Consider the following 72089-nt stretch of genomic DNA (forward strand, 5'->3'; position numbering starts at 1 on the left):
GCATTGGTAGAAGTTTTCAATGCCCATGCAAAGTAAAATTGAATTTGTAAATGCATGGAGGTTGTATTGTCAAAGATGTGTGCTTGGAGTTGCTCTATAAATAGAGCACTTCGTATGCTTTCAATAGAGGCAGAAAAAGAAAGAGAGGAAGAGGAGATGAGAGAATACATAGAGTTATCTTTGTACTCCTATTATTCCAAATTATAATGAAAGCACCACTGCTGCCCGAGGACATACTCCAGTCACACTGACTGTAGAGGAACCTCGTAAATTTTGTGTCTTGTTTTATTTATTCCACTGCACACACACCGTCAAATTTACAACACGTTATCAGCATGAGAAGCTCTCATGTCAGTGGAAAACACAATGCCATAAATCCGGTGAAGCACTATCCACATCTCACCTCCGTCATCTAAAATCTTACAGAATAAAAGGTATGTCCATTTTTCGTCTCTCCCACTACGTCAAAAGCGCCCCACAGAATTCCGGTGAGAATTGAAATTTACGACCTGAAGTCGTCACGAGATGAGAAAACTCGTACCTGACAATTGGTTTCCAGAGATCCAGAAGAATCTCATCAGACTTGGAAACCCAGATCACGTTGTTTTCGATGGATCTTGAGAACTCCCATGAATACTTGGTTGTTTGAGATGGTGATGGCAAGAATGAATCCACACATGCCTCCCTCTCTTGTGCCTTCGTCAACCCCACTGTCATCTATGTCTCGGTAGGGAGGTTCTTGCTTAATAATGTCATGTTCCTTGGGTCATGCAAGAACAACGCCAGTCTCTAGTAGCCTTTTGAATTGAATTGAATTTGGGCAACCTCCATAACTACCCAGCTGGCCCTGCGTTTCGAGACTGGAACAGACAGAGAAGGAAGAAAAATAATAGAAAAGGGGGACTGATGGAATGGCAAGGCACATGTGAAGAAGAAAAAAAAGGATGTTGACTGCAACCTAAGAAAAATATATATATAAAAAAGGATTTGAATGGTGCATGACACTATTTGGTCAACATAATATAAATGGTTTCTGTTGGTGCATGACACCATGCTTTAGAAATAAGAAAAGTAACAATAATAAGGTTTGAATAAGTGCTGACAAAAAAAAGAAAAATAATAAATAAAAGGAGGTATGATACTTCTTGTTATTTATGTGAATTGGTGTTGGTTTAAAACCCTTTCACAAATTCTATTTACTTAAAAACAATTTATTTATCATGGACGGTTTTACCGCCTACTGCTTTAAGTTTTGATTTATGTGAATGGTGCTAAATTAAAGCCCTTGTCACAAGCTTTATTTACTTAAATGCAATTTATTCATGGCTGGAATTACTGCCTATTGTTTTAATTTATTTATTGTACTTCTTTTTGTTACGATGAATATATACTGGATCCGAAGTTCCTTGATCAGATCAGAACATGCAGTTTCTTGATCCTCATCACATAAAAATGATTGGACCTGAAGTTCCATCATGCAAAAAGATCGGGCATGAAGTCCCTTGATCCTCAAGATCAGGACATGAAGTTCATTGATAAGTACCTTAAGTTTGAAGTGCCGCAGTGCCTCAACTTAATTGCAATAAAAGCCATAAGAGTATTAGTCTACAGACTATTAAATAAGGACCAGAAATTCCTTATGTCCATACTCAAAATGGTTTAGCAGAAGTACTTATTAAGAGGATGAAATTGATTACCCGCGCTCTGCTCACGAAAACAACATTGCCAGTTTTTACATGGGTACATGTCATTTTGCATGATGCATTATTGATTTGGTTGAGACCTGTTGACAACCATTAATACTTCTCAGTACAACTCGTGTTTGGGAACCAGCCAAACATTATACATTTACGAGTTTTTGGTTGTGTTATCTATGTGCCTATTGCACTGCCACAACATACTGAAATGAAGCATCATTGCGGATTAGGAATTGATGTTGAACATCATCTATCATTCAACATTTGGAACCCTTGATTGAGGATATATTTACCGTGTGGTTTGCATACTATCATTTTGATAAGACAATTTTCCCGCCGTTAGAGGGAGAAAATAACTTCGTTCCAGAAGAACGATGAGCAAATATCATTCCAAAAGAATGATGAGAAAAAACCATTCCAGAAGAACGAAGAAAATTTTTGATTCATGAAGCAATCAATATACAAACGAAGTGAGAATAATTGAATGATGCAACGATATGCAAATCAAATGCCAGATGCATTTAATGATGCAACAAAAGTGATAAAATCACATATACTTGCTGCAAATGTGCCTACAAGAATTAATGTCCCTGTTGGACAAAATAATATGGCAGCAAATGATTTATCTGTTGCACGCCTGAAGCGTGGCAGACGCTCAAACTCAAAAGGTTCAGTCCTTCGAAAGAAGAAGAATATGGCACTACTAAAACTATTGCATTCTCGAAGCATAATTGTCGCATGCCAAACGCATGACAGTTGCCGCAAGGATACTTGTCCCGAAAAGGTCAATCCGCGGACATGGGAATATTGATGTCTCATGCATGAAGCATGATAGACGTATAGGTTCCAATGACTCAACTCCCGAAGTGGAGATTAAAATCCAAGCTCTATAATGCTCAAGAGGAGGTTATGATCCACATTTTCTAAATTATGACTATCCTGGAAGAGATAGTGTAATGCCTTTGAAAAGGCAATGGATATCCCAAAAGAAATGAAAAGCTTTTATGCATGTGCATGCACTTGAGAATATGGGATCATAGATTGATGATAACCAATGGTAATTTTGGTTTTTACAAGTAGCTACTAAATTCATTAATGAGCTGTGGTGATATTGAGTCCCGTTTTTTTTTCCATCAACAAAATTATGGGCCAAAATGGATAAAGGCAAATCCATTACAATTTTGTAAGAATGTGGAAAAATAGACCTATATACTTGGATACAATACAAATAGCCAAAAGATGTTGAACCTAGAAGGTTACATATGGGCATTTGTAATACCGTGAAATACACTCACATGATATGACACAAGGTTGTAAAGGAGTTCATATAAATGGAGAATTATATACGAAGGGTTATGAGCCGCCCACATCATATCTCCATAAGTAAATCCCTCAAATATACATGGAAGCGAATTGCTCTGTATAAATTCTAAAGGAAAATGTGTCATGAAGTGTAGAAAATCCCTGAAGGATTCAAATTGCTTGAAGTAAGCCCCGGAAGGGTAAAGCATAAAATATTTACTCAATACCAATGGATGATATAAATTGCCCTAGTGAGTACTTTCAATTATGGTATTGTTGCAACATACTAAAATCTCTTGCAAGGGTCGATGATATTAAATTGGGACTCCTGAAGAGTAAAAAAAAGATTATAAAGTGTTGAGAGAAATATTGTCTTGAACTGCAGAATCGAACAATATGCCAACACGAATCTTATTCATGATGTTTATGACATTAAAGAATCATATGGATTGAAGATTATGAGTTGAATACTCAAATAATTTAGACACTAAGAATGATCATTTATCTTCGCGAGGGTAAAGATAAATTGATATTTGGTCCAGAAGTACCACATCTTAGTGAAATATATGTTGAATGAAATAAAGCTTATATATTAATATCTCCAAGAAATTTACATACACATGAGTTAAAACAAACAAATAGGAGGGAACCTTCACAAAGGTTGCTCATGTGAAGCCTCAATACTCGAAAGTACCCCAGAAGGGGGAGACACTAGAAGTTGATTATTTGGAGTCTCAATACTTGGTGGAACTCCAGACAGCTGAGACAATGGATGTCTTTGGAATAAAGACTCGAACCCCCGATTGTCATTTTGAGTCCGACCTTCGGATTCCAGTAACTGGTCGAGCTTTCTTTTCATGCTTGTAGAGTAATTATTTGTAAGCATGTGTAACACTCTATTCTCATGCTTGAGCCCTCTAATCTCTTATTTAAGACTTGCAACCTCAACCATTAATGATTCAACTTGGTGAGTTCAAGCAAGTAGGCGCTGGCCCATATTGGATACAGAGCCCGCAGATTGAACATTGAGAGCCAATGAGTCTTGAACGGCCGCCTCATCAGACCGGCTTGAAAGGATTCTATTATCCTTTGGAGTGAGAAGATTCCTGGCTACCACTGTAGCGCTTATGTTATTCTTCATCACAGAGTCCCCAACCGTAAGAGGACCATTAGAAGATGAGAAAGACGGGCGCTATATGTTATCTTGACGTTGTTCGTCTGTATCATTCCTGAGACTCAAATCTAAGTAAATGTTAGATAGGCAAACCATTTTCAGAAATGATGAAGGAAGTCAGATAAAATCGTAGAAGTGCAAGAAAGGGAAATTTCTACAGGCAACAATTTTCTGAGTGTTTCTGAACAAATTGATCTCTATAAAAGGAGGGGCAACATGACCACTTATTCAAAAATCGAAGAGACACCAATTTTCGAATTTCAAAAGCTGGATTTCTTTGCATGACGTTTGTCAACATTTCTCAGACGCAATCTCAACTCTTGGATATCACGTGCAACTTTGTCAAAGATCTTTGATAAAGTTGAAAACGCGTGAATCTTACTATTCTAATTACACCACAGTTGCTGACTAGAGTAAAGGCACAACACTACTACCTGCTATTAGGAAATCCATATATATGTCAACCTCTGTCCTCCATGGTAAGGCAGAACTAAAAAATATCTAACTCTTCCTCATCTCCGAGAATGCATCTTTCACAAAGTATCTCGAAATACTCAATTTTCTTCCTCTCCGAGAATACCTCTACAAACAAGTCACACCAGAGTAAGATTATCTCATATCATCAAGGACGAGAGCAAGAGTATCTCATATCATGCAATCTCCCTGTGCTTTCCTTTGTCCTTGTTCTTACATGCCAAGACAAGACAAGGACAAAGAAAGCAAATGTCGGAACCTCCACTCAAACTTTCGTTGCCACCAAGAAGTGATGGTCCATTCAAATGCAAGGTTTGCATTCCACTCCTGTATCAAAGGACAAATACTACAAGAAAAGATGTCAAACCTGCATAAGGAAAATACCACTTTTGCAAGGGGAGCAAGTAAGGCAAGTGAAAATGATACATTGAAACATGTGAAGACAAGCACAACAAACACATGTCAGTTCATTCCCGACAAAGTCTAAGATCAATTGTCACATGAAGCTCCTCATGATCCAATTTCATTCAAGATCAAGCCTAAACGGCCTTTGAAGAAATCACGTGTCCGATTCAAGATCAAGTGTCCACCACCCTTGAATCAAATTCAGCTGCAGATAAAATAGGTAAATTTAGACCTTTGGAGGAAGTCTAGTAGAAGGCCCTCCAACCCAGTTCAAGAACAAGTTTGTGGAAAGTTAACAACAAGTAAAACACCTCATTCGGCAACTATCACCGCTAAAAGACTAAAGCAGCAGGATCAATGATCAGCCTAAATAATTTGAAATCAGGGGGAGATACTCATCAAGGGGGAGCATCCAAAAATAGATCAAGATCTTAACGAGGCAACATAAGCATACTTGACACTATATCAACAATCCAAGTAAAGTTGTACTCTTTTTCCTTCGTTATGGTTTTTTCTCACTGGGTTTTTCCAAGCAAGGTTTTAATGAGGCAACTCATGTTGATATATGGGCATCCAAGGGGGAGTGTTGAAAAGTCTGGTGGGTAATGAATGCCCACAGTACATTGGCAGAAGTTTTCAGCATTGGTAGAAGTTTTCAATGCCCATGCAAAGTAAAATTGAATTTGTAAATGTATGGAGGTTGTATTGTCAAAGATGTGTGCTTGGAGTTGCTCTATAAATAGAGCACTCCGTATGCTTTCAATAGAGACAAAAAAAGAAAGAGAGGAAGAGGAGACAAGAGAATACATAGAGTTATCTTTGTACTCCTATTATTCCAAATTATAATGAAAGCACCACTGCTGCCCGAGGATGTACTCCAGTCACACTGACTGTAGAGGAACCTTGTAAATTTTGTGTCTTGTTTTATTTATTCCACTGCACACACACCGTCAATTTTACAACAACACTTATTTAATGGATAGTCAACAAAAAGAAACAAAATCTCAAGAAAAATCTACACTTATTTAATGGATGGATGGATGCTCTTGACAGAACTATGTACATGATACAAATATACTGACATAATAGCGCCTCCTGTCAATAAAATAAAAACATGTGGACAAAGACACTGACACTTTATTTTATTGACACGGAACAATACTGTGATAATATAAGTGTGCCATATATGTAGGTCTGTCTCATTCTTGTGACTCGATTTTATGCTTGAGATAATTTTCTATCTACATAGAAAGCATAAATTAAGATCATATAAGTTATTTCAAAAGCACTATTCTCATTTGTTACTGAATTTATCAAAAATCTATATTGTCATCGTCATTCATATCAGTCTAGCTTAAGAAATTCTTTATTTAATATAAGTGAACACAATTATTTTTAGACCAAACACTAATTGTGATCTTGACAACTTTTTTTTAAGTAATCTTCGGTGTGAATGTAAGCAAATGAAACTTTGTAATCTACAAATGTAAACAGCTAATCAAATTGTCTGCCATGCCTTGAAAGTTTGACCTAATATACTGTTTAAAGAGATGCAGATACAAGTTCGAATCCCGATCCCGTAACTTAAACTGGGTTATTGCTTTTCAGATGAGATAAAATTGATACACTTCAATCTTTAAAAAGTAAATAGTAGTAGTAGTAGTAATACTAATGATAACAAAAAAAGTCCAATGAATACACATTTAGCAACCCAATTTTGCCATCAATAGGCTTGTCTTCGTCAACTTTGGTATGACATGATTCCCTTCTAGTGGTGCTTCCTGATTTGTTATAGATTATGTTGGTTTTCTGATTTTCGCGGCATATAGGTTTGTTTGACTTTCTTATTTTCTTTTCTTAACCTGTGATGTTGCTTGATCTGTTTTGCAGGTTTAGACCTTTTAGGTTTGCTTTTAGAGGGGTTAGGTTTCACATCTCCCTCCCCTTTTTTTTCCATGTACCATTATTGTTTTCATTTCCAGAAGAGTAAGGTTTTATGTCCCCTTTCTTGTTCATGTATTTTTTTTTCTTTTTGTTTCCTTGTACTATGAGGGGTTAGGTTTATGTTCCCCTTTCTTCTTTTTTCTTTATCAATAAAATTTCCCTCATACCATCGAGGTTTCCAAAAATTAAAAAGGAAAAAGAAAAAAAAAAAAAAGAACCCAAGTGAATCAGGTCGGCATGGTTTCAAACCTTCACAAGGAAGAAGACACCGCAACAAAACCCCACAACTAAGGGAAATAGCCTCCCACAAAAGTTGACAAAATTGATCTAATGAAAAAAAGACAAAAGGCTTTACAAGTTGTAACATGCATGCTTGCCCTAGTACTTGAGAATCAGATGATCAACATGTCTTGTACTATACCAATTTTAATTACCATGCCTTGCTTGCTCCGAATGATAACACTTGGCAGATAATCGGCAGAGGGTCAAAGTTTGTACGAGATCTTCCACATCCTCCTTAAACACTAGACGAAGACCACATTGATGCAGTCCTAAGCCTGGGCTATTGGACCCAAAAGTTGCCCTGACTAGATTGCATTGATTCAGCGAACCAGAAAATTTAGCACGTGGTGCATACGTAAACCAAGTGAAGTTGCATGCATGCAACCACAAGGCTTTGTTTGTATGCTCTAAACCATGGAGTCTGACATTAGGAAGATTGGTGTCCAGATAACAATAAAGCGCACGACTAAATTCTGAATCCGGAGTGTCAAGAATGACGGTTGGATGTTCGTGGATCGAGGCATAAGCACACGCAGCAATACCCATCCAGTTAGCATCATCGAACAAATTTGGAGGTAGTTGTATCTGTGCAGAACCGCCTTTATTCAAATGCACGAACCACTTGGGAATTTCAATTCCGGGGAACCTACATGTACACTGAGCCACAGACCAGTCCTGTAAATCACAGTTACATATGTGAGATTTATATGATAGTGGGAGAGAGAGAGAGAGAGAGAGAGAGAGAGAGAGAGAGAGAGACCTGATTCCTGTAATGGCTCAAGATCAACTGAAACAGCTCTCTTTCATGCTGCGAGGAACTGAATTGTCTACTGAGTTCTCTATCAATTTTAAGACCTTGCCATCTTACCAAAGTTAGCCAATCTTCAACCATTTTTTTATTATACTTTTCAAAGAGGGTGTCAGAGCTGCGCAATATGCACTGGATGATTGTCTGTACAAATCCTTTTAAATCTTGCCGGTAAAAAACACGGTACCCGCACACTTGAACCTCAACGGCAGAGTTGTCAATTCTGAACAAAGTGCTACTTGAACTTGATCGAGTGAACCATTCCGGCAACTGTGCCTTTGGTATGTAAATAATCCAAAGTTGACTTTTATCACATATAAAATTGGTCGAGCATAGGGACAACTCTATATGAAAATTGCCCGAATTTACTTGACAAGAAACTTTATAACCCCCTTTTACTTTATGCCAGTCCAGTACTGAAATTGACACACATAGAGCAACTCCCATCCATTTCTTATTTTTGTAGAGAGTTTTAGGCAGCTGGGTTGAAACGGAGGACCCGACATTAGGATTGAACCAAGCTGGGCTTCCAGTTAAACCAAATTGATAAAATTGACCCATATGGTTTAGTCCCTGCTGGAAAATGCAGAAATGATTAACTAATGTGTATCTGTGTGTATGTGTGCGCGCGCAAGATGCGAGAGAGAGAGAGAGAGAGAGAGAGAGAGAGAGAGAGAGAGAGAGTGACCTCCAGGTATCTTGGAAGAAGTGACTCAATATTCCTCCTTAAAAGAATTGTCGAACCCTTTCCGGCAGATGTAAAATTCTCCCTGCAACCAGTTATAACAAATGGGAAGAAAAAAAAACAAAGGATTACTTTATACATACAGAATCACATAATGATCAAGAAGATTCTAGACGCAACATAGTTCTGGTCAGAATATCATACCATTCCAAAATGTTATCCACCAAATTAAACCACCCATATTCAAGTTCTCCATCCTTATTAACCTCAATTGGATTGCAGTTATCTTGAGACGGGATTTGATGTCGAAAACCTTCATGATCATCCTGCATAGGTTTTTGGATAAACCCTGCAACATCTTGCTCGTACACTAGACGAATACCACATTTTTGGACCTTCATGGATGGGTTGTCTGTCTCAAATGAAGCCCACATTGCACCTGATTTATTTAACATCTTCCGAAATCCCAGACAAGGTACATAAAACACAGCACAGACATTAGAACTAGATTTAACTAAGTTGCGGTAGTTTTCGGTGTCAAAGACTAATGGCTCCACTATGAATTCACTAGTTCCGAATTTGCATCGATAGAAATAATTAGAAGGTTCTGAACTCGGTCCAATGTGAGAAACAGCAGGATCTCCTTTGACTGAGAAAACAGCACACAATGCAACTCCAATCCATTTTTTATCTTCATCCAAATCTGGAGGTAGAGGGATTGCTATGGATTCTCTGGTAGCAGTATCAGTGTACCACTCTGGAATTTCAGTACAAGTAGAAACAGATTGAAAGGGCGAAGCCGTAAAATCCAACCTCTGAAACGTAAAACAGAAAACGATTAAAAGTTACAAAAGATAGATGACCAGTGTCTGTGCAAGTTGTCGCGTGTCATACTGAGAGATAGAAATAACCCTATAAAAGAAGAGAGAGAGAGAGAGAGAGAGAGAGTGAGAGAGAGAGAGAGACCTCAAGGTCTTTTTGACGCACTTGATCTGGTACTGAAAACTCATCAACTGCTTTCCATTCTGGATGCTCAACAGATGATTTGAGACAACTGACAGTTGTAGTTTTCATTCTTCCTATAGTTGTTGAAGTCCACGAAGTTAAATCCTTGATGTTTCTCGAGGAAGGAAAAAGTTGTTGATTCTGAGAGGGAATGAGGCGACTGATCGTAGTCATTCCCGTGTCCTTGGAAGTCCATATTTTGAATTGACTTTTGAAATCAATCAGTGCAATGCAATCATCCGCATTCACTTGTCGGACACTTAAAGGAAGCTTCTTAGGCAGCGATTGTAGCTTACTACAATGGCTCACGTTCAGAGATTTAAGATTGCAGAGTTGAGAGATACCTTCTGGTAAGGAAACAAAATTATTACCACTTAAATTTAAGATTTCTAAGGAGCATAAGCTGCCAAGATCATCTGGAACTTCTCCCCCTGTCAGATTGCAATCACTCAAGTTTAGCTTTGTTAAGGAAGTTAAACCTGAGAATGAAGTAGGCAACAACAAACTCAACGGAGCTTGGACCTTTTTACCCCACCACCAACAATTAAAGAGTGAATGCCATGATTTTGGAGGAAGATCCTTACATCCTTGCAAGGAAAGAAACTGTAGATTCTTCATATCTAGAATGAATGATGATTCTCGTATTGCAGTTCCACTTATATCAAGCCTCTCCAGACATTCCACAGAACTCAGATTTGCGGGCATCTCGTCAAGCTCTGAGCAACGTGATAGATTCAGAGATTTCAGAGACGTCAGATACTGAATGGTACTTGGAAGATGCAAAAGGTTTTTGCAGTCTTGTAAGTTCAACAAAGTAAGGCCAGGCAAACACTCAATAGACGTAGGTAATTCCTCAATAGCAGTTCCATCTAAACGAAGCTCCAACAGGTTTCCCATATATCCTTCAATTTCAGGAAACTTCTTGAGTCTCGAACAGGCAGAAAGAATAAAAACCTCAAGAGATTCCAAGCTAATGGAAGGTGGAAGGCTCTCAACGCGTTTGCAGTTTCTCATATTCAACAAAATAAGTTTTTTGAGAACTCCAACGGAGGGGTGAACCTCGACCAATCTTGTACAATCTTGAAGCACTAGCGTCTCAATATTTGGAGCCTCACTGAAGTTTGGGGTCTTGATCAAGTATTTGGAACCACTCAAATCAATAAACTGTAGCATTCTCCAACTCTGATATAATTTAAAGAATAATTAGTCAAATGATATGAAACAAATAAAATGGGTTGATATATTAACAATTATAATAGAAAGCTTACTTGATTTCCCCTCCATAGTTCTTTAATAAAGCTCGAATGCATGATGAGTTCAACAAGTTTATTTGATTGAAAGTTCGATGGAAAAGAACTTAAAGGACATCCATGCCATTCCAAAAGCTGTAACTCATTTGAAAGATATTTGACACACCCAGAAAATTTCACATTACTAATTCTGAGCAATCTTAGCTTGGGCATCTTTGGGAAGGGATCAACATTCCAGAAAACCTCCTCTTCTTTTGGGAAATTCAAGAATATACCTTCAACCGCAATCGTTCCCTAATGAAGAAGAAGAAGAAAGAATTAGTTGCAGGACATACTGTAAAATATTACGAAGATGATAGTAAGTTCTAACAATCTTGGAACCTATATTTATACTAACATTTTACCTCATCATTTACAAGCATATGGATGATATCTTTGGGAAGCCACAACCTGCTACGTTTGCCTGGCTCTTCACTGCATTCTCGACGAACAATCTCCCAGCCTAATTCTTGTATCAAATCATGCATCCACAACTTTCTTCCGAACAGAGTTAGTAGAGATTTTTCCATGAGAACTGCTATATCAATGTCTGGACGATAGCCGCAATTACTTTCCAGTATTCTTATTACGTGATCTTTATCCTCCCCTTTAAAGAAACATGCAATGTCCAAAAATACTGTCTTTTCTATGTCATGTAATGCATCAAAACTAACTTTAAGCACATCAGTAATTCTTCTGTCAGGATTTTCTCTTAGTCTGTCCAAAGCACTTGACCATACTTCTATGCTTCTACCAAAGAGAAATGAACCCAAAACTTCAATAGCTAATGGGAGGCCATTAGCATATTCTACAACATTCTTTGAAAGCTCGAGAAAGTCTTCTCCGATCTGGTCTTTCTTGAATGCTTTCCGACCAAAGAGCTGAAGAGCTTCATCATCAGTTAATGGCTTAACCTTATACATTTTATCCACTCCATATGTGCGTAGTAAATGCTCATCCCTTGATGTTATTATGATCCTACTCCCTGAACCAAACCAACTATGACCACACAATGCTTCCAGTTGTTCTAATTGATCCACATCATCAAGAATGATAAGAACCATTCTAGTACGTAGTCTCTGTCTCATCTTTCTCATCCCCATATGGATATTATGTACATCTACATTACTCTCAAACAGGATATCTGAAAGAAGTTGCTTTTGTAAATGGACTAGACCTTGTTTCTCAGTTACCTCTCTAACATTGGCAAGAAAGCTGTAAGCTTCAAACTGAGAACGTATCTTATCAAAAACTACTTCTGCAATGGTTGTCTTACCCATGCCCCCCATCCCCCAAATCCCTAACACACTTACATTGTTCAACCCCGTATCTAAGCAAGAAAGCACTTCTTTTACGCGAGAATCCATCCCAATTAAATCTGTATGTATACTTGAGATTGTTTGATTTACTTTCGTGAAAATATATCTCACAATATCTTCAATAATTTTGGATTCATATCTGCAAAAAGTAACACTGATAAGTAACCACCTCATCGTATGTCAATCAGCAGCAATCAAAGTGATAAAATGGAATGTTTTATATTGTACGTTTTTCCATGAGTAAATTTGGTAAAACTCCCAAGCCGAATTTTCTTTTTTTTTAAAACGCCCTATACCATAATTTCAAAAGCATACAATCTGTAGCCTAAAAAAATCATTTTAATGTGATCGAACTATGCCTTTGTTTTAGGCTTTTTGCCTGTAGGAAACATTAATATTTTTCGAACCACAGGCTTAGATTTGTTTTTCAGTCCTTTTAAATTTTGTTTCATTAATTATTTTGAAGTGGTCAGACAGCTGACTTAACTACGAAAAAGATATTAAAAGCAGCTTACCCATCTTGCAAATGCCATCCAGAGAGATTGGCTACTTGAAGAAGAGCTGTTCTCCACCTTTGCAACTTCTCTATATTTTCTTTAAAGGCTTCTTCATGCTTGGAGAAGGCTGTCCCGAAATACCCTGTTTGTTTTCGTACCTCGGATGGATCCACGTCATAGAAAACGGGGAGTATTGTCTGCCCCATCACTTTCATGCATTCAACTGCCTTTGCAAGCTGATCCAAGCACCATGCTGAATTGGCGTAATTTCTTGAAAGAATGACAAGTACAAACCTGGATTCTTCGATTCCCTTCAAGACTGTTGGGGAGATGGCTTTTCCCCTCTCAAGTTCTTCACCATCTCTAAACGTCAATATTCCCTTCCGGTTCAGAGCAGCATATAGATGATCCGTGAAGTTTCTGCGTGTGTCTTCGCCTCTGAAACTGAGGAAAACATCGTATGTCCATCGAGAGGTTAGAGAAGAGAAAGAACAAGAAGGAATATCATTTTGGGTGGTCATTGCAGGACTAGGGCAGGGTGTAAAGGTCTGTTTTATGAAAAATATCAATCCAAATGGTGTATGCAAAATCTGACAATCGGAAGAACACAAGCATCTGTTTAGCACTTTCAAGGCTAGTTCCGTGTTAGGCTTAAAACTGCATTATTTGGGGCAATAGCCGAAGCACAATCCACGTGAAATATGCTAGTACGAAAGTTGAGGTAAAAAAAAAAAAAGTTGTGGTCGAAGTTTTACGAAAGCGATGGTCTGACTACTGATTGAGGAGGAGGAATCAACACTAAAAAGCATCAGAATGAGGTTCTAGGAAATGTGGTGGGAACAACATTTAGCTTTAGCTGCTTTAATAAAAATCATCAACATTAACATTACTTTTCAAAATGCGGCAGCTACTTTTTTCATGAGCTTTCACATAACTGTTGCAATGTATCACTAATAAAAAACTTCGGAGCTAGTCCCTTTAATCTGTTCAGTGGGTCTAAAAACCTACCAACCATGTTTTTCTTTTCTTTACTACTAATCCCATGTTACGACCTGTCTTTAAATTTACGGTTTTAATAAATTTAAAATGAGAACTTACGAAAATGCCTCTCGAGGCGAAATCATTGACTTTTGTTGACCCTCGTATCATGAGACATATAACTCGCTTTGTCAGCGTATTATTATAGTACTCGTTGCTACAAACGCGTAGGCGTTAACGGAATTAAATTTAGAACTAAAATGAAGATTTTAAGAAATTCGAATCATCGGGGCATTTTGCTAATTTTAGCATCTCAGGAGATATTTTTCTATTTCGTCTTTTCTTGTCTTGTTTGGTGAGCCGATGGGGCCCACCTTTGCTTTTTGGCCTCCTAGTCCTCTCTCTTTTCCCTTTCCTTTCTTTCTTGCCCCATGAACCCCCTCTCTCCCTTAACTCTCAACTTTCTCTTCTCTCGTCTCTGTCTCATCTGTCCTTCTCTATGTGAATCACCCTCCACGTGGGCACAACACAAACAAACAACAACAATGATAGCGCCACCTGTATCACCATGAATCCAAAAACAATGGAAACCCCCCAAACCTTTTCCTCCATCATCAAGTAGAAAACATAATACTTGAGCATCTGGCAAGAATAATAAGTTTCTGAAAAAAAATTGCTAAACATTCTTACAAATTCAATTGTTAAATGTTACACTGCGACCCAAGATAAAGATAAAGTATATAGTTTGTGTGAAATCCCATCCCTAGATTTCACTGTTTAAAATTTCGTATTCGTAGTTTCGATGCATTATATTTTTTTTGATAAGTAAAAGGATGAAATTGCCCCTATTGTATTAAACAGAATTCCTCACGGACGTATTTAATCCTTTCAAGATTTTCCATATTTCTTTACATATTCGGATAGTGCGTCTTGATACGAATGCGTGAGTGCAAACATAATGTAATTTGAAGTTAAAACGAAGAAGTTATAAACGAGCGAAGAAAAAGGCGAAATGGTCATTTGACCATTATCTGAAAGGCTCCAAATTTGTTGAAGCAAAGATCAGTGAAGCCACTTGTGTGCCTATGATGGAAAGGAAATGAGAGAAAAGGATGGGTGCAGACCAATGAGAAGGGAGAGCAAGGAGGGAAATGAGGAAAATGAGGGAAGGGAGAACCAGTCGACCGGGTTATTTCCCTTTGACCCGTGACCCGACTTGGTTCCCTTCAAAATTTTCGATTGTTTTTCTTTGATTTTTCCAGCGAATTGCACTGAACCACCACCTGTAAATGGATCCCCAACCTCCCTGCTCCCATTTTCACCAAAATTTCGAGAGTTTGTTGCCTCGGTTTCACGAGAATTGCACCGACGGCATCATGGGGTTCACGGCGATGATCCACCATATTTGAAGGTGATTCCTTTCACCACCACCACCATTAGCCTTCTCTTGAGCCCAGGAACAAACCCCAAATAAGTTTGTAGGCGGTGGACTAGCGAGAAGACGAATCGAAGTTCACCCATTTTTGGGTTTTCGGCGGATCAAGGTGATTCGAGGTGTTTCTCGGTCGAATCAGACTTTGGACCAGGTATGAAAGTTGTTCCTCTCATTGAGATCTACATGCCAGAAAAATTTGGTAATTTTTAAAGTTAGTCGGAAAATTAGGTTTCCGCTCGTCGAAAACCGCCATCTGCGGCAGCATGTGGCCAATGGGCTGACGGTGCCTCTTTAAGTTAAATTCGATATCCTAATTTCAGATTTGATATCCATTTGATGTGATTTGATTGTTTGAACCTCGTTTCATTAGGGTCCACCACTTGACTACTGTAGCGAATGACGATCCGACCGTTGGATTGTCACCAAATCTTAATGCGTTATAGCATATAATATTTGAGGACATTAGAAATTGACAGATTAGGAATCTAATGTATGAATTTTCCCAAATTGAATTTCCAAGTTTGTAAAACCAAACACTGACCGCCACTTGAATTGGTGATTGGCAGAGATCCGATTGTTGGATCATGTCTAAATTTTAGTATGTTGTTCTATGAGCATAATGAGGACCTTAGGAAGTTACGGATCCAAAATCCGGTGTGTGGATCTTCCGGATCAAATTACATAGGGTTGTGGACCCCACCGTTGACTGAGAGTTGACTTTTGGTCAACATGTCGTTTAAAATACTAACTGTAGTACTACGGGAGACTAAGTGAAGTCTAATGGGCCTACATTGGTTAGTGAGTGACTTTAATATATGTGATATGGTTATTATCTTGGTTTTGTATTTAATGTCTTTTGTGGATATCACTTGATTTTATAAAATGTAATTTGATTGTGTATTATAAACATTTATGAAATGTGATTTGAAGTGCATAATTGAAATGTGGTTTGATTTGGATGATTGATATAGTGTGATTAAATATGAGGGCTAGTAGTGGACCGTTAACCCATTGTCATGGGTTTTGTTGCTTCGAAGCTTGTTTCATATCCCATTTCATTGTTTCATTTCTCACTTCGTTGATCCGTTCTAAATTTAGTACTTGTGCTTTGTTCAGTTCATTGAGCTTTTGTAAATTGAGTAACTTGATTCATGTCTTCTTTCTTTGAGCTGTTGTTATGTTCCTTGGACTTCTGCTCGGTCTCATTGAGTGATCCGGAACTAGGTTCTGCTAGGGTTCCATTAAGTGGTTCAGTTCCCTACTCCGTCTGGATTTCGTTGAGTGGTTCGGAATCCCTTGTGTTTCGCGATTCCATTGAGTGGTCCGGAATGATATCCTGGCTTTGATTTCATTGAGTGGTTTGATATCCATTGTACTCCGCGATTCCGTTAAGTGGTTCGGAATCGTATTCACTCGAATTTCGTTGAGAGGTCCAGAATCCCTTTCGAAATCGTATCTTGGTTTAGATTCAGTTAAGTGGGCTGGAATCCCAATTGGTATTTTGGTTCCGTTGAGTGGTCCGGAACCCAATGTTGTTAGATTTCGTTGAGTGGTCCGAAATCCATATTCAGAGATGTAGGCTTCGGCCGAATTGTGTCGCTCTAGGCCTGCATTTTGGTGCATTGTATATGTTATTGATTGATATGATTGTGGAATAGTGTTCAGAAGCATGTGTGTGAATGGTATACATGTGTGAATGGCAAGATAACAATTGTTGTTTGGCTTATGGTTGATGTGTAGTGTGGTACTTTAAGTTTATTGCTAGAAGTATTTTACGAAAGGTTTAGAGTTTAACAAATGGTGAACTATGAATGGCTTGATCCCTTTTTAGGATACATAGGCAGTCTAACGAAGAGGTTAGATGTAGCCATAAAGTATACGAAAATTTCTATGCAATTCGAATCTTGAGCTTTGCTTTGTACATATTCCGGAGGCGGGTTAGGTTAGAGATACGGATACTTGATGGCGTCATGTGCCGATCCTGGACGTATGTCGAGCTTGGGGTGTGACAGTTCATTTACAAATCAAAACGAAGTGCTATCAAAAGAAAATGTTTAAGATGTTGAAAATACAAAACGGGATTAGGCAACCATATCTTTTATTGGTAACTAAATGAATAATTTAGAATGATACAAACCCAATTCTAGCTCATCTGACTCCTCTCTCATCCTCGGCTCTGTATTTCAAAGGTTGAGTAGCCAACTTTGGAGAAGTCGTCAAATAATCACCATCCGTAGATTGAGAATAACCTACATTCACATTGCACAAAATTATATAAAAAAGGGGACAAATTAACATATTTAAAGTATTAAGATGCAAACATTTTAAAGATAAATTAAGCAAAAAAAACGAAACGAATCCAATGAAAATACAAAAGGAAATGAAATTAAAGAAAAGTTGCACTTTAAATATTTCAAATTAGTGATTAATCAACCAGTTAGTCGGTCTCAATGATCTAACATGCTAGGAACATCATACTAAAATTCAAATAAACCCCGTAAACTCTCAACTCCTCAACTCCATCACTCTACCACCACTGTTTCTGATTCACCTCTCCTTCAAGCTTTTCGATTACAAATTTATAATTGAATAGTCCATTTCAAATCATATATACATAGGCAGAAAAGCAAAAACTAAACTCCCACCACATAAATTAATCAGTAACCAAGCAAAGCAAAATTCTTGGAGACCAAAACAAACCCAATTCTTGAAAAAAAGAAAAAACATATATTTAAGTGTCCAGAATTTAAGCTTTACACCATATTCTGTTCTTCTAAATACACAGTTCTTTGGCCTTTAGATAGTTTATGTGGCTTACGATCAAAAGTTATAATTATATACAAAAGGTAAAATAGTCGATTGTAGACATTGTAGTGCATAATATGCCTACTTCATATAATTGCTAATAAAGGAACAATTCCTTTCTTTATTGACATTAAAAGGAACATCAATTCCACATAATGTCCATTGCTTTCATTCTCAAGCACACACCACAGATAAAACTAATGAAGGATTCAACACTTCAGTGAACTAATCAATGTCATTTTATATTTACTAATTGCTATAACTCAAAAGCGCGGAATTATCTTCAACTTTTTTCTCAATTCTCTATACAACCAATCATAACAAAAGAAAAAAGAGGATGATGCATACCTCTTTTATTGTTGATCACATGCATCTATTTGATTAGTCTATTATCTCACCATGCTTTCCAAATTACTGAACGAAGGTATCTTTGACCAGATAATACAACAGAAACACTGCACAAAGATATGAGCAAAATTTGATGAAAACCCACCAATATTCCAAAGCAAAACAAAGTTAGAAGCCGTTAACGAAGTCCATTGAGCATCAAAATTCACCAAAATTCATATAAATTTTCGTTAAAATCTTAAAACAACAATCCTATGATATTTTAAATTAAAAAAAAATTAAAAAAAAATCTAGGCAGCAAAACACTATCAAACGAACATGAACAAAGAAATTGCTAATAACAACAAACGGGGAAAATTACAGAACTTGGGTTTTGCCCAAAACCCCATCATGTTCTCAATTCCAACAAAGTCCATTGAGCATCAAAATTGCAAAAGAAAACTGTACAAAGATGAATAAGTCATACATATTTTGGTGGTGAAAATTACAAAAGAAAACCTGATTTTCCTCTACGCTGTGATGTTTTCTCCACCAGAAAACCTCTCCTTCTAATTCAGTACCTTAAACCAAAATGAGGAATACCTCCGTATGAAAAAATTTGAACTCTCCTACATATTCAACTCAAGTTACCCAAAATTTAAGCTCCAAAATTTAACATTTGAATTCTCAAATTACAAGAAATTAGTGAAGAAACAAACCCCAAAATTTCTTCAATTCATGAGCGAGCAAGGCCTTATGTCACATCCCGACTCCGCCGTAGTACAATATTGTCCGCTTTGGGCGACGCCCTCACGAATTTGTTCCTGGGCAAGAAAACCTTACTACCCAAAACGCGTCATGCTAGGAAGAGAGGGACATGTACATATAAGGCCAGGGACCAACCCTCACCTCGCCAATGTGGGATATTACAATCCACCCCCTTTAGGGAGACCAACGTCCTAGTCGACACATCTGAACAGACGGTGAGTATGGCTCTGATACCAAATTGTCACATCCCAACTCTGCCGTAGCACGGTATTGTCCGCTTTGGGCCATGCCTTCACAGATTTGTTCCTGGGCAAGAGATCCTCACTACCCAAAATGCATCATGCTAGGAAGAGAGGGGCATGTACATATAAGGTGACACATCCCGACCCGGATTGTCCACTAGGAGTCCGAATTAAGTTGTGTTGGCCGACACCTGGAAGGTGACGAAGCCATAAAGTGTAGGGATGTGGAAAATGGGAATGAATTTAAACTTAAAAGTGCCTAAATACAAGAGTGCGCTGTGAGCGGGAATGAACCCATTTCACACGTGACAGCAGAGCATAAGTAAAGTACAGTAGAGTGGATTGAGAATCATACCATTGAAGGTAATCTCCAATACCAAGATTTGCCACGAATTCTCGTTAATAAGAAAGCTCAGCTATTAAAATCTGGAGGGGCGAAAAACAAGGGTGAGTGGATCTGAAAATAAAGTTTAGATGAAAACCTTTTGAAAACGTTGTAACCCATCGCTGTAAAACCTGTATAGTTTTCAGAAAATTATACTCCATATAAGTATGAAATCAAGTGCAAATCAACAGTAAATCCAAAAAAATTCCAAATCACTACATATCATCAGCAGCATAATAAAATCAGGTGCTCGTCAATTTATGCTAACACATGAGCCGGAGTTTCATAAGGCAACTTGTACGACTCATAAATCAATCTATGATAACACACGAGTCGGAGTTACCTAATACAATCTGTATGACAGTGTCGAAGTTGCCTATCACAACCTGTACGACAATGTTGGAGTTGCCTATTATTGCAACCTGTACAACAATGTCCGAGTTTCCCATTATTGTAACATGTACAACAGTGTCGGAGTTGCCTACTATTGCCCATTATTGCAACCTGTACGATTGCAACCTGTACGACAATGTCGGAGTTTTCCATTATTGCAACCTGTACGACAATGTCGAAGTTGCCTATCGCAACCTGTACGACAATGTCAGAGTTACCTAAAACATAAATATAGTCATGTCATAACTCAATCATTTCAAATAACACCATAAACTCACCTGAACTTACCTGCAAGTCCCGCGTTCACCTTAGCATTTCCAAGCATTCACAACAATTATATGCAAGTAATATGCATATAGATATGTCATGATGCAATCTAAATTAGCCTAGGATGGGCAGGTGGGGTCTCGACTCACACGTGTCACCACACATAGTGGTCGGTCGCCCTGACTCGCCAGAAAAATCAACTATTTCTAAAAATTCTCAAATTTCATAAAAATGTAGACTCAATGAGTAGAGTAAGTTTTATACCTGTGGCCAATTCCAATTTGGCTAGGAAAAAGCCCCAATTTAGCTCGAACCCGCCAGAAACCCTAAGTTTTATACTTGTGACAACCCGTCCCTAATTTTGAGTTTTATAAATTTTAAAATAGTGAAATGATGAAAATGCCCCTAGAGGCACGGACTTTGACTTCTGTGGAGCATTGTCTAGAGCAATGTATGACTTATTCCTATAGCACATTTGTGTAGTACTCATTGGTACGAACACATAGGCAAAAGCTGTTTGCGAGTCCGGATGGTTACAGGCATTTGAAAGTGATTATTTATATTTTAGATTATCAAGTGTTAAACTCCCACCTTGTGGGAAGTCTGACCATTCATGATAAAGGGAAGGAACCAATCAGAATTAGAGGAGGAAGTGTGGACTAATCAGACAATTGGCAAGGGACCAATTAAAAGAAAAGGCAGCAGGCAATCAGGAAAGGGACCTTTTTCTTCCGTCGACTAAACCCACGACAAAACCGGTTTCGACCCGGTTCTAATTCCGGCCAATTTATGCCATTTTTCAAGTGAAATTCACCCCACCTTCACCTGCAATCACCACCATACTTCTTCTCCTTCATTTTTCACCTAAGATTCGATGGAAATTAGGGCAAATTCGTGGCATTTGGACACGGTGACACCAATTGGTTTTGGAGGCGATTCACCAATCTAGTGAGTTGCAATACCCATCACCACCCTCAATCAACTCCCCTTGGACCCATAAACAAGACCCAACCAGTGTTAGGGGCGTTGGAATATTGAAGAAATCGAATCAACGAATACTCATTCTAGGGTTTTTGACGGGTTCATGTGATTTGGAGCCTTTTCCAACCAAATTAGACTTGGCTGCATGTATAAAACTTGCTCTACTCATTGAGATCTTCATTTATGTGAAGTTTGAGAAATTTTAGAAATAGTTGATTTTTCCGACGAGTCGAGGCGGCCAACCGCCGTGTGCGGTGGCGCGTAAGCCAAGTCAACCCTGACCTTTCTAAGCTCAGTTTGACACCCCAATTCCATAGATGAAGTCTGATTGATGAAATCTCATCGTTTGAGCATAGTTTTGATAAAGACCGCTACTTGAACATTATGTGTATTGACGATCCAATCATTGGATCATCACAAAACTTTAATACATTATAGTATGTAATATTTGAGGATATTAGAAACTTACAAATTGGGAATCTGACTTTCGGATCTTCCCGAATTGGATTTGTAAGTGCGTAAATAAAACGTTGACCGCCACTTGAATTGGCAATTGGCGGAGATCCAACCGTTGGATCATAATGAAACTTTAGTATGATGTTTTAGAAGCACAATGTGGATCTTTGGAAATTACGGATCGGAAATCTGAGAAGCGGATCTTTCGGATTGAGCTACGTAGGGTTGTGGACCCTACCATTGATCTTTGACTGACGGTTGACTTTTGGTCAATGAGTCTCAAATCATTCTAGAACGTCATTGGGATGTGTTTTATGTAAGTTATGTGTTTTATTGATAAGAGTTCTGAGACGTGACTGAATAATTGTTCTAGGTGAGGATCGTTCGTGACGTTTTGATATGTGTGCTAGGGAGTCATAACGCGGACCTCAGGTGAGTGGGTCTTTTCCTTTCTACTATATATATATACATGATTGATAATTCCACAAACATTTTTAAGTTGATTTATGCATATTACCTACGTATAATTACTGTGAATGTTTAGAAGTACATGCGTGAACTACGAATGGCTTGATCCCTGTTTAGGGTACGTAGGCAATCTAACGAGACATTAGATGCAGCCATACGTAATGATATTAAATAATTGAGACAATAGCCTTGTTTGGGGAATTGAACAATGGGAGGGACATTGGTGTAAAATGTGAGATTTAACCTTATATGTTGGTGGTTAAATGTTGGTTATAAATCAATGTGTGAAGAATCAAGAAATTAAAGTAAGGAAACATAAGTAATGATAGTTAATTAAACTAGTGTCTAGTTGGGCTTATCACCTATGATTATTCCTGGAAATAAATAGTTTGGAAGTGGGGCGTTATAGATTATGCATTTCAAGCCATGTTGTATATATATTTGGAAACACTATGTTATGGCTGAGTATTAGATTGCATTATGGCATATCCATATGTATATTATTTGCACATAATTATTGTGAATGCTTTGAAGTGCAAAGGTGAACGCATGACACACAGGTAAGTTTAAGTGAGTTTATGGTATTAGTTGAAATGATGGAGTTATGGCATGACTACATTTATGGTTTAGGCAACTCCGACATTGTCGTACAAGTTGCAATAATAGGCAACTCTGACCTTGTCGTACAGGTTGCCCATGAGTTGTACATGTTATTTTAGTTGCAGTTAGAGCTCATAAACCTGCACCCCGGTGTTAGTGCTCTCGCCCGTGGCCAGGGCACAGTCATTCACGTGATGTTCACCTCCCGCACCTTACGCTTACCTTGGATCCAAGGTAGGTGCACAGTCCTGTCGTACAGACCACAATAGGTGGTTCCGACTCATAGGTGACCCGCGATTGTTCACACAGTCTTCACGTGATCGTAGCACTTGAGTGTATTTATTTATACTCAGTCATGTCGTACAGACCACTTTAGGTGGTTCTGACTCGTGTGCAGGTATACTTATTGAACTACTGGCTAGCATGTTATTAAGCTATTAGTTAGCATGTTGATGAGCCATTGACTATCATGTTATTGAGTTATTGGCTAGCATGTTGATGAACTATTGGCTAGCTTGTTATTGAGCTATTAGCTAGCATGTTGATGAGCTATTGGGTAGCATGTTATTAAGCTATTGGGCAACATGTTGATGAGTTATTGGCTAGCATGTTATTAAGTTATTGGCTAGCATGTTGATGAACTATTGGCCAACATGTTATTGAGTTATTGGCTAGCATGTTGATGAGCTATTGGCTAACATATTATTGAGCTATTGGCTAGCATGTTGATGAGTTATTAGTTCAACCGTATAGGCCACAATAGGTGGATCCGGCTGACATACCATTTCATATTGATTTATTTCACATGGATTACTTATTCTTGTTGAGATATTTGACACGACATAGCTATGAGACTGTTATTTTGGTTATGGTTTTGAGTTATAGTCACGCATATTATTTTTTGGGAAATTATACAGGTGTCACGGCGAGGGGTTACTGCATTTGGTAATCGAAATTGGTTCGAAAAGTTTTGTTTCACTCACTCACATTTTCTATTTTTGCACCCCTCCAGGTTCTAGCAGCAGAGTTCCGTATCGACGAGGATTCATGGCACTTTTTAGTACAGATATCTTATTATGATGGTACAATCAGTATTTTACCTTTTTGTACTCTACTTATACTCTGTATCACGTGTGTATGGGTCTATACCCGCTCACTGCGCACTCGTGTATTTAGGCATTTCTAAGTTTAAATTTATTCATAGTTTTTACATTATCACACTTTATGGCTTCGTCACCTTCCAGGTGTCGGCCAGCACGGCTCGATTTGGGGTCCTAGTGGACATTCTGGGTCGGAGTGTGTCATAATATCTTAACCTCCAAGTATAAAAACATTAGGCTCATTGATTGTAGTCCAATGCAAAACTTTATCCCCAAAATTTTTTAAGCGTGCATTTACAGATGCAGTGAAGTCTTTTCTGCATCCACAAAAATATTCCATCATGATCATCTCAAATCCCATTTTCTGCATGTCCCATTTAAAACTCACCCATAAATGTTAGTAACTAACATAGTTTTTCGACTAACCCATCCTCCACACTCATCATCAAGTGCCTCTGGGAGATTACTGTAGTATAAAGTAACACGTGGTTCGATTCTTTGGAAACAAACAACCTAATTAATTATGAGCATAAAGAAATGTAGATCACTACAACTACTAAATTATTAATAATAAGTGATATAGCTACTAAATTATTAATACTAAGTTGTATTTTCTTTCTTTAATAGTATAAGCAGGGAACTATAGAAACATAATTTGGATAAACTGTCACCATGGCTGATTAGTTCATCAATTGTAATATTTTACATCATTTGGATTGATAGGTCCTCTTCCATACCGATTATTGTTTTAAGTGTGAAAGCTACTTGCTTTGTTCAATCTGAGTTATAATTTGGTTATCATTCATGCTTAGGAAAAGTCTTGACCATGAGATGAAAAATCTATATGCCTTCAAACCAGTATTCACCATTCGTTGAACATCTTCCTACAATGGTATATATGATATATATGATGCGTGCGTATCAAATAGCATCAACATGTTTCTAATTAGTATGATATGGATTTCTGCAATACAAAAAAGCGCTTAGTCTCGAATCGTCTCAACAAAGAAATGAAAGGATCGATTTCCACTATTTGCTGATAAAGAATTAGAGCTAACAAAAAGGGAATTAGCATCAACATGTATATTCTAATTTAATTTAATAAATTCCCTTAAAATCCCCAAGAACCCTAATTTATAACCCCAAACAAAGGCAAAAAGGAGAGAGAAAACCCAAATAAAGGTAAATTCAATGAATTCAACATACCGTAATAAGAGGGAGGACACTTTCCGATGGCTGAATTTGTTGACGACGGCAGTGGTTGTCCGTCATCGCTGTACCTCTAATAAATTCCCCTAAACATGCTTCATTACCTATGCATAATTATTATAAATATTTTCAATTTAGTCTAATAAGAAAATAACTATTACACCCTTCTCTCTTCACTTTCTTCAAAAAAAAAAAAACAAAAGATTTTTAAGTTAGTTAGAAAATAACTATGGTATGAATAATACATTCAATAAGTACAAGATTTCTTACTTGTACTCAATGAGGGTAACCAACTGGAACAATCAGTTTGCATAAGGATGATAGCTTTAAAAATGAAACTACATCATGAAGCTTCCTACTGACTCTCTTCTTCTGGGTTCTACTGTCCATAGACCACACACATCATAGAGCAACACTGGAGTTTTTGTGTATTCATGTGCAATACTCTCCATAACTTCCACATTTAAAGGAGAGAAACCTCCCGAGTTATCAACAAAGAATTGAAAACCTATCAAAATACACACACTTAAGCTTATACATTAAATCAAAGTACATGTTGAACCCCAACATTAAGAGGCTTATACAAAATAGGAGCACGAAAAACTCATATGAAACTGAAAATATTGGATATTACTGTGAATACGAAAATCTTGCGACAAATGAGACAAGAACATGTGTACAAAATAAATTTGTTTGTATTAATGAATTTGTAGTGTTATAATCTCTTTACAACTTGATCCTCTTATTCGATCTCCAAAATGTGTGGATGTGTAGTGTTGTTGATCCAAGGGTTGCGATAACTTGATCTTGGATGAACGATTGCCACAAGGTTTTGGATCTTGACAATGGAGATTTGATGAAGAACACGAAGGATTTTCCGAGTCTCATTGAGTGCTTGAGTGATTGGGGCTTTGAGTGCTTGAGAGCTTCAACATCTGGGTGTGAAATGATTTATGGACCCTTTTCTTTGTCTTGGAGCCTCCTATTTATAAACTTTCCAAGCCTTAACTACAGATGGATTTGGCCTTGATTGTGGGCTTGATTAATTGATGAAACAATCAGGACTCTTTTGTGGGCCAGTTTGTGATTTGACTCCATCAATTAACATTTGATTCAATTAAATTAAAATCAAATCAAATAATTCCTTTTCGCCAAGTGTTGACACGTGTCCTTCTTGATGACTCAAACGATTTTGTTGAGTCACACGCCATGTGTACAATTTGTGCGACACGTGGCGCATGCCACGTATGCCTTGGCATGTCAAAACTTTAATGCGTTGTTGAACATTTATTTCACCGAAATTTTGATGTCTACAAATGCCCCCACTTCAAGGCGCGTCGTATGCATGTGTATGTCACATGTAGAACCTGTGTTTTGAAGTCCCTCACATAGTGAATGTATTTGACCACTATGCTTTTAAGTCCCTCAATGTAGATGTCGATTCAAGGGCTTTCGAAGCTTGATCTTGAATTGGGCTGGAGGTTTCTTCAAGGGTCGTCAAGGCTTGGTCTTGAATTGGGCTGGAGGTTTCTTCAAGGGTCGTCGAGACTTGGTCTTGATTGAAACGGACCACGAGCGGTTTCACGTGGTGGGTGATCTTCGACGGCCAAAGAGCTTTCTGGTTTCCTCCAAAGGTTTGACTTTGCTACATTTCTTTGGAGTCGAATTTGATCCAAGGGTGGTTTAACACTTAACCTTGAATCAGACTTGTCATTTCTTCAAAGGCCGTCAAGGCTTAATCTTGAATGAAATGGGACCACGAGGAGTTTCACGTGGTGGGTGATCTTCGACTTTGTTGAAGACGAATCGACACATGTATTTGTTGTGCTTGTTGATTCTCCACGAGCTTGATGAATAACACAATTGTTTGGATATTTGAGAGAGTTCTGGATGTCCGGAGTTTCGACTTGCTTCCTTTTGCTCTTCTCGCTCATGAATGAGTGCCTAGTATCTATAGGCAAAAAATTGGACTTGATTTGAAAGACCCAATTGGAACTAGACTTTCTATGCTGATTTGAGCCACATACATATTATATAGGGTAAAGTACAAAAAACTACCTCAACTATTGGTGCCACGACATTTTCATACCTCATTTTTTAAAATTGACAATGTCATACCTCATCTTATGAATTTGTGCCAATATTACACCTTCCGTTAGCTTGGCATGAATTTTTCAGTTAAATGCTAAAGTGGCTTGATCCGGGACCCATTTTCTATTAAAACATTAATAAAATATTATTAAAAACTAAAAAAAATCATTTAATAATTTTTAAATATTAAAATAATAAAGAAAAGTAAAACTAAATAAATAAATAAAATATAAAAGAAAAAAAAAACCTTCACGTCCCCTTTCCCCACGCCCTTCTCTCTCTTCTCCCCTATCTTCATCTTCTTCCCCCTTCCAGCACCCTTCCTGCAACCTAGAAAAAAAAAGGAAAAAAAAAAAAAACCAATTTATCTTCCCCCCCCCCAACTCACGATTTTCCTCGACCCCCCTTCCTTTCTTCCCCCCTCCCGTCTTCCCTAAGCCCGCACCCACCGTTGCACCCACTACCTGCAACCCAAAAAAAAAAAACCCAGGAAAAAACCCAAATCCCGTTGAGAAATTCACGCCAAGCTAACGGAAGATATAACATTGACACAAATTCATAAGATGAGGTATGACATTGTCAATTTTAAAAGATGAGGTATGAAAGTGTCGTAACACCAATAGTTGAGGTAATTTTTTGTACTTTACCTTATTATATATTTTATATATATAAACATATACACACACAGAGCACCATCACCCTTCTTTTTTTGGTTTTTTTGTATTTGTATTTTTTTTTGCTTCTTCTTTTGGCTTTTCACACGTCACCATCATCTATCAAATGATGGCTATATATATATATATATATAGATTTATTTATTTTTTTTGACATTTGCTTTCCGCAGCAACCATCATTCCATTAAATGAAGGATTACATTTTTCCTTGACATTGCTTTCCACACGTCACATCACCCAATCAAATGATGACAATCACCGACTTTTAATGACTTTGCTTTCCTCACGTATGTTTTTTTCTTTTTTTTTTTGGGACTTTTCCTGATTTGTTCCTGCTGTCTTCCCCATCCTTGGTTCCTGATTTCAAGTAAGAAAGTCATGGCATCCTTGAAAAGTTTTTTCTAATTTAGATTTTCATTTTCCAAGTTTGGAGGATGTGATTGGGGTTGACTTCTGTGAGGATTTCTTCCTTCACACTTAAAAAATGGGCTGATCTTCTTTAGAGTGACCTAGTGTAAGCATCCCAAGTTGTTTTTCCTTTCATCACGCCATATTCAATTTTGCCTTTTGATTTTTCTTTATGGTTTCCTTCAATTTTGCTTTCTTTCCCTTCTAAATTCCTCGATTCCTTTTAACATGCTTCCTTTAATTTGATTCTCTTGGGTCTATAAATTGCACACAGCCATCTCTCATCTCTTGTCGTGGCCTTCGGTACAAACACCCCTACACAGATTAACATTCACCCTCTCATTTTTATTTGATTCCTTTTGCAGGTAGCTCTACGCATCATCCTCAGATTTTGCCGTGTTTTGCCGATATGCTGTTACCCGCTTCTGTGCACTGCATCTTGCTGTCTGTCCCTGTGCTGTTACTTTCTCCATCTCTTCTGCAATGGGGGTTACGGCTTCTCTTGTTCCACATCTGCTGCGTTTGTGTCATATGTCTGCGTTTGTTCTCTCGGCCTTTGTGTTCGGGCAGGAAATCTCATTGGGAGGGTCATTAGCTCGAGCACGCAGCTCCTCGAGGAGTTGGTACTTTGGTTGATCGTCGGGCTTCGGCTTGCCGAGATGCTGCAAGAGGAGGACAAAGTTAGTTCTGAAATGTGCCTTTATGGGGCCTTAGGTATAGGCTTTAAGGTGAGTTAAGTCTACATTAAGTTCTTTTCTATGCCTTGAGATCAAGGACTTTTAATTAGTTATCTTGTATGGTTAAGAGGTGGAGGTCCAGATCTAATCAAGTCATCAATTTAAATCATATTTAGTCTTCTTACGATAGTAAAACCACTAATTAAACTAGATTTGAGAACTGATGGAACTTTGGTTCATCAAAAAACTGGAAATGACTTGAATATATACTGAGGAATACATCATAACACCAGATCTATTAACTTAAAGACAAAACAAAAAGAGTCGGGCAAGATTTCACCTTGTCAGGCAAGGTTCAAACGTCATGCGGTCTCTTCTCTTTGTAGTTACAAGGGGTTGAGTATTAAAGCAGGATGAGTGGTGAACAAGTTTACACAAGAGAATCGATACTACAACATTTAAAAACGGTAGCAGAGCTTTTACACTAGACAAAAGATGTATTTTTAAGGGGAGTCTATGGCTAAAGGGTGCATAATCTGGACAAAGCACAGCTTTCTGGGTATTTGCTTGACAGAGAGGCAAGTTGTATGTTTGTTTGTTTGATTGGTTAAGTATCTTTATCTCTGGGCCCTCTTCCTTTTTTTATAGGCGAATTAACCTGACTGTACTGCTTTTGCTCTTGCCTAAAAGCAACTGAAGGATAGTGAGTCATCAACATTTTACATGTTTTGCCATTCAGAAAGTGCTTTTAGGCCGGAAGTAGGTGGATTTCCATCGGTTGTCACTTCTCTTGTAAACATCTAGCTTTTGCATTAAATGGGGAGCCATCATATTGTCTTGAGATGGGTATCTGGGCTTGACTCTGGGCCTCGGGCAAAATCTTCTTTATTGAGCTCTTTTGGGCTTTTTTCCCTTGAAGTCCAAAGTTAAATATTAACTCAAACACTTTGCTCGCATGCTTGTTGCTTTCATAAATTCAGGCCCCAATAATTTGCTGGATTTATTCTCGCAATAATTTGGGTAACAAAGCCATCCCGACCGTTGCACCAACTATGGCTTCTTGCTAATGAGCACTGCATCCAGTTCCTTTGGTTTGGCATAGGTTTTAAGTGGGTGAAGACCCCACTTTAACATATGTATACTTTTTTATTGTCATTTTTTTGTTTTGTTTTTGGCACGTTTTTTATGTAGGTGACAATGCTTGTGGAAGTTTGCGCGCGTTCCCTTGTGTTTTGCCACTCGAGCCCGCATGTTGTCTTCAAGCACAATTTCTACCAGTCGGTAACGGTTTTCTGCGAGTTTGCAGTTAGTGGCAGCTTCTTGCAAGTTTCTGCAGTTAGTGGCGGCTTCTTGCAAGTTTCTGGAATTAGTGACGGCTTTCTGCAAGTTTCTGCATTTAGTGGTGGTTTCTTGCAAGTTTCTGCAGTTGGTGGTGACTTCCAGCATTGGTTCTACGACGCATGTTGCTGTTGTCGCAAGGGAGGTTGCTCGCTGCAGAGGACTTGCTGTAATGAAGGCTTCTCGCCGCAAGGGAGTATGATCACCACAAGGCAATGTGATCGTCATAAAGGAGTGCTGCTCATCGCAATAGAGGTGTGCTCGCCACAAGGGAGTGATCGCCGCTATGACGACAAGTTGTGATGTCATTATGAAGACAAGCTGTGATGCCGCTGTGACAACCACTGTTGTAGGTGTCACTTCTATGCTCGCATTGCCTCTAGGACAACATTGCCTCTGATGCACATTGCGCTTGTGGTCACACCATCTTCGGGAATCTCCGTTTCACATTGCTCTTGCCGCTTGCTCATTCGTGGAAAACATAGATGCATTGAAAACATTGGAAAACTTGTTTATGATTCAGTTGCACAACTTCAAAGACTTTGTCTCATAGTGATGGCTTGATCTTGCATCTTTGTCTCAAAGGTTGGAACATTTTTTTTTTTTTCATTTTTATGTGACTAAACTCGACTTTTATTTTCGAGCTGCCTACATACCCTTTCGAAAAAGAGATCAAGTCATAACATAGTTCAAATATGTTTGTTTGTTTGTTTGTTTGTTTTTTTTTTTTTTTTTTTTTTTTTTTTTTTTTTTTTTTGTTTTGTCATGACTTATGCATGAGCTGCACTTTCAGGTTTTCAACTCAACGGACATTTTTTTTTTTTTGGTGTTATAGACAGCTTAGGTTCTTGCCAGCTATGAGCATTTGTTGTCACCTTTTATACGTGCGGACGAGGAGTTTTGGTGTCGCCTTTTAGGCTGGTGCGGACAAGGAGCTTTGGTTGTTGTCTTTTAAGCTCGTGCGAACAAGGAGCTTTGGTTGTCACCTTTTAGGCTTGTGCGAATGAAGAACTTTGGTTGTCGCCTTTTAGGGCTTGTGCAAACGAGGAGCATTTGGCGTGAATTTGTCAAGTGATCTTGGAGAGGTGTTCCTTGCAAACTTCATAGCAAGGAGTCCTGACCAATTGATTATTGAAGAAGTCTTCGAAGAAGAAATCGCACATCGTGGTGGGGATGGATGATCTTCGTGTCGAAATTTCATCATCTTCAACACTTTCACGTCGCTTTGGAGGTTGACGAGAGCTTATTTGCCTCATTTTTTATTGGTGAACTTGTGGACAAGGCGTATGCTTCTTGCACTTTCACGTCACTTTGGAGGTTGACGAGAGCTTCCTTGCCTCCTTTTTTATTGGTGAACTTGTGGACAAGGCGTATGCTTCTTGCGCTGTTTCTTCGGAATGATAAGAGTACATCCTTCAATTTCGCTCTGCTTAATTGGCATAGTTTTAGAGTATGCCCCCAGCGATCGAGGTGAAAATGTTGAGTCGAAATAGCCAAAAGTGACGGTGGTATGGTTTGACTCCACATCATCAAGATCTAGGTCGATAATTCCTTCTTGGGCCAGCTTCATGATGAAATCTTTCAGCACGAAGCATTTTTCGACCAGATGACTGATGACGCGATGGTATTTGCAATATCTTGGGTTGTTTACTCGATTCATTTCTTACGACCACTTGCACTTGGGCAACTCGATCACTTTCTTGCCCAGCAAATCCTTCAACATGGTAGCCACATTGGTGTCGGGGAATGGATAAGTCTTTCCCCTTAAGCTCATTCAAAGTGTGTTTATGCCTCTTTTGGTCACGAAAAGCTTCGATTTGAATCACCTTGTCTCGTGTAGAGATTTTGACAGGAGCTGTGCTGACCATTGCTTCATTGAAAGGCTCCCTCACGGATTTGTCTATTTTTTGCCCAAAAACTTTGTCTTTTCTGTAGTTAGCAACCGCTTCTTTCTTCCCATGATGGGCGATGCTCAACTCAATGTCGTGGGCGCAGATGGCTAACTCCTTGAAAGTCCGTGGTTTGATGCCTTGAAAAATGTAGTGTAATCCCCAATGGATGCCTTGTATGCACATCTCAATCGAGGAGATCTCTAGGAGTCTGTCTTTGCAATTGAGACTTAGGGTGCGCCATCGATTGATGTAATCAACAATTGGCTTATCTTTCCACTGCTTTGTATTTGTGAGCTCCATCATGCTGACAGTGTGACGAGTACTGTAGAAACGATTCAAGAACTTCTACTCCAATTGCTCCTAACTGTTGATGAACTCAGGTTTTATGTTTATGTACCAATCGAACACATTCCCCTTCAGAGAATGGACAAATTGCTTCGTGAGGTAGTCTCCCTCAGTCGCCGCATTATTGTAAGTCTCAATGAAATGGGCGACATGCTGCTTTGGGTTCATTTTTCCGTCAAAGTGCATGAACTTTGGTGGTTGGTACCCCGTCGACATCCGCAATCTATCAATCATGTTGGTGTATGGCTTTGAGTACATCAGTGCATCCCTCGAAGTGCTTCCATATTGTGCCTTGATGGTATTTATGATCATTTCTTAAAGTTGTTGGATGAGCCCATTGATGTACCTTCAGACTCTAACTTTTGTTTCCCTCAAGCCTTGTTTGCCTGATGCTTCACTTCCTCGCCAGACTCCTGGTCATTCTGATTCTTCCTTAGGTCAAGACTGGCTCCTTCATCATGTTGTGCCTCCAATCGACTCATGAGCGTAGTGATCTGCACGTCTTTCTCTTTGACTGTCCTTGTCAGTTTCGCGATCGTCTCGTTCATTTGTGCAAGTCACTCCTCAATGGAGGTGCTAATGGTCATGAAAAAGATTTTCCGAGTCACATTTTTTTTGTGGTTCTTTACGGGAATAAGACTCCGAGTCTTATTGAGTGTTTGGGGGTTTTGAGTGCTTCAGAGCTTCATAATTTCAAAGCTTCAGCGTCTCAGTGTGAAATGATTTCTGGGCCTTTTTCTTTGTATTAGAGCCTTTTATTTATAGACTTTCCAAGCCTACAGATGGATTTTACCTTGATTGTGGGCTTGATTATTTGATGAAAGAACCAAGATTGTTTTGTGGGCCAGTTTGTGATTTGACTCCATCAATTAACATTTGATTAAATTAAATTAAAATCACATAATTCCTTTCTTCCAAGTGTTGACATGTGTCTTTCTTGATAACTCATGTAGCATTGGATAATGAATAAATCATTCTCTTAGTATTTAAATCTAAATGTAAAGGGGTCGTACGAGGTGTGAAGCGTAGGAGGTGAGTGAGTGATGAAAAAAACAAAACCAAGAAACGAACAATGCAACACAGTGTCTGAATTAAAATGTAAAAAAGCAGAACCAGAAAACGAACACTGTATTGCAGTGTCTGAGTCAAAATGTTAAAAAACAAAACCAATAAATGGACGCTACATTGCAGTGGTTGAATCCAAATGTAAAAATAATATAAAAAATAGAACCAGCAAGTGAACACTACATTGCAGTGCTTGAATTCTAATGCAAAAATCAGAAGTTGCGTGACCTGTGAAGCTAGGAGCTGTGTGAGAGGGGAAAAAAATACAGAATCAAGAAACGGACATTGCAACATAGTGTTTAAATTCGCATTGACCTATTCCAAAATATATAAAAAATGAGAAAGGGGGTGTCATTAAGTGGGTACCAGTAGTAATGACAGATTTTGCATTTTTTTGTTTGTCTTAAATGCATTTAAGTATTATAATACAGGATTAATCTATTTATAATTAACATAAATATTGTTATATTTTGTTCAATAAAATATTATTGATATATTGTTAATATTATAATTTTTTTATTGATTATATGCAAAATCACACTTTAAAATATATGGCTCATTACTTTACACAAAACAAATCCCAGTTTACACAAAGGTTTGTTTTTGTAATTTTAATGAGTTATATGCTCAAGCTGTGATTTGAAGATAAATAAGAATGAGTGCTTGAGAAGTTTATTGCGTGATTGTCGATTGTTACATGCTATATTCATACATGTTATGAAACGTAAACATTCGTATTCTAACATTTAGATTGAAACTGTGTAAATTAGTGTTGTTAACCAATTAACCTCCAACATTTATGGGTTGGTTTGAATATATTTTTAAAATGACATAAAGCGCTTTTAAATAAAATGTTAAAAGTTTCTACAAGAAGCATCAGTTATGTGCTTCTTCCAGAGAACACTTGAGGGCTGCTTTGGAGAGGGAGGGTAAAACTTAAAAAAGTGTTTTACGAAGAAGCAACAATTCGGCCAAAATCAAATCGAAAAGCAAAATCGTAACGAGAAAGAGACATACAGCACCCACAGTGATGAGGACGATGAAGTATATAAAAAGGGTGACGACGTTTAACGCTCCTCAAGGCAAAGGCAAGGGCAAAAGCGCGGTGGACAATCTCCTGAAACTAAGCCGTATTAACGCTCTGTTTGCGCTCTTCTACTTGTTGCACGATGACTTGGAATTTCAATTCCTGATTTGCTTTCGCTAATCTCCAAAATTCCCCCACTTTTCCCCATTTTGTGTTTTGTTTTCTTCTTTATTTTTTTCACCATCTCGATACGATTGCCGACTGCTTCCACCAACCCGGAAGGTCTGCATCTGCGTGCCATTCGCTCTTTCTTGCTTTTTATTTGTTTATTTATAATATTTTCTTGAAAATTTTGAATTGGATCGGATCTTTGTTTACCCTATCGAAGCTGGAAAGAATTATAGGACTAATATCTGCATACATGTATAAATCTGTATGTATTTTGGGTTTTTCTTCTATAAGGAATTACTTGGTAGCATAAATAATTGGATATTGTGTTATTATATGATGAGAGAATTTCTTTTGAAACTTATAGACAGAAGAGAACCAGGCTGGCATCCATGGAAAATGGTTTGCTTTGGCTTTTAATTTAATTTAGTCAAATGGGTTTTATTAGTTTACTTATTTCTCCATCATCTTTTGGTAAAACAGAGCTTTGCTGAAACACTGTGTTTCCTTTAGGAATCAGAAGGGACTTTTGCTTGGCTGCTAAGGTGAATTTGGCCCTTTTGGAAAGTACCCCTTTTCCTGTTACTGAACTGGATCTTTTTTTCCCTTTCGTTTTAGATTTTGGTTTGGTATTTTTCTAATTAAGTTTTTCTCTAAATTGTCTATTGTGTAGTGTAGGTACTTGCCTTCATTCACAATCTACAGTCAAAACATTTCATTTTGTTCCATTAAAGATGAATATTCGCGTCATCTTGAAAACGTAGGAGCATGTAGCTGAATCTGCAAGCTATACAACATGCTATATTTCTGATTGCTTCATTGACTTCGATTTACAACCATCATAACCCTTTCATCATTTCCTCTTGATGTTAAATGCATGCAATTCGATTTCCTCTTTAAATAGTGGAAGTCAAGTTTTTTATTTCTTCGTGTAGGTACTCTGGTATCTATTTCTTAGTGGTTACCAGTACATTAGATTGATGTGCGATGCAAAGATCACGTAGTGCTCTTTTGAACAGAAGAGCTTTAGCGATCAGCGGAAGAAGCCACTTGTATAAGGTGTCTCTGTCTTTCGTTTTTGTCCTCTGGGGGCTTGTCTTTCTATTCAGCTCATGGTTCAGTTGTGGACACGGATACAAAGGTAACCACTTTTCTAAATACTCTTTATGTTCTTCAGTTGACTCCTCTTAGAAACTGTTACTGAGCATTTGAAATGATTTCTGGAGCTCTAATATGTTGGATGAACATTTTTTGTTGGGTTGCAATACCACTTCCGATGCTTAGAATAATGCAGAATCTATGCTCACTTAATCTTGTTTACCTGAAAATTAGCTCGTAGTTACAGCACATATCAATCTTTCTTTTCTATTTTCCTTTGTTTGGGTATCAACGATTCAGCATAGTAATGTAATATGTTGTCGTGTTGTGTGCTACGTTTCTACTTCGGTTGTTCAGTTAGTCAGCTATGATCTTGGTTGTGATGCACTGGGAAGTCTGTTTCAGTTTCTGGTGCTTCTTTGCTTATAATTTTAAGGCACATCTTAAACAAAGCTGTTGAAAAAACTGATTTATTATGTTGAATATAGTTTGCACATGCAATGTTAAAAGGAACTGTTTAATAGTTTTTGACATTGAATTGAATACATGATTTCATAGACCCAGTCAAATTAGTAGAGGTTCTATGGGCTAAAAATTATGTGCAGAGAGGTGTTTTGTGAGGATTAATTTCCAAATAATAAATCCCCATATAAATAGTTTTGCATTTGAAGAAAGAGTGAGGAAGTTTGGGTTTAAAAATAAAATGTGCTATGTTGGACAAGTTGGAACTTGCAATTCAATATCTGCAAATTTCAGTTGCAAGTCTATTTTTATTTTTATCAAATAGGTAATACGCATGGCCATTTTAATCAAAGGAATTGAAGCTAAGGTCGTTTGCTCTTCCACAAAGACAAAGAAGGCTTGGGTTTGAAACCCCATTCCTGCTTAACATCAGTATTTTTGCGCTCAAGGAAATGTTGTGGAAGGTTTCTGCAGATAGCAATTGCATGAATATTCCTGAGATTAAGTGGGCTTGCAGTTTTAACAAGCTCTGAGATATTCTGATAAAATTTTAGCTGAAATTCTCTGTGATAAAATAACTAATGGACTGTACCCATTGTGTGGACAAATGAGTTCATTGAAGAATTATTGCCTGTAATTTTTATATTTAAGACATAGTCTGAATGCCATGTTGATTTTATAGAGACAAAACCAGAACATTATTTTTTATAATTGGCGATGCTAAGATTAAAATAAGAGAGTGACTCTTATGGCCTTGTATTGATCATACTGTTTTTCGCTCTTACTTTGATATTAAATATGGTCAACTATGTGCATGCTTATGAGCTATTTTAGTGGTCAACTATGTGCATGCGTATGAGCTATTTTTCCTATTTTTCTGTTTATTTAGATGGATCCACTGTATCTCCAGTTGGTATATCAACTTGGGACGAAGCTAAGCTGGACCGTGATGAACACTATGATTCTGTAAATATACAAAAAGAAACTGATTTTGTCTACTCTTCTGGAGGTGAATGCACAAATGGGATTGAAACTGGTGGTTTAAAGGGTGAGTTATCTGCTACGGAAAGAAGTAAACACCATGTCTCAGCTGAAGGAAGTCCACATCATGCCTCAGCTGAAGGAAGTATGTTTCATGACTCAGCTGTGGGTGGGCAACCTGAGGTGGTGAATGCTGGTTCAGGTGCAAAACTTGAAAATGATGCTCTAAAGAATGGTCGCTTGCCACGTGCTGTGCCTCGTGGTCTCGATGAATTCAAAAGCAAAACATTTAGTTCCAAAAGTAAATCTGGAAATGGTCAGGCTGAAGGCATAAAACATAGGGTGGAGCCTGGTGGTGCAGAGTACAATTATGCGTCAGCCGCAAAGGGAGCCAAGGTCTTGGCTTTTAACAAGGAAGCTAAGGGTGCCTCTAATATCTTAGGCAAAGACAAAGACAAGTACCTTCGCAATCCATGTTCTGCAGAAGAAAAGTTTGTCGATATAGAGCTTTCCGAAGAAACCTTAGTAGATTCAATTGAAATAGCTAATCTTGAGCACTATTCATCTAATTTAAAAGATTTTGAGGTGCTTGGCAGTTTGGCTTATCCAACTAATGAATGGGTCTTTCTTGGGAATGGTACTGCTGCAAATAATAAACTTGTACAAAGGTTTGTTCTTCAGCAACCCAAGTGGGTGAGATATATTAAGTTGAAACTTTTGAGCCATTATGGTTCAGAATTCTACTGCACGCTTAGTAGTATTGAACTCTATGGAGTGGATGCTGTTGAGCGAATGCTTGAGGATTTGATTTCTGTTGAAGGCGGCTCGTTTGTTACTTCGGGAGCAGCAGCTGACCAGAAACCTGTGCCCTCCCACCCGGACTCCCCTGAGGGTGAGGAATTGTGTCCTGATATGGTTAAGGAATTGGAACCCCAAGATGCAGCTGGAGGGTCTGAAGTGAATAATAATATGATGAATAGTGAAGTGCCTGATCCTGTCAAAGAAGTTCATCAACAAGTTAATAGGATGCCTGGGGACACTGTTCTAAAAATTTTAATGCAGAAAGTTCGTTCATTAGATTTTAGTTTATCAGTTCTGGAGCGATACCTGGAGGAATCAACTTCAAAATATGGCAGTATTTTCGGAGAATTTGACAAAGATTTGGGAGAGAAAGATATAGATTTAAAGAAGATCAGAGAAGACATAAGAAATCTTGTTCAAAGCCAGCAAGTCATTGTATGTGAAACTTCTACGTTGTAGAATTTTGACTAGTACTAGATTTATTATGCTTCGTGTTAATATTGGTATTATCTTTCTTTATTGGTAGCATTATGCATTTTACTTTTCTAATGGTTTATTGTCCTCGCAGGCTAATGATGTTGACAATCTTATATCTTGGCAGTCCCTAGTTACCATGCAATTGGATAATCTAGTCAGGGACAATGCTATCCTCAGGTCAGAATTTTTTTTTTCTTGAATATTTCTTTCCTGAATCCGTGCAGTGTTGAGCTGACAGAGTAACAGTTTTTATTTAAAAGCCAAAAGTACACAAAATGAACAAGAAGTCCACCAGTACAACCAAGAGAAAACAGAATCAGCCTTACGCTGAAAGAAATACGACAAGACCAAACCTGATCTCCAATCTGATAAAATATTAGAGAAGGAATACTCTTTAAACTCTAAAGCACTAATTGCCCACATGGAAGCCCAAAAATGAACCTTATCCCACAAACAGTCAATTCATCAACAGGCTCATCCTAAGAAATCCACTTGTTTTGCTCTGCCCATAAAACCCACAAGACTAGCACTTCTCTAAAGTTTTCAGAAAACTCTGTTTTGAATCTGTATACATCTTTAGACATTAAACAGTAATTCTTTTAGTTTGAAGTAAATATTCAATGGGAATCGCCCAAGTAATATTCAATTTAAATTAGTCAAGTAATATTCAGTGTGAATTAGTCTTGAGTGTGATAATTATTTTTGAAGCACGTTAATTTATATACAAGGGGGAGGCAACCTTGTGTTTGTTTTCAATTGTGTTTTTCACCAAATATATGCAAGTGGAAGCAACCAAAAGAAAAGATTTATATATTATTGCAGATGAGTACTTGTTATGACAGCTAATAAAATTTGTTGTTGATTTTGCAGATCTGAGGTTGAAGGGGTGAGGGAGAAGCAGGCATCTGTAGATAATAAGGGTGTCATAATATTTCTTATATGCATAATTTTTTCATTGTTAGCTCTTGTGAGGCTTTTCACAGAAATGGCAGTTAGTGTTTGTATGATGGCATCGAGTGTTGATACGACGACAGAAAAGTCGAGGAAGTTTTGTTGGACGAGTTCTTCGTCCTGGATTTTTTTGCTTGTGAGCTGTATCCTTGTCCTATTTATATTATCATTATAATCTTTGGAGCTTTTCGGCATTCTTTGCTTGTGTTAATTCCTTTTACTACTTCTTTGTAATGCATCCAACATTACATTTGATACGTGTTGGGTGAGTGTGATTTGTAGGCGAACGTCGATTAGCAACACCAACCAACGCCGCATAGGCGCATAACAGCTTTTCTTTTATGCTTCTTATGGATTACATTCTCTGTGTATTGTTGTGTTCCTTTCAAGTGCAAATATAAAGATAGTATAATGGCACACGTAAGGGTGTCGAACCACAGAGATTGATTAGACCTCTACAAATTACTAACTTTATGTGAACCCTAACTAAACAATGAAACTAACAAATTGAGTTTGGATTTTGATTTGAGAAGTAAAGTAACTTAAAATGCAAGAGAATGTAAATATGAATAATAGAATGTGCATAAACGATAGGAATGGAACTAGGGATACCGATTTCACCATTACAAGCCAATTCCATAAAAATTAAGTCAAAGCACATTCAACTCCCCAATCTGCAACTAGGGTTCGTTTTACTCATTTATGATCATCCATCTGATGTGTGGTTGTGATCGAGTACTCCTAATTTGCAACCTAGTTGTGATGTTCAACTTAGATTACCAAATAAGAATCCATTAAGACAAGAAAACTTCAAAGAACCAAAGAAATCACATCGCAGGATGTATGCATAGCAGTTTCTTCATTCATTCACATGTCTCCCAAGATTAAGCATGATGTGTACTAGAACCTTGATCAAATAATATGTAAGATACCCTAACGATGATCAAACATTAAGATAAACAAACAAGTTGAACTATAAAATCAGTGAATGAAACAAGAAAACAGAATGATGACTCGAATACTTTAACTTAATAACATAGAATAGTTTTGCAAGGCTACATCGAAATCCCCAGCTATAAACTTAATTACACAAAGACACCATACTCAAATGCCAAAGATAGAATTCACCTCAACTCTAGTCCTCACAAATATCACTCAAATTTTCACTTAGATCATAAGGTGTAGTCTCTCCACAAATACAGGTGAATGAAATTATGTAAAAGAGATTCAAAAATTCTCACATATGAAATATGAAATAAAAGCATGATTTTTTAACAGATCTCATGAAATGAATTAGATAGCACACGTACTTACCAGCACCTATGAATACATCCCCAAAGATTCACAAGGTTGTAATGTAAGGCTTAGGCTATGGGCTATGAAAGAAAGGATAGGAAATACTAGAGCTTGGGACATACCAAAGTGACTTTGTTATCTATATGTGTCTTCATCACTTTAGTATTCCCCAAACTATAAGGTATGACTGTAATGGGTTAAGATGGGCAGAGTTTGGTGTGGGTGATGAAAGAACTAGGCTAAAAGTGTTTGGCTACAACACAGGTGAATGGAGCACACAAAGGGATGGCAATTAGGCCCTTCAGTGGTTAAACCATGCATAGCCTAACATAATCTCAATGAGTTCATTCATAGGTGATAATAAACACATGGTATTTACAACATGGGATTATTCTTAGCATTCAATCAAAGAGAAATAATGAGATCATTTGAAGTGAGTCTAAAAGAAAAAGATAGGAATAGAAACACTTTGAACCCTCTCAAAGAAGCAAATAGGCTCAAAATAGCTCATTAGAGTAGTCTCCACTATTCTTCTTCTAGAATTTGCGCATGGTACTTTAACCATAATAATTCCAAGAGTAACAACTTTGTAAAAGAAAATAAGATACAAAACTTTTTCTTGACAACACTATAGTTTTGTTTGTAACATAGCCCTCATATACATTCACATTAGTAAGTAAAAGCAAACTTAACCAAAACTAAAAAACAAATGAAAATTTTCAATCCCACACCCCCAAACCTAAACTAAACATTGTCCTTGATGCTTAAAAATGAATGGAGTACATGCAGTGCAAATAGGCAGAGTGTGTGGAATGGAGATAAAATAAAACTAAAAGACATAAATAAAAGGAAACAACACAAACCCAGCTAGGTTGCCTCCTAGCGAGCACTTTATTTAACGTCTAGGCAAGATGCAATGGGTATGATGGATGCACCTAGGGTGGCAGGAAGTCAAGGTACCTTCGAACTTTGGTCAGAAAAAATGGTTTCTTTCTAGGGACTTTGAATATGGGAATTTCTACAAGGACTTGATTGTGATGGCGTTTTTGTCTCTCCTTGTGAATAAAATGCAAGACCATATCCTCTTCCTTTGTTTGAGATGACAGAAAGGTCTCGTTATCGAACTTCAATTCTTTTCCCTCTTGAAATGGTAGCAAATCATCTTCCAAAGACTCCAAATATGGCACATGAAAAGATGTAAAACAACATGGAGAATCTGATACAGATTTTGAAAAACAATCAATTGAATTAGAAGATAAAGGAAGAGCTTCAAACACTATGTCCGGCAGAGTTTCACCAAGCACATCTATGGGTGGCCCATCATGTTGTTGTTTGACAAATCTCCCTGGAAAAGGAATTGGTGGAACATGTGGCTTGGGAGAAATGTAAGGTTCTTCATTTTCATAAAGCTCAGGAACCTCACTATGAAAATATGCACATCAAGCTTCCTTTGGTTGTTCCTTCTCCTCTTGATCATCACCACCAGATTGATGTTCATTTAACGCTTGGACAATCTGCCCCAATTGAATTTCCAACTTGGAAAGTGCAGTGGAGTGTTCTTGAATCATGCTACTTGTTGATTGTTGAAATTGGAAAGTGCTTCGAGCAAGTAGCTTCAAAGTGTCCTCCAAAGTAGTGTCAAAAGATTCCTGCTGTAATGGAGGTGCAAATGCTTAATTTGGAGCATCTATGTTGTTCCAAGAGCCATGATCAGAGTTCCTCCAGGGCTATATGTGTTTGACAATGGTTGCAGTGGCTCTTGGTTAGAGAAACACATGATGTGTGAGTGTTCTCGAACAAATATAGGAAACTCATCTCTCTTTGGGCAGAATTGAAGAGGATGACTAGTTTTAGCACATAACGGACATTCACCATACATCTCTTTATACCACCTGAAATCAAACAACATAAATTGTAAATTAAAAATCTAAACTAAGAAAAGAAAAAAAAAAAAGGGTTTATAAAGCAAGCAATTATAGGGGAGTGAAATCAGTCCCCGGCAATAGCGCCAAAATTTTTTTGTGTTCCTTTGAAGTGCAAATATAAGGATAGTATAATGGCACAAGTAAGGGTGTCGAACCATATGAACTGATTAGACCTCTACAAATTACTAGCTTTATGTGAACCCTAACTAAACAATGAAACTAACAAATTGAGTTTGAATTTTGATTTGAGAAGTAAAGTAACTTAAAATGCAAGAGAATGTAAATATGAATAATAGAATGATGCATAAACGATGGGAATGGAACTAGGGATACCGATTTCACCGTTACAAGCCAATTCCATAAAAATTAAGTCAATACACATTCAACTCCCAAATCTGCAACTAGGGTTTGTTTTACTCATTTATGATCATCCATTTGATGTGTAATTGTGATCAAGTACTCCTAATCTGCAACGTAGTTGTGATGTTCAACTTAGATTACCAAATAAGAATCCATTAAGAACAAGAAAACTTCAAAGAACCAAAGAAATCACATCTCAGGATGTATGCATAGCAGTTTCTTCATTCGTTCACATGTCTACCAAGATTAAGCATGATGTGTACTAGAACCTTGATCAAATAATTTGTAAGATACCCTGATGGTGATCAAACATTAAAATAAACAAACAAATTGAACTATAAAATCAGTGAACGAAAAAAGAAAACAGATTAATGAATCGAATACTTTAACTTAATAACATAGAATAGATTTGCAAGGCTACATCAAAATCCCTAGCTATGAACTTAATTACACAACATGATTACAGAATATATAAATATCAAGAACAACATGAGTGAAATTAAATTCATAGAAGAAACCCCCTTGAAAAAATTCTGATGTTGAACTTCTCCAAGAACAACACGGCTGCGTGGTTTCTTCGGTGGTAGCAGATGGTGAAGGACAATAGGGTTTTGTTTCTGAAAGAAAGGCCAAAGAAGCAGAAGAGAGAGAGAGAGCTCTGGGTGACCCCAATGGGGGCTTGTATAAAAGTGATCTGAAGCCCTAGTATTTATATGCTAAATGGGGCTGCAAGATATTCCAAAGTTATCCCAGCAGCTAAGCCTTTATTTTGCACGTTTTTGCCTTATTTGACACCTCTAAATCAGGCTAGATATCCCAATTCCTTTCCCATTATGTTCCTGGTCTTCTAACAAGCCAGATTCATCTTGGATTCTTTATTTGGGCTTCAAAACAGGCCACTAAACTTATTTCCACGTTTGAATAAGGGTCAACCCCAAAAATGGCATGTTTTCACTTCTTTTGCATTTAAATTGATCCTAAAGTACATGTAACTGCACACTAACACAAAATAAGGTAAAATGCAACCAGTTTAACTCAAAAACATCACAAAGGGACTAGAGAATTAGACTGGTCTAGACGGTTTTTCTAATTTAATTAAATTTATAATAATATATAAATAAATGTTTACTTGTACTTAGAAAAAAAAAATACATAACTGTATTGGAAAACATAAAATGCTACCTTGCTTAGACCTTCTTAGAATCACCCAGCCCCCGTCTAGACCTTATTAGACCTACCTAACTTGTTTATGTCCACCTAGGTGGGCATATAGGCGGCATTGGCGCTTAGGCAAGTTGGTGACGTCATTTTATATTTTTAAATGCCTATAGATTAATCACGACGGTGGCCAACTACTTAGCTTCTAAGGAGGTCCTTTTAGAACACGGGCTTAGACACACAAAAGTTAACTCTCTAATTGTGGAGTCCTATTATTGTACAAGGGACTCAGTTTAGAAAGTATCAATTTTGTGTGTTCAAATAGTATTAAATTAAGCCCTATCCTATCATGCGGTCCTAAATCAACATCTCTCCTTTTGTGGTTGTGCATTCCTTTCTTTATTTTTGTCTCTTAATTTTGTTTTGATTCATTCTATTTTATGCTACGTGGAAATCACTTTCTCAAATAAAGGAAGGGAGGAGCGTTTCTTGATAGGTATTTTCACCACCTACAAAAGTAGGGATAAAAATACACAAAATACTTGCAAGAGCACAAGGTAGTTGTAGTATAAACGGCTCAAGTAAGGTCGTTTCCGCGGGGATTGAATGAATAATTTATGTAAAATAATTCTTAGCTAATTATTTGAAAACAAAGATTGGAAAAAGTTGATTTTATGACCTAGAATATTAAAAACGAATTTTAAATTAAAACAAATAAATAACTTGACAAAGTAAAGAAAACAAAAGGAAATAGTTTTGAAAACCAAGTTGAAAAAGCCTAGGGTTCTGCTGTCCCCTTAACAATCATATGTAGATTTACCAATTACTTATGAATTACGCATGCAACTTTGAAGGTTAGGTCTTCCTAATGTATATTCTACTCGTGGTATTCAAGCTAGAACGTATATCAAACATGTAATATGTTCGTGGTATTCAGATCAAATATAAACATGCATGACTCATTATGCTTTGTGAAAACTCTTTGAAAAACCATGCAACCCCTAAGACGTGTTATTCATCCTAGGTGAAATTACAACTATCAACCACAAGAAGCAATACTCAATCCCCTGGTGGTATTCCGACCGAATTACATTTGATTACTTATCTAAACATCATAATGGTAGCTAAGCATTAAGATATAGAGATAGTTTAAAGCACAGTGATTAATAATTCAAAGCATGCATACATAATATCATAAGCAATTAAATAAAAACTACATATTCATGCTAAGGCTCAAGGCATCGCCCTAGCAAATGAAAATTAGCTACTAGCAACCACCAAACAAAAGGAATTTATTGAAATAGAAAAAGGATAGAAAACACCTTCAAAATACAAAGTATCAAAGCCTAACTAAATTCTCCATGTACGTTTCCCCCAATGTTGCGTAGAGAACCCTAATGGCTAACAAGCCTTATTTATACTACTAGAAAATAAAACCCTACCTTGAAAAGCTCTTAGAATAAAACTAGGAAACATAATTAAATAACATAGAAAATAAAAGGTTTCCTATTTGAACTAGAATTCGGAGTTCTCAGAAAATCACACTTTTGACCGACCAAATCAACTCCGACAAAATGTCTCTTCTGAAAGCTGAAGACGTCCCCTACAAATCCTCAGCAGGATTCTTTCTCAAAATATGTCATCTTGACTTTTATACCCAAAACGTAAGAAACGTCAATCTGGGAAAGCAGCATGCTGGGCCTTCATTTCTTTGCTACGGTCAAACGACTTGGTAGAAAAATCTGGAATTTTGATACAAACATCTAGACATCCTCCAATTGGAATCATTCCAAAATTCATCTGTTTGAATACTTTTTGCTCCAGAGGAAGTCGAATGTCCTACATTGAAAATGTATAACAAAGTATCAAAATTCTACCAAAATAACCAATAAATTAATAGTAAGATTAGGGTAAAATATATGGTATAATATGGACTCATCAATGCACTTGTTGGTTTGCACTAACGAGTAACAACTAAGAAAAGAAGCGATTCTTGACTATGGGCAATATGTCGGGGGTCTCCGATCTGATTCTAATCTCCTATTATGGATGGCAATGGTACCGTCCTGCCGACGGCAAACCCTTTCCACAATCTGTTGTCCAGATTATTGAAAACGAACAATAAATAAAAGGTGAACTTATAGCTCTAGTGGTAAAAGTATTTATCCTCGCATCCAATGCTAGTGAAACGAAACCCCATAAAATAGCAAAATTTTTATGTCAATTTCGAAGTGTGGTTACTCATGATTGATGAACAAACATTGAAGGCATGGGTTAATATAGCACGAAGCATGTATGATATTTATATGATTGTTGTCATGGCATCACCAACTTAGTATTGACAATGAAATGATTATATATTCTTAGAAACTAATTACCAATCTTTTTCTGTTGTATTAATCTAATTGATTATACATATACGTAATTGATGGTAATTTGTCCCATTATAAACATAAATATCAAAACTCAGGGAACACTTTGCGTTGCAAAATGAATTGTGGCCCACCATATTTCAAGTTTCATCTAATAGTAAAAGGATGAGCATTGCAAAATCAAAATCTCTAAATATGAATCATCACATGCACGAAAGCATTTGAGTTTATCTACTACGTGCTTTTTTTTTTAGTTATTGCACATTTTCAAAGACTTTAGTGTTAGAGATTGAAGGAATCAAATTCAAAACTCCAAGTGCAAGAGTGAATGTTCTTTGAAGTTTTGAACCTCTTTTCACCACAAAGGAGTGAAAGTGGGAGGTGGAATTTTCCAAGTTACCCAAAAAATAAAATAAAAACAGAAAAAGAAAAAAGTGATTGTGCTTTAGCTCAAGAGATGATAATTAAAAATAAGAAAGCAAAAATAAAAGCCAAGTTTCATGGGAGGAGAGCCAGGTCATAGGAATTCGATATTGCATTGTTTTGGTTTTGTCTAAAAGATTTACATAATCAAAGAGTTTGTGTGTGTGTACGTGACGGCGACGGACAAAAGTCATCCCAAGATGACTTGGTAACGAAGAAACAAGTTCCATTTGGAACATTGGTGTATAAATATAAATATAATATTTGCCTCCTTAATGTAATGAAATATTAATTATTTCGTATGAAAGAAAGGGCTCTCGAATTTCTACTCTACTGGGAAACTGATTGGGTAAAACTGCAAATGCAATTGTCTGGTACCTGAGACAAGGACGATTAGGTTAACTAATTACTTGTTCACTGAATCAATGCATCTTTTACTTAGTTTATTGGTTTATTAAATTAATTGGACGGTGTAAACTTGATGCTTGGAGAGCCTTGTTATCTGCAACCATAATAAACACCTTCTATATACATTATACCTATTAATTTCTTATAAAGAGTATTGAAAAAAATTGAGATTTTACTACAAAACTAATATGACAATATGAAGAGTAACCCAACATCGTTAAAATTAACCAAAAAAAAAAAAAATTGGACGAGTGACTCGAAAAATAATTGGCCAGCAGCAACAAGTTGTCAATGACCACAGTTTGGATCCAAATATGGATGACAGGAAAAATGTTGCAAGTATGAAAGTACTTTAACTTTGGGAAAGAAAACCAAACTTGGATCAAAGTAGCAAGGAAACTCTGATGGTCAGACAGAGACTTTGACATCCAAAAGGTTGTGTTTGTGTGTGTCTCACATCTGTAAACAATAACGTACGTTATTTAGAGAAGCAAAATCAACACATTTCTCTAATAAAGATATGCCATATCATTATATGTGGAACCCTCATGTATTACAGAATTTGTCAGCAAATGTGTCTATATAGCATTACGTTATTGATAAATTATGGATAAGTGATTGCAGGGAGTCTCATTAATGACTAATTCTTTTGGAGGATAACGCGAAGGTGGCGAACACTTCACTTGGATTCTAACACCTCATGTTATGAGTGTTTTCCTGGTCCTATCCTTACAGACACACACACACACACACACACACACACACACACACACACACACACACACACATGTATATAAGCTTTTCCATATGTACAACCCTTTACCAAAGAATGACTTTTATGAGCAGCAAGGAATAACCATCAGTTTAAGTTATGCATCAAGCTGCAAAATATGCTCACTATTCATTACATTACTACTACCTAGTGAGTGATAAATTGTGACTGGTACTTGTGGAAAAACATATATATATATATATATATATATATATATAGAGAGAGAGAGAGAGAGAGAGAGAGAGAGAGAGAGAGAGAGAGATCTAGAATCTAGAGATGAAACCTCCTCTCAACAACACGAAGCCAAATTATTTGTTGTGGTCGTCTTCCTATTAAGTTTTGATTCTAGCTTTTGTGGTGCCATTTTTTGTAATATCCGTGCCGGTATCCAGTTTGGGCGTCACGAGTTTGCTCTCGTGGTCACGGAGATTTGGTAACGTATTGGAGACTGAAGACTATTCTTCTTCTTCTTCATCACTAGCTTTCTCTGCAACTGCAACACCACCAAGGCCGCCTCCTCAAGTTCTTGAAGCTGCTGCACAGGCTCATAACATCACTTCTTCCTCAAAACCAAATGAAAAAGTTGTCCCTCATCAAAATAATGTAAGATTTCTTTGTACTTTGTCTTTCATTTATTACAAGTGATATTACTACTCTAAGCTAGACTAGGAAGAGAGAGAGGTTCTGAACTCTAAACCAGGGATGCAGTGGGTTGAAGAGAAAGCTCTCCGCCACCATTGGCAATAAATGTATTTATTCAAGCTAACAAGAATCTCCTGTTTATCTAACGGCACTAGTTGTATGTACCGTAGGGAGAAAAACAAGGGATGGTGTGGATCAATGGTACAGAATCTGATGAAACCAATGGGACGTCCGCTATAATAACTAGTACACCAATAAAGAGATATAGCAGGTTGGAGAAACTTGAAGCAAATTTGGCCGGAGTTCGGGCTTCCATAAGAAAAGCTGCTCGAGTTCGAAATCTAACTTCTACCCATGAAGATCCAGACTATGTTCCTCATGGACCAATTTACAGGAATGCAAATGCTTTTCACAGGTACGTATAATCTTAACGATTATACCATATATAATCTCTCTCTCTCTCTCTCTCTCTGTAATAGTATTAGTACTAATATATAGGCAAAATTTCCACAAATACTCCATGGACTATAATGGGTACCCGCATATACCATCCGAACTAAAAGTCTTGACAATATATCAGTTAAACTTGTATTTTAGAGTGAATTAATGTACCACTTCCATTATTTTTAGGTAAAAAAATTTAGTTCAAACTTTCATGTGCAACACATGCGAGCCTTTTTTTCAGGCTATTTTTTTCACTTAAAAGACTCAGATGATTTAAGATAAAAATGTAGTTGATTAAAGTTCGTGGGTGGGACATATTATGCTTCCTTGAAGACAAGTTGTGATTAATGAAATTCTCACACAAGTTGTCTAGGGGTCTGGAAGTGGTGCATGAAAAAGTGCTCATACACACACATGATTGATGATATTTCTGACGGATATGGACAGAGGCGGTATATTCACATTAAATGTGGACTTTGTATGGTAAATAGACAAGACTTTTCATTTCGGTAACATTTAGAAGTTCATGTGGTGTTTGTGCAAATTTGTGATCCGCAAGATGATCACTGATTAAATATGGTACAATTTATTATCATCGAGCTATATCTATATTACTGCAGGAGTTACTTGGAGATGGAAAAACATTTCAAGATAATTTGTATACGGAGGAGAGCCACCAATATTTCACAACGGTCCATGCAAAAGCATATATTCGACAGAAGGGAGATTTATCCATGAAATGGAAATGGAGAATGTTTACAGAACAAGAGATCCAGATGAGGCCTTCGTTTATTTTCTTCCCTTTAGCGTGGTTATGTTGGTGCGGTACCTGTACGTGGCCGACTCCCATGACACTCAGCCCATCGGACGAGCTGTCATCGACTATGTCAACGTCATTTCTGATAAGCATCCCTTTTGGAATCGAAGCCTTGGTGCTGATCACTTTATGCTTTCTTGTCACGATTGGGTAACAACGAATCTTATATGTTCCTCCCAACCTTTTCCCTCTTTTTTCTTTCTTTTTCTTTCCCGTTTTATTTGTTTCTATATTTTTTTTATAAAATATAGTCCAATATATACGGTTAGTGATCACTTGATTAATTTACTGTTAATTATTTGCGCATTCCTTGACAGTTCAAATTTTTGTGTATTGTAGTTGTAAACATGATATTGGGTTTAGGTTACACGAGATCTTGGAACATCCAATCTTTCATCTTCTGTTTTTTTTATGTCTACGTGTCCGACTCTTCATCTACTGATGGGATTGCATATGAAGGCAGGTGTTCACTTGATATATATTGTTGGTCTTATTCTCTGGCTTACAAATAGAATAGTGGTACCAAACTAATTTGTTATGAATTGATTTTGTCTATGTACATATGCAGGGGCCGAGCACATCTGCTTATGTTCCTAATTTATACCACAACTCCATAAGAGTGTTATGCAACGCAAACACATCCGAAGGATTCAACCCTTCAAAAGATGTCTCATTTCCGGAAATCCATCTCTGAACGGGGGAAACCGAAGGACTTCTTGGTGGTCTCTCCCCATCCCGAAGGTCGATTCTTGCCTTCTTTGCAGGCCGGCTACACGGCCACATAAGGTACCTGCTTCTAAACGAATGGAAAGAAAAAGACCAAGACCTGCAAGTTTACGACCAACTCCCCAACGGAGTATCCTATGAATCAATGCTGAAGAAGATCAGGTTCCGCTTGTGCCCTAGTGGTTACGAAGTGGCAAGCCCGAGAGTGGTGGAAGCCATATACGCAGAGTGTGTTCCAGTGTTGATTTCGGACAGCTATGTTCCGCCGTTCAGCGATGTTCTGGAGTGGAAGTCGTTTTCTGCGCAAGTGCAAGTGAAGGACATACCAAACATCAAAAGGATACTGATGGGAATATCACAAAGTCAGTACCTGAGAATGCAGAGGAGGGTGAAACAGGTGCAGAGGCATTTTGTGGTGAACGGACCTTCCAAGAGATTCGATGTTTTCCATATGATTGTTCACTCCATTTGGCTCAGGAGGTTGAACATCCGCATTGAGGACGATCCAGTTGAGTAGAATCTTTTTCCTTCAGTATCATATATTACATGCATGGTAGTATGGTACATACCATGGGACTGTTAACAATTTTTCGTTTTTCCAATTGGGGAAAAGTTACAATAAAAAATAATAAATATATAAGGGCTTTTAGATCCATGTCAAAAAACATATGTTGTTTTTTGAGTGAGCCAATTATCTAATTACATATTTTTATACTAATTTGTCTTTAGATAAAAATATTTGAATTCATTAATTTTTGTGATAAAAGTAGATTATACAAAGAAAAAAACATGTAATACAATTAATTGTGTTATAGGGAGACTATGAACAGAAACTTATGATATACATAGATAAACAAGTAAACATGTGATAAAGGAGATAAAGTGTCATTGATCTGGGTAAAAAAAAAAAAAATATATATATATATATATATAGAAAACATAGAGGTAGATTAATAAAAAAAATCTATACGATAGGTAGATAAGAAATTAATATGAGATAGATTATAAAAATAAAAACTTGATATAGGTAGATAAGTATAATTACTCAGTAATACAGGTACAATAAAAACACATAAGAGTAGACTAATAAAAAACAAATTGTGATACATGTAGATAAACATCAACGAACCCCACACAATTAAGAAGGCTACCATAAGATTTATCAAAAATATTGTAAGTATGAGTATTGCGTTGTAGTGGTAGCGGTGGTTGCGATGGTGTTCATGACAATGCTAAACAAAGGCAACGCCGGTATGGTAATTGTGATTGTGATTGCTGTAGACATCGAAATTTCGGTGAAATGAATGTTAACCAATAATTAAAATTTCAACGCTTACGTGTCACATAAATTTTACATGTAGCGTGTGACTCAACGAAAAATCGAAATAAATTGGAAAGGTCATCAAATAGGACACGTGTCAATATCTGGCAGAAATGATTTATTTCATCTGATTATTTAAATCCAAAAATCAAGTTTTGGAATTCTATAAATAGGAGGCCAATGCATTCATTTCGAAGGGAAGAAAGAAGAGGAGGAAGGAAGAAAGAAAGGAAGAGGAGGGGAAGAAGAGAAAGAAAGAAGGAAATTTACATTACACCAAAACCTTGAGGCCCCTGGAAACTCTAAAGCTCTCAAGCAAATCCCGAAGGATCAAGAAAGCACTCTTCGTTCTTCGTCAAATCCTCCTTCAAGATCAAGCCCCAACGGCCCTTGAAGAACTTCCACCAACTCAAAATCAAGCCCCGACGGCCCCCTTGAAGAAAGTGTTCATCCGTTCATCCTTCAAGATCAAGCCCCAACGGCCCTTGAAGAACTTCCACCAACTCAAGATCAAGCCCCGACGGCCCCCTTGAAGAAAGTGTTCATCCGTTCATCCTAAGATCAAGCCCCAACGGCCCTTTGGATCAACAACCTCAACAAATCCACACATCCAATCGTTCTTCAAGATTAAGCCCAAAAGCCCTTGAAGATCCGCTCATCCATCAACCTTCAAGATCAAGCCCAAAAGCCCTTGAAGAAATCCATACATCCAGTCTTCAAGATCAAGCCCAAAAGCCCTCGAAGATCCGTTCATCAACTGTTCATCCCTAGATCAAGCCCCGACGGCCCTTTGGATCAACAGCTCATCCACAAACCTTCACCCTACGAAGATAGAATCAGAGGATCAAATTACAAAGAGATTGTAACCCCAAAATCAATACAAACAAAAAATATATTTTGTACACGTATTCTTGTTTCTTGTTGCAGGAAATTTTCGTGTTCACAAATTTGGCACGCCCAGTGGGACAATCTCTACCTCTCATCTCTGTCTCCGTTCAAGATATTCAAAGCACAGTCCATGGCTTCAAACAAAGAACAAGTCATGACTATCGGCACTACCTTCATTGAAAAACAGCTGGTTCAGATGAAGGAAACAATTGCAAGGCTGATAAAGACTGCAGTGGAGAAAAACTTGCAAACCGCCGGACTCATCAACCGTCTGGAGGCGCAACATGGTGTCATAGTGAAACCAAGCTCTCTTCCAACTAAGAGGACCGAAGAAGGCTTCAACCCAAATGCCTACGAACTCATGTCAAAGGCTGGGCATGACTTTGCTTCCTCTTCAAATCTTGGAAAGAAGGTTTCAAACACTGTCAACGAAAAAGATCGCGACCTCACCGAGACTCAAAAGAAGTTGAAGGAGCATGATTATGGAGTTGACAACAACAAGGCTGGACTTGGCTTCACACCAAATGCACCCGTGAAGATTTCAAGCAAAGTGAAGAAAGCTAGCGCTCAACACATCAGCGTGAGCATTGAACAAGACCAAGAAGAGCCTAAACCCTCCCCTCGGACGTCGGTCTTCGATAGGATGAGCCATTCAAGCTCCAGAACTTCAGTGCTTAATCGCATTGGTGGTCAAGACCGAACCTCTGTCTTCAAGAGGCTTAACGCGCCGACATCCCAAAGCTCTGTTATTGAAAGGTTGTTAAAGCCTAAGAAACAAAGCAACACAGCTATCTCTCCTCTGCGACGATCAGCTTCAGAAAGATTTGAAGATAATGGTAAGCTTTTTGGAAAGAGGAAGACAACACCAAAGGAAGAAAAGCTCGATGGGTTAGGAGAAAAAGACGACGCTCGAAGCTTGATTCCTTCAAGGATGAAGCGCCAAGCAATCCTAGAGGTCGACACAAAAGGACCACTGAAGGTAAGGAGGCGCATCATCGTCCACACTGGCAAATCTTCATGCCAACAAACCCAAGAGAACGGCATTGAAGAGGAGATCCAAGATGTTTTCTACATCACGGTTCAAGAAGGTAAAGAAGACGAAAGCCCGAAGAAATACTCAGAGTCCCTACTCTCCGACGCTGATCCGAGCGGCAGTACAACCATGCAAGTCATGACCACTGGAGCAACTTCAATCGAGGAGCAGCTAGCTCAGATGAATGAAGCAATCGCAAAGCTCACACGGACTGTGGAAGAGAAGGACTTGCAGATTGCCGCACTTGTCAACCAACTAGATGCGCTGCCCGACGTGAAAGTCGACCCAAATATTGGCCTATTAAAGAAAGAAGACGACGAAGAAGAGGAGCCACCAGCGGAGAAAGTTGAAGAGAAGCCGAAGCTAGACCAAGCAACGGCATTCATGGGATCTCTCTCTATCCAGCAGCTACAGGAGATGATCGCAAGCACTGTCAAGACACAGTACGAAGGAAGCTCGCATGACTCCGTACTGTACTCAAAGCCTTACTCCAAGAAGATTGATGCTTTGAAGATGCCAAGGGGTTATCAGCCTCCAAAATTCATGCAGTTCGATGGAAAAGGCAACCCGAAGCAACATGTCGCCCATTTCATTGAAACTTGCAACAATGCTGGGACAGAGGGAGACTACCTCGTCAAACAGTTCGTGCGTTCGCTAAAAAGTAACGCTTTTGACTGGTACACTGACCTCGAACCTGAGTCTATCAACAGTTGGGACCAGCTAGAAAGGGAATTCCTCAACCGCTTCTACAGCACTCGCCGTACTGTAAGCATGCTAGAGCTGACCAGTACGAAACAGTGGAAAGATGAACCTGTCGTCGATTACATAAATAGATGGCGTTCTTTAAGTCTGGATTGCAAAGATCGGCTTTCTGAAACCTCCGCCATTGAGATGTGCGTTCAAGGCATGCAGTGGGGACTACACTACATCCTTCAAGGCATCAAACCACGAACATTTGAGGAGTTAGCCACCCGCGCCCATGATATGGAGTTAAGCATCACCCGTCATGGGAAGAAAGAACAGATCGCCGACTACAAGAATGACAAAGTTTTGGGGCCAAAGGTGGATAAGGCTGCGTGGAAACCCACCAAGGAAGCAATGACGGTCAACACAACTCCAGTCAAAATCCATACACGAGGCAAGGCAATTCAAACCGAAGCTTTTCGTGATCAAGAGATACGTAGACGCACTTTGAAGGAGCTTGAGGAGAAGACTTATCCATTCCCCGACTCTGACGTGGTTGCTATGTTGAAAGACTTGCTTGACAAAAAGGTGATCGACCTACCTGAGTGTAAACGGCCAGAAGATATGAACCGTATTGACAGTCCAAGGTACTGTAAATTCCATCGCTTCATTAGTCATCCGACGGAAAAGTGCTTTGTGCTAAAAGATCTCATCATGAAGTTGGCTCAGAAGGGGATCATCGAGCTAGATCTTAATGATGTGGTGAAGTCAAACTATACCACTGTCACTTCTGGCTCTTTGAACTCAAAATCTTCACCTCAACCGCTGGGGGCATGCTCCAAAACCATGTCAGTCAAGTCAAGTGAAGTTGAAGGATGGACTTATGTCACTCCAAAGAAAATGCACAAGAAACATAGGTCTCCTCCACAAGTTCACCAATCGGAAAGGGGGCAAAGCAGCTACCGTCAACCTTCAAAGCTACATGAAAGTATTGAGGATGATGAAGTTATGACACAAAGATCGGCCGTTGCCATCACGATGCGCGATTTCTTCCCCAAAGACTTCTTCAATCACTCAGTCAAGACTTCTTGCTATAAAGATTGCAAGGAATGCCTCTCTAAGATCGTTTGACAAATTCCAAAAGCTCCTCGTTCGCACGAGCCTAAAAGGCGACAACCAAACGCTCCTGGCCCGCAAGAGCATAAACTGTGTACGGCAAAATCATCACCAAAATCATCATCAAAAATCATCACTCATTTGAACTACGTTACGACTTGATCTCTTCTTTGAAAGAGTACGTAGGCAGCTCGAACATTCAACTTTGAGTTCAGTCATATCAAAATAAAAAATAAGGGTTGTATTAAAGACTTACAAATAAAAGTCAGTTTTATTACAAGGAAAAAATATTATTTTTTTTTTTAAAAAAAAAAATTACATATTCTTTGTATAAATATATATATATATATATATAGACACCTACAAGTGGTCATTGTCCACTTCAAAAAAAAAAAAAAAAAAAAAAACAGAAGGAAATATATACAATATATATACAAATCCAGGCCCTCATCAAAGTCCAAAGGCAGATTCTCTCTCCCTTCCCTTCCTGAGGTACCCTCTGAGATTTCTCTCTCCAATCTCATTGTACCTTCACACCCTATAGAAAAAAAAAAAAAAAAAAAAAAAAAAAAAAAAAAAATCTTCAGAAAATCTCCCAAAAATGTCGTTCACAAGCAGCAGCGCCCTGATTCCCACCAAATCCGGCTTCGTTCAAGGTCAGTCTCTCTTACCCTCTTCCAGAACTCACCAACCCTCTCTGCCCATCAAGTCCGTCTGGCCAATCGTCGCCGTCCACGCCGCCGAGCCAGCCAAGAACCCAGTTGTCTCCGATAAGCCGCCGAAGCAGCAGGCTGCTCAGACGGCGTCTTCTTCTTCTTTGGCGACGAAGCACAATGCAGTTCCGGCGAAATGGAGCTTGGAGACATGGAAATCTAAGAAGGCGCTGCAATTGCCGGAGTACCCGAATCAGGAAGATCTCCAGTCGGTGCTTCGAACCCTCGTTGAAGCCCAAATCCGGGCCCAGGCACAGCTTCGACATCGCTTCCGTTTCTGCACCACATCTTCTTCTCTCCTTCTGCTTTACTCTCCTCTCTCTCCCATCAATCGATGGAATCCATGGCTATTCCCCCCAAATCTCAATTCCGACGCAGCCCAGTTCAGCGTCATCCACTCATTGGATCCCCGAACGCGCTCGTTCACTCACTCGCTCAAAAATGGTGAGTCGACTCGTTCTCGCGTTCGCACTCGAACTCCGAGTTCGAGGATTACTCGGCTGAAGACGACGGCGGTTTGACCACACCTAAGGCCTCCTCCGTCTATGCCGGTGACGTCGACGAGCTTCTCCAGCGCGGCGATTCGTCTACACCAACTGCAGCTCCTCGGCCCAAGTCACCATCTTCTGCAACTTCTGCAACTTCTGCTTCTGCTTCTCTCATAAGCGCTTTTGAGCTCAAAAGGGTCACTGAGAAAGTGTTGCTGTCTGGAATGGCTCCCAGGTTGAGCTCCTGAGGAACATTAGAAACCAGAAAATGATGCGGTCGTATTCACATTCAAGGGTGAAAACCCTTCAGCGGGAGTAAGCGATCAACTCTTCAGTGAGCACGACATGTTATCTGGAGCTTCAATCTTCAACATGAAACGATTAATTGGTAGGGTTGACACCGATCCAGTTGTTCAGTGAAGCAAAAGCCTTCCTTTTTTGGTTCAAACATTGGGCATAAGGGTGCGTCCACTGATCGCAGCCTTGGTGAACAATGTATGGAAATCCACCACTCCTGAAGAAGTTCTGGCAATATTTTTTGTGGAACTCAAGGCAATGGCAGAAATCCAGCTAAAGCGGCCCATAAAGAATGTTGTTCTCACCATTCCAGCTTCATTCAGCCGATTCCAGCTGACTCGTATTGAAAGAGCTTGTGCCATGGCTAGGCTTCATGTACTCAGACTGATGCCTGAACCAACTGCTGTCGCGCTGTTATACGCGCAACAGATTTCAAATCAGAACGTAAACACCGGATCTGAGAAGATTGCTCTAATCTTCAACATGGGTGCTGGATACTGTGATGTAGCTGTTACTGCTACAGCTGGAGGAATTTCCCAAATAAAAGCCTTAGCAGGATCTGCCATTGGAGGGGAAGACTTGCTTCAGAGTATGATGCGCCATCTGTTGCCAGATTCCGAGACTCTTTTAACTAGCCACGGACTTGATGACATAAAGTCAGTTGGCATACTTCGAGTTGCAACACAGGAGGCAATCCACAATCTCTCCTCCCAAACTAGTGTGCAGATTGATGTTGACTTGGGAAATGGGACAAAATATGTAAGGTTGTGGATCGGGAGGAATTTGAGGAAGTTAACCGAGCAGTGTTTGATAAGTGTGCGAGCCTCATAAGCCAGTGCTTGCATGATGCAAAGGTTGATACCGAGAAATCGAGACAGTTGTGGCTTAAATGATATCGACAAAGCATGGAAAATGATGGAAATTGCAAAGTCAATAATGGACGCTGGTAAAAAGTGCAGCGGCCCGTCAACACAACAAGTGATTCAAGAAAACGAACTAATGTAAATCCTTGTTTTGGTACATCAAGTCAAGCGCAATCCTCATCTTCCGCAGGGTATTATCGACCAATAAATCAAGTTGGTTGTGGAACACGTGACATTAAGTCGAAACAGCACGTTCATACAAACACTGGCAGCAGCAGTGGCGTCCAGCACCCAAAACTTCTTTTTAGAATGTCAAGTGCTTCAAAAGAAGCAACAAATGTAACATCGAGTCTTGATATTTTGAGAAGCCAACAACTTGGAGCCTGCGATCGGAGAAGAAACCATCATCCTCCATGTTTGAACAAGTGGAGGAGAAGAACCCATCGTGCCCAGCGATGGTCCCGAAACCCGCCGATGATGCAAGGACGGTTTCGAACAAAACAACAGCAGTGACGGACGAACAAGCAGCAGCCTTTCCTTCTTTGCATAACGCTGCAGCAACCGCCGACGTCAGGCAGAAGCCCAAACAGAGACAGCAGCTGCGCCATGTCTTTGCCGTCATCAACACCCTGCAACTTGTGATGTCCAACAGAGATTTCACCAAAACACAGCAGCAAACCGTCTTCCCACAGCTTCCTGCAGCCTCTTGGGTGTCTAAAGAAGTTTTTTTTCGACATCTCTCTCTCTTTTCAGAGATGCAATGGAGAAGAAGCCATCACTCTGCACGTTTGAACAAGTAGGGAAGAGGAACCCAACATGCCCAGCTATGGTCCCAAACTTCTGTCGGTCGACGGGCCATGGTCGTCTTCAAAAGCTTTTTGGTGTTCTTCATTGAGACAGAAACCCGAAGAAAGCCCAGCCAAAGAAGAATGGGCGCTAGTGGTTGCTGACCAAGTTTCATTCGAATTCCAGCTTCAATTAGGAATTGAAAAAAAAAAAAAAAAAAAAAAAAAAAAAAAAAAAAAAGCTCCAACAAACAAAGATGATTCGTGATGTTAGTCGAAGACCCTTCTGCCGCATCTCAACCTGCAGCATATGGACAAGGATTTCTGATCCACTAACTACCTCAAGCTCCTCACTCCGGCCACCGTGGTCGAAATCGGCGAAGAACTTCAGTGACCGCTGTCAAACGACTAGCCGATCGTGAAGCTCGACGCTTTGCACTACTTCAAGCTCTGGCTGCTTCTGCACCTCCGTCATGGCTGCTGCCTTTGAATGTGATCAACAAAATCAAAGTTTGTCAACTCACACCCAAAGATCTCATCCGTCTGCTTGCCTCTGCTGCTGCCTTTGAATGGGATTGACAAAATCAAAGTTTGTCAACTCACACTCAAAGACTTTCTCCGTCTCTTACCTCCTACTACTCCAAGCTCCCGGCTCCAAGCTCGACCCCGTGCCCTTCATTGCTGAAGCACCGGTATCCCGAAGCTCTGCTCCATCTTCTGCCCATCATCAAAATATATATAAAAAAAAATAATAATAATAAAAAAAAAAAAAAAAAAGAGAAGGGAAAAGAAGACTAATGATGAAAGACATAAAAAATTATAAAGAAAGGTAATGGTGGAAGACATAAAAAAAGATAATGGTGGAATCCATCAGCCCATTTTGAAAAGAAGAGTAAAAAAATTAGAAAAAAATAAATAAATAAATATATATATATATATATATATATATATATAATAAAAACAATGATGGTGCTTCTGGAACCATGTGCAAAAAGAAAAAAAATATATATATATAAAATAAAAAGAAAGAAAAAATGATGGTGCTTCTGGCACCATCTGAAATATATATATATATATATATATATATATATAAAAGCTTCACCACCACCGAAAGTAAAGAAAAGAAAATATAAAAAAATAAAAAGGCAGTAATGATGATGTTGGGAAGTAATAATGATGTTGGGAAATGATGATGATGTTGGGAAGCACTGTAAAATGCCAACTGTTTAAAATAGCAGATTGGAGGGCATGCCAACTGTTTAAATTAGCAGATTGGAGGGCATTCGGCTCTCACAATGCCAAAAGCTGAAACCACTCACAATGGCAAGCTACTGTTAGCAAGTCAAGAAGAAAATAAGGAGAAGGTGGTACATGGCACCACTTGCAAAAGTGTGTTTAAAAAAAAAAAAAGGGAAATAACACATCTTGGTGATATATATGTTTTATCTGTATTTAGCACAATACACTAAAGCATGTCCATTAATCTCCAAGAAATTACAAGTGTGTACAAAAAAAAAAAAAAAAAAAAAAAAAAAAAAAAAGATGGAGCTTTCACAAAGGATGTTCACGTGAAGCCCCATTACTTGGCAAAACTCTAGAAGCGGAAGGCATCGGAGCGGGAGGCATTGAAGCTAGAGCATTCCAGGCCTCAATACTGGGTGGAACGTTAGATGACCCAGGAAAAAGATGCCTCTGGAAGAAAGTCGCAAGCCTGTGACGGTCACTTTGACGGTCACTTTGCATTCGACCATTGGATTCTTGCAGCTCATCAAGCTTCCTCTTCATGCCCGACGAATAGTTATTTGCAAGCACATGCAAACTTCTATTCTCGTACTTAAGCAGTTTGATCTCTTGCTTAAGACTTTCCACCTCCGCCATCAAGGATTCAACTTGGCGGGAGCGAGCAAGTAGGCGTTGGCCCATGTTGGACACAGAGCCTGCGCACTGAACACTAAGAGCGAGGGACTCTTGAACGGCCAACTCATCGGACCGTCCTGAAAGCAGCCGACTATCTTCAGGAGTGAGGAGGTTCCTAGCTACTATCGTAGCTGTTGTTGCGTCCTTCATCACAGAGTCTTCACCTGTAAGAGGACCGTTAGAAGATAAAAAAGAAGGGCGCCATACATTACCTTGACGGGGCACAACCGGATCGCTGCTGAGACTCAAATCTAAGCAAAGGTTCGATGAGTTAGTCATTTTTCAAAGGTGTTCAAAGAGAAGGGATATAAAAAAAATTTCAAAGGGTCGGAGACAATTTTTCAAGAATGGGCAATCTTCAGAGTGTGAATGTTGGGGTGATCAATACCGCTATAAAAAGCCAAGGCGACACGACCACCGATTCAAAAATCTGGATTTTCCTGCGTGAAGTTCGGCGACGCGTTCGCAGCTTTTCAGAAAACGCGTTCAACTTTGTCAAAAGATATCTGACAAAGTCGAAAACACGTGGAGGCCATCATCGCGACTACACGTCTTTAGCCGACAAGCGCAAAGTTCGGCGACGCTTTCTCTGCTTTTCAGAAAACGCGTGCAACTTTGTCAAAAGTGGCGCTCGTTCAGAAATCGAAGAGGCGTCGTTCAGATATCGAAGAGACGTTTGTCGACAAGGGTAAAAGAACGGTACCACCACTTGCTATTAAGAAATCCCTATATGTGTCGACCTTCGTCTCTTATGGCAAGGCAGACCTGAAGAAAATGCCCAACTCTTCCTCACCTCTGAGGGCGCACTCCCAGCAAAGCCTCTTGAAATACTCAATTTTTTCTCCCCCAAACAAGATACCAGATACCTGGAGTACAGATGACCCAGGAGGAAACGGTAGATCGAAGCATGTGGAGACAAGCACAACAAATACATGTGCCGATTCATTCACCGCTTCTTCAAAAGCAAAGGTATCTCATATCATCAAGGACGAAAGCATAGGTATCTCATATCATGCTTTTTCCCTATCTTTTCCTTTGCCCTTGTTCTCACCTGCCAAGACAAGGACAGAGAAAGCAATATGTCGGAACCTCCACTCAAACCAGTTGCCACCAAGGAGTGAAGCACCATTTAAATGCAAAGGTTGCATTCAACTCCTGCATCAGAGGACAAATACTACAAGAGAAGATGCTAAACCTGCATAAGGAAATACCACTTCTGCAAAGGGTGCAAGTAAGGCAAGTGAAAATGATACATCGAAGCATGTGGAGATAAACACAACAAATATATGTGCTGATTCATTCGCTGCTTCTTCAAAAGCAAAGGTATCTCATATCATGCTTTTTCCCTGTCTTTTCCTTTGTCTTTGTTATTACTCGCATGGCAAAGTGAAAGAGAGCAGTCAGCGGCACTTGGAGTCAGTCTTCCGATATGGAACCGACTACCTGGAATCTATTCCTGATTGCTTACCTAGTATTGCTCTCGAGTAGTCATCTTCAACGGTTGATACACTGCCAGAGAAGGGACAAGGAAACCTCAATCTTTCCAACCCTCTTCAATACGAATTGGAAAGATTGAACAAAGAAACAGGGCAGCACCTCCACCTTGTACTTGCCTGCCATATCCTGAAACCGCTCGTAGACCTTCGGGGGGAGACCAAAAGAATCCTGCTGCCCAGTTCAAGAGTAGCACAAAGGAAAATCAACGAGCGGAGGTGGCCAGAAGAATCCTGCTGCCCAGTTCAAGAGTAGTACAAAGGAAAATCAACGAGCGGAGGAGACCAGAAGAATCCTCCAGCCCAGTTCAAGATCAAGCCTCAATGGCCCTTGAAGAAATCACAAGTCCGATTCAAAATCAAGTGTTCACCACCCTTGAATCAAATTCAACTCCATATAAAAGGAGCAAGTTCAGACCTTCGGAGGAGACCAAAAGAATCTCCAGCCCAGTTCAAGGTTAAGCCTGTGGAAAATCAACGATTGGAAGAAACCAGAAAATCTTCCAGTCGAACTCAAGATCAAGCCTCGATGGCCCTTGAAGAAATTTCCAGCCCAATTCAAGATCAAGCCCCGACGGCCCTTGGATCGACATCTGCATTAAAGAACTTCAAAACGCATCTCATACATGTGACAAGCACATGTCAACGACGCGCCTTGAAGTGGGGGCATTTGTAGACATCGAAATTTCGGTGAAATGAATGTTAACCAATAATTAAAATTTCAACGCTTACGTGTCACATAAATTTTACATGTAGCGTGTGACTCAACGAAAAATCGAAATAAATTGGAAAGGTCATCAAATAGGACATGTGTCAATATCTGGCAGAAATGATTTATTTCATCTGATTATTTAAATCCAAAAATCAAGTTTTGGAATTCTATAAATAGGAGGCCAATGCATTCATTTCGAAGGGAAGAAAGAAGAGGAGGAAGGAAGAAAGAAAGGAAGAGGAGGGGAAGAAGAGAAAGAAAGAAGGAAATTTACATTACACCAAAACCTTGAGGCCCCTGGAAACTCTAAAGCTCTCAAGCAAATCCCGAAGGATCAAGAAAGCACTCTTCGTTCTTCGTCAAATCCTCCTTCAAGATCAAGCCCCAACGGCCCTTGAAGAACTTCCACCAACTCAAAATCAAGCCCCGACGGCCCCCTTGAAGAAAGTGTTCATCCGTTCATCCTTCAAGATCAAGCCCCAACGGCCCTTGAAGAACTTCCACCAACTCAAGATCAAGCCCCGACGGCCCCCTTGAAGAAAGTGTTCATCCGTTCATCCTAAGATCAAGCCCCAACGGCCCTTTGGATCAACAACCTCAACAAATCCACACATCCAATCGTTCTTCAAGATTAAGCCCAAAAGCCCTTGAAGATCCGCTCATCCATCAACCTTCAAGATCAAGCCCAAAAGCCCTTGAAGAAATCCATACATCCAGTCTTCAAGATCAAGCCCAAAAGCCCTCGAAGATCCGTTCATCAACTGTTCATCCCTAGATCAAGCCCCGACGGCCCTTTGGATCAACAGCTCATCCACAAACCTTCACCCTACGAAGATAGAATCAGAGGATCAAATTACAAAGAGATTGTAACCCCAAAATCAATACAAACAAAAAATATATTTTGTACACGTATTCTTGTTTCTTGTTGCAGGAAATTTTCGTGTTCACAATTGCTATTGCGATAGCGCTTGTGCTTGTGCTTGTGCTTCAGAGTGTACACAAAAATCATCCAACCTAATATAGATTACCAAACATGAAACATGTACAAGTCCTTTCAATATAACAGAATAAAATTGAAAGATCACATATATATATAGGTAACTTAATATAACACGTTTTATACTACAGCAGAAAGAAGTCTGGTAAAATAAAAAAATAAAAAAAAAGGACCACATGCACAAGTATATCTATTCAAAGTTAAAAAAAAAAAAAAAAATTAAAAAGAGAAATAACACAAGAGGCCCGTCATAGTAAAATAATGTTTTCATGAAAGCGGATTACCATCGGGGACATCATCAAGCATGGAAGTACCCGACGTGAAGTTTCGACCCAGCAAACATTGCACGAGATTTCGAACAAACAATGGTGTTCAAGGAGAAAGATGAACACAATAAAAAAAAACAAGAGAGATGGACACAAAATCAAAGTTTGAATGAGCAAATGGCGTTCCAGCGAGGGAGAAATAGAAGAAGAAGACAGAGAGACCATATTTTCTACGAAAGAAGTGAAAATTAAGGGATTAGTTCAAATCTTACAATTGAAGAATACGTCCAAATATCAATCCCTATAATGAAGAGATTACGTGCATTTACACATTCATAATAACTTAAAGCATCTTCAAATAACAAGTTAAAATTGCCAAATAAACATACAACATTAAAAAATGGCAGCAAAATCTTCATCTGAGCCTTCAGTTGCTTACGTGGAGCTAAGTAATTGAAGGCAAAGCCATATGCTGTCTTTTTTTATAGCTGTTGTCGAATTGATTTAATGTTTTTTTTTTAATAGGTGTGATGCAATTCATAATATATGTTGTTATGTATTTCAAGTATTTGATTCGTTGTCTCAATAATTGAACCCCACAAAGAGACGAAAAAACTTGTAGAATTGTTTTAGGGTGGATGAAGTGGAAGAGTGCATTGGGTGGGATGTGCAACCATCGTATAAGCTCAAAGGAAAATTTTGTAGGACGGCAATAAGGCCAGCAATGCTTTATGACATGGAATGTTGGGCGGTCAAGCATCAAACAGGATCAAGAACGAGGATATTCAAGGTAAACTAGGAGTAGCCGAAATTGAAGATAAGATGAGAGAAAATCAATTAAGGTGATTTGGACATGTGAAACGAAGACCTACAGACACTTCCGTTAGAAGATGCGATTACGAGATAGAGGCTCAGGGCCAAAAGGTAGAGGAAGAATTGGAAAGAGACTCTAAGAAAAGACTTGGAGTACTTGGATCTAACAGAAGACATGGCACGAAACCGAGCCCAAGGGCATTCTAGGATTTATACAGCCGACCCCAATTAGTGGGATAAGGCTTTGATGTTATTGTTGTTTATTCTAGGCCTATTTTACTACGTGAAATGAGAGGGAGAGGGTCGTGGTAGACAAAGAGAGAAGAGAGAGCTTGTTGATTTTGTGGTGATTATTTCCTACCCCATTGTGCATTATTTATAGTAGTGAGGGAGAAAATCTTACTCTCTAAGGAGTACAATTCCAACTAGAAACTATCTAACAGATATTATAGAATCCTACTAGGATGTACACAATCACACTCCTAAAGAACTTGGAACTACAATACTTCCCCTTGAGTGTGTAAATCCTCAAATAAAAGTCGCATCTGCTTTTGGCAGTAACTACATTTGGTGAGGTGTCATGGCAATGGATTTGCTTGACGTCAATCTTTTGATGCTCTTGTTACCGATATGAGAAGAACAATTTTGGTGCAATATGCTTGGTGTTGTCTCATTTAATGTATCACTTATTGGTCTGGTCAATATAGGTAGCATCTTTAGTTATAGGGACATTAACGTCCAAGAAAGTCTGCAAGTGATTCAAATATGCTTGACAACGGTTCTCAACCAAAAACATTCACACGTAGCTTCATGTAGGGCGAGAATTTCAACATGGTTCAAAAAACTCGCAACTAAGGTCTACTTGGTTGACCTCTAATAGTAAAGATATAACTCGTTGAGAAAGTGCTTTTTACGGATCAGACGAATAACCTACATCAGCATAACCAACAATGGCTCAACAATTGTTAAGCGTCTTTCTTCCCAAGCTCGTCCGCATGTAATAATGGGTGCAAAAATTGTAAAACCCCAAAAGCAGCTTATGCATCATTGCAGGAAAACCAACTGACAACCACACAAGGAAATGGCCAACAACATCTAAGAGAGGCAATTGTATGCTAGAGTTTTCTCCTCACTATGTTGATCTGCAGTTGCATCCAATTTATTCAAATCAATACAAATCCCAAAATTGAAAACTCAAAGTATTCGATTACCCAATTCTCTTCAAAATTGAAAGCCCAATTCTCTTTAAATGTTGCTAGTATTGCAGGTTCTGGTAGCGTGGTTGGAGGCAAGAGAAAAGGTGGGTTTCTGTGGTGGTTACCGAATCGGGGCAGAATGGGAATTGTCGGAGGTGGTTTTTTTTTTTTTTTTTTTTTTTTTTTTTTTTTTTTTTAGTTGACGTTGCATTGGGCTTGTTTATTCATAGCCATCTGGAGGAGTTCGTCCTCTTTTAGGTCATCACTGTCGCTAGTTGGGAGGGATCTCGAGTTGAGAAGAAATAGTGATGGTCAAAGTCCAGATATACCTCGAATTGGGACTGGAAGAGACGATCGAGAGATGGAGACATTAGGGGTAGCTCGATTGAGCTGAGGATGGAGAATGAGGGAGCTTGACTGATGACAAAAATGAAGTTGGCTAGCAAATGTGATACGATTCTAACTTCATTGACTCTAAGAGAGACAAAGACTCTGATTAGGTGTGAATCAATGGTGGAAATTAAATCAATGGTAGAAACAGTTCTAGTCAGGCCCCCATTTTCTCAGATTTTTGGACCCGCCCGTTTGTGTTTAGATTTTTTGGTCTACCCCAACCTGCGGGTCCAAGACACGTTTGCCCACCCCTAACTGCAACTATCAAAAATCTGACATGTGATTTTTTTTATTAACATGCATGAGCAAAATTCATTATTCACATATCCTTGACTAATCAAATACTCACTCAGATGGTTATACCACATCCACCCAGATTGTTTCAATCCTTAAAATGAACGCCTCAAACTAATCAAAATGGTGTTTCGTGGTCTAAAATTATTTGATCCAGTCAATATAAGTCCTTCGGGAACTTTCATGCAGATTTCTCTGTATTAAGATTCCCATAAAGATACGCAATTACCACTTCCATAAACTACATATTCAGTTTTTAGAGACTACCAAACTGATAAGGTAGCAAAACATTATAATGCCTCTTACGAGGGAATACGTCTTCATGTAATCAATCCCAGGGCATTGAGAGAAACCTTGCGCCATGATGCATGCCTTATGTCGCACTATATCATTCTTCTCATTAAGCTTCTTTACGAAAACCCACCTATAACCAACAAGCTTCATATGTAAAGGTGTAGGAACTACAAGCTCAAACACTTTACGTTTCGCAAGTGAATCAAGTTTGACTTGGATTGCTTGTTTCCAATCTAACCAATCAGTTCTACGTCGACGTCATCAACGGTAAGTTCAATATCATTGCTCATCATGATATTAGTAGCTACTGTGTATGCAAATGCATTATCGACTATCATCTCATTCTAATTCCAAACCTCATCCAAACTAGCATAATGGATTGCAATCTCATGATTCTCGGGAGGCAGATTTGTCTCTTCCAAATCGGTTCCATAATCCAAAATAACCTCATACGTTGGAATGGTTCGATAGGCCATGGTCAGATTCAAACTAGTTTCACTAGGGTGTGTTGTATGTTTTCTCTTCCAGATTTTGAATTCTTTACACTAACAGGTCTGCCACGCTTCAGGGTACAAGCAAATGATTAACTAGTTGCCAATGTACTAGGCCATGTAGCAAATGTGGCTAGTTCGAAGGCAATGTTTCGACGTAAATGAGGTACATCTTAGGGGTGGGTTCAAAAAACCAAAAACCAAATCGAACCGAAGCCCCAAAAAAACAAAACTGAAACTGCCGAACTAAACCGAAAAAAAAAAACCATATATAAATTCCTAAAAAATATGTTGGTGTCAAGGTTCCTGACCTCCAAGTTGGGATTGTTGCTTCAAGTCAACTTGACTATAGTCTTTGTATTGTTATAATTGTACCAGTAAGTTATTTATAGGTTTCTAATATTTAATGCTTTATAAAATTTCTTAAGTTTACAAACCCTAGTTGTCACTCACTCCCATTTCAATTTTCACCTTTTCTTAAACACACTCTCTGTCCCCTTTCCGCTGCTTCCTCTCTCTCTCTCTCTCTCTCATCTTCAGTTTTACCTCGGCAAGAGAAGAAGAGACAACATGGTGGCTCTGAACCAAAGTCGTTAATCTCCAATCTCCGTTTGTTGGTTTTATTTCTTTTTCAGTTTATGGGTTTTTAATTTTATGGTTACCCATTTGAAATTTATGTAATTTAAGGTGGAAAAATTTGTATTTTTCTCTGAATATTTTTTGGAATTTTCTAGATCTATTGTGGACTTAACTTCGAATTTGAATGTGGGCATGCGATATTGGAGTCTGATTATGGCATTTAGACGAACCCATTTGCTTTGTTTTTGTTTTGATCTGCATTGATCAGTTAATTTGTTGAATTATTTCATCATTTTGCAAATTTTAAAGTTTTGGAATTTTGAATCCTGGAGATGTACATTTCCTTGAAGAATATATGTTTTTGTATTTGCTTAAGTTTTGAAAATTTGAATTCGATCTACTTGATCATAAGTAGTTGAATTACTTGAATATATTCAAGATTTTGAGGATCTCAATTCTCTAATATATGAGAACTAGGAGGTTGATAGGCATTAGGCAGGTTCCTTCCATTTACATAAGTAGTAAACTAATATTTACCCTTTAAAAAATTACCTGTTTTTTTAATTTTAATAATGATTTATACTCGAATGTAGTAAACTGATATTTATCCTTAAAAAAATTGGCCCCTTTTTTAATTTTAATAATGATTTATCTAAAACATTATTGTATTTTAATATCTTCAGGAATATGCTAAAGACCTATATATAACGTAAATTTACTTGTTCAAAAAAAAAACAAAAAATAAAGAAGTAAAATCAAACCACTTGAGACCAAATATATGACATTGCGAAATATAATATATATCCATCCTCCAGATCCAAATGTTACAAACCCATCAAAAGCTTGGACATACATATCAAAAATCAAAATCATGACAGGCAAATACAGCTTAGTATCCAAAAATGAATTGGACGAAAAAAAAAAAAGAAAAAAAAAATTCTACGAGCAGAAAGAAAAATTGAATCGACAAATACATGATAAATGTTTTCAAGTAAGCCTTGAACCCATCCTTGTAATACTCGGGAAAGCTGTAAGAAGCTGACAGGAATGTAAACTTCTATGTACACACCCTCTCTCTTCGCCTAAAGGATATTCTACTAGAAAAATCATTAAGTAGGGCGGCGCCGCCTCACCCACCAATAATGCATGCAAAGCAAAATATAAATCATCAATTAATATCAGTCTAGTAGCGCATCTAAAAGTATCTGCTGCCTGAAGAACCTGGCGGTGCAGGTGGCAACCGATTTGGAGTACGACGGCTACCAGAGTTTGGACCAGAGTTCACATCACCATTTTGTGCTGGATCACTATAATGTCGGCTGTGACCATTGGATGAAGATCTAGATAATGAAGAACTACGGTCAACTGGGCCATTAGCGGCGGCATCAAAGGCGGATCTCCAGTCATCACCTGATGCACCATTGGATGAAGATCTTGGGCTGCTTTCTGCAAAATTAACAACAGCGTCCACAAATTACCAAGCAAATAAAAGTCAAAAGAACAGAGGTAAAAGTTTAGATCAATTTTAAGGTCCCCCATTGTTGGGAAAAACAACAATTTGCATAAGAATTCCCTGGCCCAACACCATCTGGGGTCTTCCCAGGTGACAAGAAAAGCAAGGAAATCTAGTATTACAAAGGTAATATTCGCAATATATGTTGCAAATTATAAGCACTTTCTATTATTTACATATTAATAAGCAAGTCTCGAGATTATATAATTTTATAATCACATCAAAACAAAACGATAACATTTCCTATTGCATACCTGGTGCACCAGTACCACCGTTGGACCAGCTGGATGCAGCAGCTGCTCGGTTGTCATGAATGCTGAGTTGGCGTGTAAGTTTGGAAAGGAGTGATGACTGTTTCTGGTAGCGCTCCCTCCTCCGCTTCACATTCTGATCCTCCTGAAGCAGCTCTTCAATCTTTGCTGTGCTTTGAGCACTACCCACAGAAAAATGAAAATACTTATCAAACATAATTATTGTTTGACACAAATAACATGAGAAAAGCAGCCTAGCAAGGCTTAACAAGTCCATATTTAAAAATAAATAGATAGATGGAAAGAAGGAAAGAAAATATCAAGTTAACCTGACAGAGCTATATAGCTGATTTAACATGTCTTCCTTGGCCTTTTCAACTTGGCAAAGAACAACTGCCTGCTCAACCGATAACAAAATGCATTAAAGAATTTTCCAAGTGTCCAATCATAAGGACAACAAATACAAAGCTGATCTTCCAAGCTTACCTTAGGGACATTAGCAGCCAAACTATTCAAAACAGCTTCAACATAACCACGAACTTCTTGAGACATCCACCGGAGTTCTTCCTCAGGGTCAGCAGGTCTTCGAGTCATTGTATCCTAAAAAGAGGTTACACAACAACTTGACACTTCAGAAATACAAAGCTAAGGCTACAGGTCTTAATAATTCGTTAAATTGCACGTTTTTTAAAACTCCAATGTATGATACACGAACTAACATACTTTTCATGTTTAATACACGTTATTTAGACTCATATTTCAATAATACACATGAAATTTTCGTATTTTTAACATATTATTGAAAAAAAATAGATATTTTATATAAATAAATATTAAATTTTCAAAAAAATGGCTGAATTTTTTGAAGTGCATTTTTTAACAAAGTTGCCTAATAATACTCCCATTCCATATTTTATTATGTGCATAATTGTAGTGTGGCAAATTCATACATAGGCTATGTTTGAGCGAAAAATTTCCTAGCCCAAAGGAATTGAGGTCAAGTTACCAAGGAATGGATCACAAAAAATTAGATGAGAAGGATTAGAAACTCCCTCTATGAGCATTACAAAGGTTTGTTAGAAGCAAATGCAAAACCCTACTTGGAAGGTGTCATTTGCAAATCCCTCCTACATGCCCTTGTAATGCTGAGGGAGGGCTTTTCTAATCCCTCCTATCTAATTTTTTTGCGATCCACTGAGCTCTATCCCTTGGAACTTGGAGATCCCTCACCCACACAAAGCCATAAGGAATCGCAACTACAAAGAAATAGGCAAGCCTCAGAAGAAACTGAAAGAATAAATATCAAAATTCACAAAGGACACTCACACACATACACAAGCATCCATTCATAGTATCACAATTATAAAAGTTATCGAAGTCAACAACTCACAAGAGAACCATCAGAAAGACTTTGTCGCATTGTAGGACCGCCTTCAGTTGAAGCACCCCTCACTAGTCCTTTAGAAGGTTGAATAACCTTTCCAATCTTATTTATCCACTCTAGCTTGTCTGCCACAGTCTCTGCCTTTAGCACAACGGCGCTGTGCGCTGCAAGAAAAAACGGATTTTAGAAAGATGATAATGAACTCATGCGGAAAG

The 72089-nt window shown here is 38.4% G+C and overlaps 3 protein-coding genes and 2 pseudogenes across 3 annotated transcripts in view; 3 read left to right on the top strand and 2 right to left on the bottom strand.

Annotated features, from left to right (window-relative positions):
• Window positions 1-7161: 7161 nt before the first annotated feature.
• On the bottom strand, window positions 7162-13669 carry LOC137727053 (TMV resistance protein N-like). The gene is made up of 8 exons (XM_068465995.1): window positions 12900-13669; window positions 11431-12523; window positions 11045-11320; window positions 9738-10958; window positions 8976-9586; window positions 8775-8856; window positions 8039-8659; window positions 7162-7953 (listed from the first exon to the last, which is right to left on the bottom strand). The coding sequence occupies exons 1-8, from the start codon at window positions 13400-13402 to the stop codon at window positions 7423-7425; spliced, it is 4938 nt and encodes a 1645-aa protein (XP_068322096.1). The 5' UTR covers window positions 13403-13669; the 3' UTR covers window positions 7162-7422.
• Window positions 13670-34720: 21051 nt separating this feature from the next.
• Window positions 34721-39944, top strand: LOC137725639 (SUN domain-containing protein 4-like). Its single transcript, XM_068464394.1, has 5 exons — window positions 34721-35094; window positions 35916-36121; window positions 37430-38757; window positions 38891-38976; window positions 39670-39944. The coding sequence occupies exons 2-5, from the start codon at window positions 35968-35970 to the stop codon at window positions 39923-39925; spliced, it is 1824 nt and encodes a 607-aa protein (XP_068320495.1). The 5' UTR covers window positions 34721-35094; window positions 35916-35967; the 3' UTR covers window positions 39926-39944.
• Window positions 39945-48740: 8796 nt separating this feature from the next.
• On the top strand, window positions 48741-51731 carry LOC137722416 (probable glycosyltransferase At5g03795; annotated as a pseudogene).
• A 5005-nt stretch (window positions 51732-56736) lies between these two features.
• Window positions 56737-58528, top strand: LOC137725116 (heat shock 70 kDa protein 8-like; annotated as a pseudogene).
• A 10975-nt stretch (window positions 58529-69503) lies between these two features.
• The window catches only part of LOC137725171 (dynamin-2A-like), a 10548-nt gene continuing 7962 nt past the window's right edge, over window positions 69504-72089 (bottom strand). Inside the window, exons 18-22 of the mRNA XM_068463763.1 lie at window positions 71881-72038; window positions 70977-71090; window positions 70820-70887; window positions 70494-70672; window positions 69504-70172 (exon numbers count right to left, since the gene is read on the bottom strand). Coding sequence (XP_068319864.1) covers window positions 69922-70172; window positions 70494-70672; window positions 70820-70887; window positions 70977-71090; window positions 71881-72038 — 770 coding nt within the window. The 3' untranslated portion in view covers window positions 69504-69921. The remainder of the gene's footprint in view (window positions 70173-70493; window positions 70673-70819; window positions 70888-70976; window positions 71091-71880; window positions 72039-72089) is intronic.

Source organism: Pyrus communis, chromosome 2 (genome assembly GCF_963583255.1).
Source record: "Pyrus communis chromosome 2, drPyrComm1.1, whole genome shotgun sequence".
NCBI classification, from domain to species: domain Eukaryota; kingdom Viridiplantae; phylum Streptophyta; class Magnoliopsida; order Rosales; family Rosaceae; genus Pyrus; species Pyrus communis.

Excerpts from the sequence above, each read along its gene's own strand:
- LOC137727053 (XM_068465995.1), bottom strand. The coding sequence starts at position 13,402 with ATGACCACCCAAAATGATATTCCTTCTTGTTCTTTCTCTTCTCTAACC. Across the intron at positions 9,587-9,737 it reads TGCGTCAAAAAGACCTTGAG|AGGTTGGATTTTACGGCTTC; the intron begins GTCTCTCTCTCT and ends TTTACGTTTCAG. Across the intron at positions 8,660-8,774 it reads TTCTTCCAAGATACCTGGAG|GGACTAAACCATATGGGTCA; the intron begins GTCACTCTCTCT and ends ATTTTCCAGCAG.
- LOC137725639 (XM_068464394.1), top strand. The coding sequence starts at position 35,968 with ATGCAAAGATCACGTAGTGCTCTTTTGAACAGAAGAGCTTTAGCGATC. Across the intron at positions 36,122-37,429 it reads TTGTGGACACGGATACAAAG|ATGGATCCACTGTATCTCCA; the intron begins GTAACCACTTTT and ends CTGTTTATTTAG. Across the intron at positions 38,758-38,890 it reads TTCAAAGCCAGCAAGTCATT|GCTAATGATGTTGACAATCT; the intron begins GTATGTGAAACT and ends TTGTCCTCGCAG.